This window comes from Myotis yumanensis, unplaced genomic scaffold (assembly GCF_028538775.1).
Source record: "Myotis yumanensis isolate MYYU_CA2020_CCGP unplaced genomic scaffold, mMyoYum1.0.hap1 SCAF_1, whole genome shotgun sequence".
NCBI classification, from domain to species: Eukaryota; Metazoa; Chordata; class Mammalia; order Chiroptera; family Vespertilionidae; genus Myotis; species Myotis yumanensis.
Genome location: NW_027223752.1, coordinates 172,922,509 through 172,994,597, shown reverse-complemented (window position 1 = coordinate 172,994,597; position 72,089 = coordinate 172,922,509). Strand labels below are relative to the sequence as shown.

Sequence of the window (72,089 nt, the reverse complement as noted above, 5' to 3'; positions counted from 1 at the left end):
GATATTCAGAATATATGAAAAGCTAACCATCAAAATATTAACAGTAGTCCTCATATTTTTATATTGTTTAAAGTTTTAATAACCAAATCACTTATATAGTCAGATAAAAATAATACAGCTGATTTCATTATATTTAAAAATAATTAACTTCAGGGTCAGGCAGTAAATAGACAAAAGAGATAAATTTAAATGCTGTAAATGTGATTGTGAAACAGTGCAAATTGAAGATCTGGAAACAATCCAAGTGCCCATCAGTAGATGAGTGGATAAAAAAGTGGTGGTACATTTAAACCATGGAATACTATACAGCAGTAAAAAAAGAAGACTCTCTTACCCTTTGAGACAGCATGGAGGGACCTGGAGAGTATCATGAGAAGTTAAATAAGTCAGTCAGAGACAGACAAGTATCACATGATCTCACTCATATGTGGAATCTAATTAACAAAATAAACTGATGAACAGAGTGGATCAAGAGACATGGAAGCAGGAAACAGTTAGAAATCATGGAGGGAAGGTGGGGGAAGGTGGGGGGGGGGGGGTAATCAACCGAAGATCTTGTATGCATATATGCATGGCCCATGGACACAGACAAATAGGGTGGTGAAGGCCTGGATTGGGGGGCAGGATGGGCGGGAGGGGGTCAGTGGAGGAAAAAGGGGGACATGTAACATGTAATACTTTCAACAATGAAGAATTAAAAAATAAATAAATAAAACTACAAATTGTCAAAATTTCTAGTCACTATTTAATAAATAAAAAGTATTAAAAATAATTGAGCAAAGACTAAGCATTGTAAGAGTTGAAGCATTTTCTTAAACAAGAGGGGTTAAAATATTACATGTCATGGAATGGCCAACACTGACAAAGAACAAAGAACACAAGTTTAAGAATGTCTGAAAACTTAAGATATCCACTACATGAATCAAAAATAAAACACACATTCTCGCCTGGCTGGTGTGGCTCAGTTGGTTGCACCAGGAGGTCACTGGTTCTATTCCCAGTCAGGGCACATGCCCAGGTCTCGGGCTTGATCTCCAGCAGGAGTTGTGTAAGAGGCAGCCCATCAATGTTTCTCTCTCCCTTCCTCTTTCTCAAAAGTCAATAAAAACATATTTTAAAATAAAATACACATTCTAGAAAGACAAAAGCAAATAGATTAGAGCAAAACACTAAAAAAAAAGTAGCAAGCAAGCATTTAAAAAAACACTAAAAGATGACTATTACCAAGGATATAAACTACAACAATAAATCTTCTGTATTAAAGACAGATGACCTCAGAAAGCATTAAAAATGACCAAAATTTGTTTCCAACTGACACTAATAGACAGGATAAATTTACCTCCCTTTCTTTCCATAATCATAATGAAATAACAATGAAGAGGAATAAGAGCTTCTGAAGTGAATTAGCTGTCCAAATCAGCATCTTTCCCTTTCTCCTAAAAACTGGACAAAAACAATATAGGGAGGAGGTAAATCTTGTGACCTTTCTCATTGAAACAAAGTATAATCCATAGACACCAAAACATAGATAAGTTCTGCCGCTGAGACTGTACAGAAGAAATCAACAGAGACCACCCAGTGGTGGCAGATCTGAGAGAGCACTAGCCAAATACAGCTGCAGCCTAAAACGCAGACCTTCTTTACAATAACCAGCGCTACCACAGGCAAAAGGGAGCTCAATGGTATCCAGCAGGCCCAGCAACAAAAATGTGAGAAATGCCAGGAAAATACAAACATTTCAATTCATTAACCTTTTTAAATGGGCACAACAAAGATACTATCAGAAATAAAATAGAAAAAGAACACACACACAGCAAAACTGACTAACAAATGAAAACTACTCCTTCAGAGAATATAAAAATTATAGTAAAACAAGAATAAAATGGTTATTTTCTTCAGGCTATTCTGGGAGCCACTGAAAACCAATTAAGTTTTAAAAAAGGGGGGGGGGATTTATTTGCTCACAGAAAGCAAAAATCATTAATGAAAAGTAGGAAGAAGAAAAATATATGGGCTTAAGGAAACCAAAAACTCCAGGTTTCACATTCTTGACTTTGGGGTGTGCGCGCGCGCACACACACACACACACACACACACACACACACACACACACCTTGGGAAGGGGCTATAAATGTGGCCAAAGTGGAGGTTTAATATAAACAGAGCAGCAATTTTCAATCCCTGCTGCACATTTATTACTTGGTAACTGAGGAGCTGTCAAAATTACCAGAATGAAAATTTACAATAAATGGGTAAAAGACACAATTTTTAAGCACACATGTGCGTGTGTGAGCACACACACACCTAGTTCTCAAAATACATTCAACATCACTCAAAATAAAAAAATAACACTAAAACCATATTAAAATAGCATTTCTCCTCTTCCATTGACAAATATTAAAGTATTAACAACATAATCTGGGGCCATAGGGAAACAGGCACTCATACACTGTGATAATGCAATTGATGCAAAACTATGTACACTTACCTTGATCTCATTTCTAGTTGTTTAACCTGAAGATACATGAAAATTTAACTGTGCAAGATTATTCATGGCAGCAGTTTTGTAATTGCATATATTTCAATGCTTATGGTCATACATAGGAGAGGGGTTGAACAAACCATGGGACACACAATGGAGTACTTAATAGCTGTAAGATCTTAAGATCTCTCTGAATTGATATGGAACAATTTCCAGGGTACATTGTTAGGTGAAATAAAGTGCCACAGATATCTGTAGTATGTTACCCTTTGTATAAGGAGAGAAAATAAAATATACATGTATCTATTCCTTTGTGCAAAAAGAAAGGATAAACCACAAGATGCACAAGTTTGGTTACAGGAAGTGGATAGGAATGGGGTAGAAAGGACAGAAGGAATTAGGGGGAGGGGAGAATGTTATTTTTCTTGATATAACTTTATAAACCATACTGACTTTTAGAGCCATGTTAATGTTTTACACATGCAAGGAAGAAGAAAGGGAAGAAGTGGGAGGAGGAGAGAGGGGAAAGGGGGACAGGAGAGAAAAGAAAGGGAAAGAGAAGAGACTGAGAAGGAAGGGGAAGACAAGATGGAAAAGGAAAAGAGGAAAAAAGAAAAAGGGGGTAGGAGAGAAACAGGAAATGTGGGACAGGGGACCTAAATATAAAAGCTTAAGCGACTGAACGACCAGTCACTATGACACCCACTGACCACCAAGGGGCAGATGCTCAATGCAGGAGCTTCCCCCTGGTGGCCAGTCCCTCCCCCAGGCCAGCCAACCTCCCGCAATCCCACCCCCTGGCTTGGCAGGCTCCAGTGGGCCCTGATCACTGGCCAGGTCAAGGGACCCCACCTGTGCATCAATTCGTTTACTGGGCCTCTAGTTGGAATATAAAGAAACGAATGAAATGGTATTTCAAGTGGTAACAGCTACACTGAAGGAAGGGATGAGTGGAATGGAGAACTTAAGTTTTGAATAGAGTATCTGAATTAAATGCCCTAAATCTAAAGATAAAATGAACCCTATAAACATATCTTGAATTCTTAGGCTTCTAACTTACAAACACACAGGCTAGCAATTATGAAACTATTTTGTTTATTCTAGGATTGAACAAGTATGTTGGGGATATCCTGCTTTCATACTGTACACACAAAAGAATTACACATATGCAAAGAGAGCAGAAAGACCCTTCTGATATTTGGTTGGAATTAAGAGATATCAGTGTTAACTCATGGATTTAAGATGTATACGTATAAAGAATTATAGGAAAAAAACCCTATAAACCTTTAAAAATTATGAGAGGGGTGTGTGTGTCTGTGTACACGTGCATCTATTTTCCATCTGTCTGCTGTGAGAACTTAGTATTGACACCTCAGTAGCAATGAGTATGCCAACTGTCCAGATCATGGTTACTAAATTCCATTCTCCACTAAAGTAATCAGTGCTCCATGGAGAAATCACAAATTTCAGGGCTGAAGCAGAGAAAGATCAAGATGTCAAGACATGCCTGGGACTCACTTTTGTACCCAAAAGTAAATCACATCAAAGAAACGTGGACCTGTTCTTAAAAGGACTGAGGACCTGTTCCAGATTAAGGAGACTAACAGGATATGACAACTGAATATGACACATAAACTGGTTTCCATCTGCTATCAAGGGTATTGGGACAGTTGATAAAATCTGAGTAAGATCTATAAATTATACTACTGTACTCATGCAAACTTCCTGACTTTGATCATTATATTATAGTTATGTATAAGAATATTCTTGCTTTTAGGAAATATAACTAAATATTTTGGGAAACACACACTGAAATATTTAAGGCAAAGGATACTTATTCTCAAAAGGTTCAGAAAAATAATTTTGACAGAAAAAAAATATGGTACAATACTGGGTGAAGAGTATATAGAAATTCTTTGTATTATTCTTACTTTTCTCTGACTTTGAAATTGTGTCAAAACAAAAAGTTAAAAAATCACTTATCCAGAGTTCATACAAAGGTAATTCTATTTACTTGTCTATAACCTACAATAAAACCATATGTACTTCAGGGAATAGAAAGCAATATTCTTGGAGGGAAAGGATTCAGGGCAGGTAATATCAGTGATGTCTACTGTAAAGAAAAATTGTAGCAATTTCTCTGTAGGAGAAAACATGTAACTGAAAATCGTCATCTTTTAGCATCAGATAACTATGTGGAATCGTTTAAGGCAAAACTATTAGAAATACAAGGGGGAAGATGGATATATTCATACTGTATTAGAACAAAAGTTTCATTAGGTGAGATTTTTCTGCTTTGTCACTAGTGTTAACCAGCCTAGCATATAGTAATCATTTAATAAACGTATTTTCACATTTACATTATATAAACTTACAGATTATAAATCTTCACGACAGTGGAACTATGTCTATTTTGTTCTCTAGTCTATTCAACACTTAGCAATGGCTAGCACATAATAGGTGGTCAATAAGTATTTGCTAGAAGACTAATATGAATCTGCTCTTTAATACTTGTGGGAGATTGAGTAATAACAAATATTTAATACAGAATTCCAGTGGGATCAAAATATTAATATACATAATCCCTCTATCTTCTTTTTAATTTGTAACTTAGTAAGATGACATCACACTAAGATGAATATGGGCTCATCCTATATAATAAAAGGCTAATATGCAAATCAACCAAATGGTGGAACGATCAGTTGCTATGACACGCACTGACCAGGGGGCAGATGCTCAATGCAGGAGCTGCCCCCTGGTGGTCAGTGCACTCCCACAGGGGGAGTGCTGCTCAGCCAGAAGCAGGGCTCACGGCTGGCGAGAGCAGCGGTGGTGGAGAGAGCTCTCACACCTTCATGACAGTGCTTAGGCCCATAGGGAGTGGACCTAAGCCATCAGTCGGACATCCCTCGAGGGCTCCTGGACTGTGAGAGGGTGCAGGCCAGGCTGAAGGGACACCCCCCCACGCCACCCAAGTGCATGAATTTTGTGCACCAGGCCTCTAGTTTACTATAAAGGTAAGCATTCATGTTATTACAGATGATATGCATTTACTGTTTTGAATTGTGTGGCCTTAAATAGGCAATTAGTCTTGCAACATAATTATTGCCCCTCGCCACAAAACATATTTCAGAGCACCGATCTAAAGCCAGCATTATTACTTTTAGCAATGTCTTAACTATTTAACTGGTTAAGAGTTAACAGTGCCATGTGGCAAGATAACTCACTCAGTTATCTAGGAATATATTTTCTATTTATGTTAGAAGGTAATTAAAAGTTAAAATAACTAAGAATAAACAAGCAATAGAGTCTTTAAGAAGACTTTTTTATGGCCAATTGGTATAAACTGCTTTATAATTTTAATAGGCTCACTTTATCAGGGATACTTCTTAAGATATTTTTTCAAAATGCAGATTGTGATTAGTCACCAGAATTTTTTTTTTTAAAGGACTTAGCATAGGACAATCTCAGAATGCATTCATTTTGTAGAGGACACCTTCGTGAAACTTGTGATGAATACATGCACAGAGCCACAATTTAAGTATTTCTTATTGTAGGTTGTAATAAGAATATTTTGAAAAATGCCTTTTGTGCTTTAGATCTCATTCAGTAGAACCTAGACACATCTTCGCAGATTTGGCAATCTTACTCTACACTCTGCTCCTAACAAATATGATACAGAAGTAAAACCAACCTAAAAACCAATTTAAACACAAAAGTAAAAACCAACCTAAAAGACTGGTTCTCAACGGGTACAATAGCACTGGCATTTTTAGGGCTGAGCAACACAACAGATCTACACACCTGAGCCAGCATGCCAAATGACATTCAAATAATCTGACATTCATGTACATTTTTTAAAACCTGTTTATAATGTTGACATTTTAAGTCTAACTGTATTATCTAACATTACCTAACACCAAGTAGTCTTTTGCAAAAATTTAGTATCCTCTGAATTTTTCCAGAAATACCACATGAAAATTGAAAAGATACTTTGTCCAGAACTTTACTTTTGTTCAACATTCCAAAGTAATAGTTTTTATTTTAGAGTAACATAATGGTTTCAATTTAAGTTATACTCACACTGTGATACAGTTGTACATTCAATTATTATACTTCTGCAGTTACACTTGGGCTCCAGTAATTTTACTAAAAACTACTTCCTTTTGATTTCCCCTCACTTATCCTATTATCATCTCTATTATTCTCTAGTTAGGAAATTTATTTTTTTTAAGTGGACAAGCAAGTTAAATTATCCATGAATTGCACTTCAGGATAAGAGTGTACAAGGATTCATTTGGGGGCAGGGAGGGGGGGGGGGGGGAGTGTGCTTTGTCTGACAGATTTAAGAACCACAGACTTAAGGATTTATGCACCACCACCACCCCCAGATCAGAGGCCCTTATTTGAGGAACACAAGGACACTCTGCCTAAGGAATCCATGGAGTAGCTTCAGAGCAACAGAATTCCCCAAAAGTACATACAATTTGATATACATAGCCACCCGGGGAGATAACACATAACTTTATTCCACACAAACACTATTAGATTAAGAACCATTACATGACGTCGAGACTGCATATATTGGGCTGGATTATAAACTTGGATCTGAGTGGTGGGGTGCCAAACCCAATTACATTTACAGAACTGTAATTTGCATCATTTCATCAGTGTACAGTGACAACTTTGACTAAGTTTACACATCCAATAGATGGCAGAATTAGCATTTGAACTCAGCTTGTCTCCAAAAGCATGTGTGCACTTTTCTGAAGCAGATGGCTATTGTTTTTTTCCTTTAATCTTACTGTGGACTATCTACTGGATTGTGTCTTCTTTTGGCCGTTAGAGAATTTGTACCAAAAATTATGTCCCCCAAACAGTAGTTGCCCAAGCATGATTGGCAATTTGATCACTAGAATGAGCTTTATGGAATGCATTCTGCATACTACCTTACTTTTGGCTTAATCTTTTCTCACATTTCCCCCTTCCTTCATATTTTTACTTTCTGTAATAAAGCAAGGAACAAATAAATACCATATGCTAATTAGGTAACACAGGAAATATATTAGTAAGACGGTCCTACAGAATGAGAACAAGCTTTGTTGGATAATTCAGAAATCACTTTGCAATCATTTTTATAATTCAAAACACTGTCACTTACTTTGATAACAAATACATAAGATCCAGTATATCCCAGTTAGAGAGAACCCTGGTTATCTTGGCTGCTTTCTAAAGAGCAGTAAAAGATAACTCGCAGATAAACAATAACCATTTGAAGACTTGGGCAAAAACTTAGGGAGGTCAGTTGGGATGTCTTTCGGCCTAAGAACCCAGACAGTGACAGGGACAATCAGAAGAAACTGCAGTGGACTCAGAGACACTGCCTATGTGGATGGTGAGAGGAAGTAATAATACAAATCACTTAGTCAACTGTAGCCACCAGGTGGAAATGGGGTTTTTGCTGGAAGTGAAAAGGAAATGGAAAAGGGATAAGATCCTTGGTTTTTGTCAATACCATCACCACAAAACACTAAGGGTAAGCAAACTTTTTCTATAAAAGACCAGGTAATAAATATCTTAGGCTTTGCAGGCCAGACAGTCTGTTACAATTAGCCAACTCTGCTATTGCAGCATAAGAACAGCCATACACATATGTAAACAAATGGGTGAGGATGGAGATATATATATATATATATATATATTAATCTCCATCAGATGTTGTTTTTATTGATTTTAGAGAGACAAAGGGAGAGAGAAACATCGATGTGAGAACCAACGTGACAGAGAAAAATCAATCAGTTGCCTCCCATATGCACCCCAACTGGGGATTGAACCCGCAACTTGGGTATGCGCTGACTGGAAATCGAACCCGGAACCTTTTGGTGCACAGGATGACATTCCAACCGAGTCACACTGGCCAAAGCATGAGGCCATATTTTAACTAAACTTTACTTATAAAATTATCAGAATGCAGGACAAATAAAGCCTACAAGCTAGTTTGCTGACCCCTGACATAGAGGTCCAATAGGCAGGGGAAAACATGGATCTGAAGCACAAGAGGAAGGTCAAAGCTAAGGTCAGAGATTTAAAGTCACTGTCACAGCCGAAACCGGTTTGGCTCAGTGGATAGAGCGTCGGCCTGCGGACCAAAAGGTCCCAGGTTCGATTCCGGTCAAGGGCATGTACCTGGGTTGTGGGCACATCTCCAGTGGGAGATGTGCAGGAGGCAGCTGGTCGATGTTTCTCTCTCATCGATGTTTCTCTCTATCTCTCTCCCTTCCTCTCTGTAAAAAATCAATAAAATATATTAAAAAATAAAATAAAATAAAATAAAATAAAGTCACTGTCACAAAGTGACAGGATAGATAACCTAAAAATAGTAGAGATGAGAGACGGAATCATCATCCATTTTATAATTGTGTTCTTCAGTACTAATTTGCAAGTTTTGCAACTCTGGTCCTTGCGATATTTTTTAATTGGGTTTTAGTTGCTTTAAAAGACAGACATAAATAGCAGCACAAAAATGCATGAGGAGGTAAATAAGTAGTTGTTTCCTGAAAGGAGAAAAAGTGTATGAAATAAGAACTTACGATTCCCTTAAATATCATTCTGGCCCAATTATAAATCCTTTATACTTTAAATCAGGGGTCCTCAAACTTTTTAAACAGGGGTCCAGTTCACTGTCCCTCAGACCATTGGAGGGATGGACTATAGTTTAAAAAAAAAACTATGAACAAATTCCTATGCACACTGCACATATCTTATTTTGAAGTAAAAAAACAAAACGGGAACAAATACAATATTTGTATTTGCATGTGGCCCGCGGGGCCGTAGTTTGAGGACCCTTGCTTTAAATATTGCAGGATACTGCAATATTTAAAGCCCCAAATGTGTATGTAATAGGTTAACACTCTGACATAACAAGACAAGGCAAAGCAGGGTCAAGCTGGGACTAACTTTATGCTGCACCTACAGAGTACCCTATACCAAAACAAAATGGCAGGCAATTCACCCAAAATTGAGCCCAAAGGCTGAAGACAAAACTAAAGCAAAATAATAATAGCTTTAAAAACAAAGGTAAACTGGTTACAATATAAAGATAGGCTTGGGAAGTGTACTCATTTCAAAAATTGTGAAGTTAAATTCATTACAAGGCTTAAAAACAAGCTAGCTCCAATAACATTGTACTTGATTCAAGTTTTTTCAATGTTTAAAAACCTAAAATAGAAGTAATTACTAACTTATTCTTATCTTTAGGAAAAGCACAATTTAGCAAATAAACTGTATTACTCATATTTATAACAATGTTGGCTCATTAAAAGGAAAAAAAGCAACTAAAACCCAATTAAAAAATATCACAAGGACCAAAATTGCAAAACTTGCAAATTAGTACTGAAGAACACAATTATAAAATGGATGATGATTCATGTATGTGAATTAAAATGATCTGGATATGGAAGGGGTAGAAAATAAGTGCCACTTAGTACTGCTAGAGAAAAACTTTTCTTTATACATAACAAAAAAGGACAGTGCACAAAAATAAGACTACAACTTACGCTGGGGGACTGTAAAAATGACAAGGAAGGAGGAAGGAAGGGAGGCAGGCAGGGAGGGAGGCAAGGAGGGAGGCTGGGAGGGAGGGAGGAAGACAGTCATCCAACAAGGCATACATTCATATAATAAATCACTAGACAATTAAAAATAATGTTCTACGTATGCTACAATGTGACGTGTAAAAATGTCCAAGATTATTAAATGAGAAAACAGTGCTTGCAAAACTGTGCCCAAAGAAAAAATTACACACACGTACACACATATATCTGGGTGAATGCACAAAAAATTTACAAACATTTATAAGAAATCTTAGTGGTTCCCTGAAAACTAGTAGGATTGAAGGAGACAGGAAATTTTCACCTACTTTTCTATAGTGAAAAAAAGCACAGATTATGTTTAGTCAAACATTAAAGAAAAAAAAACACAGTATTTTGGGAAGATGGCTAGAGAAAGGATTGCTATCTATAAAACCACACCAATGCAGATACAAACCCATTTAAAATGTTTCATCATGCTCAAAGAGTATGTTAAATGAAATGGTGATATTTTTAATAAGTGCAACCACATAACCAAAAAAGAGCCACATAACTTTACTTGGAAAACCATATGGAGTTCAGTAATATAAAGTAGAAATTAAGTCTCACAAAAGCTATAATTTGCATGTGTCTTTGGCTGAATCCTCCCATAATGTGACGATCTGTTTAGACTCAATGCCAGAGCTAGGTCTTCAGAGCCAACAAACTCATTTTATATTTACCTTTAGACTACTAATCTGCAGTACTACAAACCCTAAAACTTCTATTACAAAACTATTTGTAGAACCTTATAAAGAGATTTATTTATTTTGAATATATGTCTGCTTTAAAAGCTTAGAGCAGAGACCAGTCCATTTTTTTTTCTGCTCAGCACCTAGAGCACAGTAAATAGAGGTACTCAATATAATTTTTTTGGAGGAAAAGTAGGAACATAAAGTGCATGTGAATGCAAAACTATGAGGAATTATAAATTCTAAAGTAAAAGAGGCAAAATTAAGATGTGAAAATTGATTCCTCGGGATTGGAAAAAAGTCATGTGACTGCATGCCCACAATTTCATTTTTACTTCCAGCAATGGAAACAGTTACAGAATATTAACGTCTAAAACTACTATGGTACTAGGAAAGAAGCCCAATATCTACTTTGCAATTCATAGTAAGCAGGATACCACAGACTATTATTGGAAAATGCTACAGATTAGGACTAAAGTTTTGACACCAAGTCCATTAGTTGTGAGGAAATGAGGAATGGAGAGACAACACAGTTGCCTTAGGGATTAATGGCCAAATGAGCTGGCTTTGACTACTGAAGAAACCAACCTAAGAGTAGTATTTCTCAAGTTACATTGTCAAAAGCATACTTTTGTAAAATATTTTTTTTAATTACTAGAAAAATGATCAATACTTCATTATCACAGCAATATCAAATTATCGTATGTTTCTAGACACTTTCATTTTCTGTATTCAGAGTCATTAGATAGTACTGACCTACAGTTTTGTTTTTTTAATGTCAATCTGACCTAAAATCTTGCATTTGTGGTCTGATTCTGAAAAAATTCAGTTTTTTTCTTCCCCTACACAAAAATGAAGACAACCTAAACAATTAGAGATAAGTAGCAGAGACTTGTCATTAACTTGTTTTAATTTTGAAACATAAAACATAAGTGTTTTAAGTAAATTAAAATTATTCTTTTAAAATGTAAACGTTAGCATTTAAGAATCCCAACTGCTATCAACCTGAAAATTTTGCTTTATTTTGTCATTTATCTTAGAATAGGATAGACACAAAAACTGTATGAAAATATTCACTTAACCTACAAACTCCTCCACCTGTCTCCATTTCTCAAAATTTCCCCAAGTGATTAGTTGATTGCTAACAGAATGAGCCAGGGAGATTCTAAATCCATTGTAAATTTAATTACCAAAGGAAGATGAAATGTTCATACATCTGACCTATAAACTGACTATAATCGGGTACAATTTACTATAGCCTATCAGATAGGATCTACACTATTGAGAGTATAATGTAATTTACAGGGTCTCTGGAACCAAATTTCCAGACTCAAACCCACACTTTGCAATTTACAAGCTATAGAGTAACTTAAATCCCATATTCATCTGTTTCATCTGCAAAATGGGGATAACAGCAGCTAATTATTATGTAGGTTAAAGTGCATGTAAAGTGCTTAGAACACTGCCTGGCAGATAGTATTATATAAGCATTGTAACTATTTAATTCTTACATACTATGCCTTCAAATCCTTTGGTAGAATTTGGATTAACAAATTGATTAATATATCACATCCCTACAATGAATTAATATTCATCTGTTAAAGATTATTTTAATTCTCTATTATGAAAATATATTCATTTATAATATTCTGTTGGGTAGGGAAGAAAAAGTTAAAAAATCATGTAGTCTAATCTTATATTTAGAAAAGATGCTAATGAAGTTATGAAAAGCTGCACATTGCTGTAATACTTTAAGTAGCATTTGCAAAAGTGACTCAGACAGTTTACCGTTCTTCCCCAATGGGAAAAAAAAATATTTAAAACAGACTGATTCTAAAATAGCAATGATGGGATAATCAAATACTTTTAAGTTGGAGCTTTTAAAAATTTAGAACTGTGTACATTTAATGTATTATTCTTCCTCCACCCCTGAAAGCAGATGCTTCTTAAAATGGACTGCATCTTAGAAGAGCATTCATATTCAATAGATATGCTAACTCCAATCCCACCCACTAACAACACACCACCACCACTTTTAAGCAAGCTCTTGAAGTGATCACAACCAACTACACATATCAACAGACAATACACCACCTTAATCACTCAAGATTAAGCCGCAGATATTAGGTACAATAAATTGGGATTATAAACACAAGTCAGTATTTCTAGAACAGTGAATAAGAGTTGTAATATCGAGAAGACTCAGATTAGGTAGCTTGTGGTACTCTTAAAATGGTTTTAAAAGTCTTCGATGAAATCAATACTATTAATTTCATGTTTATTTTATATAGGATTTTTGTCAAGCTTTTCCATTTTCAGTTAAAAACAAATTTTCTTCTCAACTAATGATTTTCATTCTACCTAGTTTGGCTTAAATTGTCTATTATAGCCATATTTCATTTCATGGAATCTGAAATCTATTAATTATATATTATAGGCAACATGTCTTCAAATTTGCTTTCAAATGATGCCTACAAGGAGTAGATCAAATTTTCAAGTTTACATAAAACCGTACTACACCAATTTACCAATATAAATGTCTTATTTCATACTATTTAAACAGCAGCACTAACAAAATTCTTAATACATATGCCCCCACCACCTGTACTCTTTCCCTATGCTACTTACAAAAGAACATCTCAATTCAGCAATCAAGTTTTACAACGACTATCCTACCAAACAAATAGTGATGCACCAAGATCACAATTCTCAAGAGTTATAACATGTTAATAGTACATGATTTACCTAAGACTGAGGGACTGTGCCTTCCTTTATAAAACACAGAGATAGCCACATTGATTTAATTTCATATATGATGCTACCTATTCAATTTATTAAAAATCGTAATAGACATAATCAAACTAGTGCTCCAAACTTATACTGTTCACGTGAAAGACACTATAGGAGAAGACACAATAGAGACTGGCTTGCAATAAGAATTACAAATTCTTTCTACAGAGGTGGAGAAATAAAAGGACAAATCTAGTTGTCTAAAAGACAATTCACTGTACACATTTTATTTACAGTTTTGTACACTGTCTTTATATGAATGGGACCACTTTTCTACTGGAGCTATTTTTTAACCAAAGCAAAATAACCTAATACAAAGTGTTAAAATACAGCATAAAGATACAAAAACAGACATACTAATTCTAATTAGGAATGTAATTATGATGTTACATTTTTTATAATCCACAATTGTTTAGGAAATCACACAAACATAGATCACTGATTTGAATGAAATGCATAAATTTGTAGCAAAGCTTTGTAGTTACAAAAAAACAAAAAATTACCAAAGAATGCCCCAAATTAATGTTTATTCCACCTTTGTGTCATATTCCTGGATCCTTCACCAGTATTACATGAGGAAAAAAACAAAAGCAAAACAAATAAAAAGTGAAATCAGAATCACTAATGTCATCAAGTAGGGAAACAAATAAATTAAAATCTAGCAGCCACCAGCAAGAGTACAGCAAAGACAATGCTGTAAAAAGAAACAAAGAAAATTGCTAGAAAACTGTATGCATCATACTCTTTCAAACCAGCAAAATATGCTCCTGCATACAATGGAACATAAATAGAATTCTTTTCCTGTAAGGTATAGAAATGCAAGTTCCTTTTTAACATTGTGGATGGGTAAAATATGTTTGTAATAATAATTCTTCTAAGCTATTACAGAGTAGGCCAGAAACACATTAATGGATTCTGGGGATGATGTGTACTGTAATTCTTTGATTGGGACAGTGGACATTTTAACAAAAAAAAAAAAAAAAAAAAAAAAAAAGATGAACACAGAAGTACAAGACAAAGGTGAATGAGACTTCTCTTATATCTTTGCAACATTTAGATGGAAATCAAATTTAAATGCAGTCCACTCTGCTTTTGAAGAGGCTTTGGTTCAGCTCCCAAATCTCGATTGCTTGACGCAGTCTCCTATGAGAATACTCAGAAGGTGTCTTCTTAAACAACAAACCTATTTTTAGTGGTGGAGCCGCTCTTAGTAGCTGTGTCTGCATGGGACTGATAACCAATCACTATCTTTGGAGGAAGTCCTAACCTTTCCTTGTATACCCTCCTAGAAGAAGAAAAAGAAAAGTGGCCATTAATTTTTATTCATGCACACATCAAATTCAGTATTATTATTCTTATATTTGAGTCTACTATGTATCAGGTACTGTGATAATTATTAATAAATCAATAAGCACAGCAGGAGCAGTCCCTGGGCATGGTATTTATAGTATTTGATTATTTATAAACAAATAATCACAAATACGCATGATAGAGCTGTAACACATTATAATTAAAATAAATTACATGAACATGTTTTTACATTCTCTGGTCTAAAATGCTAATTGTTACATATAAACCCTAGTAAATACTATATATTACTGCACAATTACACTTACTATACCTACTACATGATTGCCCAGACAAAAATTGAAGGCAATTTATGATATCTTCTGGACAATCTAGAACACCCATGATTTCTGCCTTATATACTGACTCCACAACCTACCTTTCAAATAAGATGTGCCACTATTTTAAGAACAAAATGTGTTAAGTGCCAAAGAGGGTTAAGTATTGGGGTTGTGTTACTATATAATAAGGCACTAATCTCATCTGTGAAATTACAGAAATTTCCCCTTTAAAAGTCATGAGGTCAAAAGTATAATGCCAAGTGAATGAAGCGTATCTTGAAGGCTAAGGAACAAAAATAAGGCTGTGTGGCTACAACCAAGAGGGTAAGTGAATATGAGAGATAAAGGTGACAAGGAAAATGGATCTTTAAGAAAAAAATATCAAAATTTTAAAAATAAGCACCAAAATTAAATAAAGGGACATACATTTTCATGGAGCTAAATACTCCAATATGACACTAAGACAGTTTTACTTTATACTCCAACCTTCAGAAGATTTCAATACCTTCCCTTGATGAACGCATCTAATAACAATTTTATGATAACTTAAATCATAATCATTATCATCAAGTTTACATTATGACACTATATAGTCCTGTCAATTATACTAAATCATTAAAAATGCCAGAAAACAAGAGCACTGAGCCACGCAACTTGGAGAGGTTAAAAACAAAACAAAACAAAACAAAAGGATAAAAATTCTATCCTTGGAGAAGTCAAATTATAAAGATTTCAAAACTTTGACACAAATACAAAATTGTCTGAGGGAAAAAATTTCACACTTAATTTCTTTTAACTTGTTTCGAAGATATATAACATTCCCAATTAAGTTTTGATGCTGACAGAAAAATGAGAAATATGATGACAAATCAACAATCATCTCCTTTCTCTTACAGAAACCTACAGAATAAAACCTGGAGCATGCCCATACCTTTTAATTTAGAAGGATTCAGAGAATTAATGTTTGAAAAATCACAAAAGGCAAACCAAACATTTTATGACCTATGGCCAATACCTAATTTTAACACAGCTTAAAACCAAATCTTACTAATTTAAAGGTAGTAAAAAGAAAATCCTAGTTAACTGACTGATGTTTGAAAGAAAAAAACAAAGACAGGCAATTTTTATAAAGAATAATATTTACCAAAAAAAGATTAAAGCTTAGACATGTGGGTTTTAAATATGGGCAAAACCAAGATAGTGTCACTTAAATTTCAATAAAAACTCTATGTACAATGTACACACAAGCACAAAATACACGTATAATATTCACCAATTCTCACTGCATTACTATGAGGATTATACACTTAGTAGTACAATTTTAAAATAGAAAAACTTATATTCTCATTGATAAATTAATATGCTACATGCCAAAGTAGACAAAAGTGTTCATGAAAACAATACGAGGAAAATAATGATCTACAAATACAAGTATTTCTAAAGCTACAAATAAAACTACCCTGCTTTTGATTATCTTAATATTTTAAAAGAAATACACAAAGAGCAAAACTTACCCTATATGTGTAATAGCATCTCTGTTTTCACATTCAGTAGTCCATATTGCTATCTTATCACCCTTAGCTCTAACATTAACAACGGCTCCACATACATCATCACTGTAGTCATCAAAAGATTCTCCAATAAGGCACAGCAGCTTAAAAACAAAACCCAATCCCAATTACATCTAATAGATTAAAAACAGCTTATTCCACTGCAAATGTCTCATTATTTTGTATATATACAAAAGAAATAGGTTTAAATCGAGTTGACTATTTGAATGTCTACATTATATTTATGTATTAATGTTTTCATTTGCTCCTTTGTTTCTCTGGTTAATATCAAGAACATTAACAGCCATTTTAAATTTCTCAGTAGCCCTAGCTGGTTTGGCTCAGTGAATAGAGTGTCAGTCTGTGGACTGGAGGGTCCTGGGTTCAGTCAAGGGCACATGCCTGGGTTGTGGGCTCGATCCCCAGTAGGGGATGTGCAGGAGGCAGCTGATCAATGATTCTCTCTCTCATCATTGATGTTTCTATCTCTCTCTCCCTTTCCCATCCTCTCTGAAATCAGTAAAAATATATTAAAAAAAGTAAAAAAGAAAATTTCTCAGCAAATTGGGCAAATGATATCAGGACCCCTATAAAACTTTAGTTATTTTATTAATATTAATTCACTATGCTGCTGCTTCTTACTGTTTTTCATGAACACTTTCTCATGTTTAATTTAAGTGTACCGTTCAGTGACATTAAGTATATTCACAACATGGTACAACCATTACTACCATCTATTTCTAGAACTTTTGTCAACTTGCAAAACTAAAACAACTTTTCAGTGTAGAAATCTAAAATGGTATTTACTGATAATCTCTCCCAAAAGCAAAATTAAGTCTCTTCTTTAAAAAAAAAAACAAAAGTAAAAATCCCTCCCCGGTTTGGCTCAGTGGTCAGAGCATGGGCACATGAACTGAAAAGGGGTATGGGGGGCCCCTGTACCTCAGTTGCAGGCTCCATCCCCATCCTGACCCAGGTTGGGGCGCATGCGGGAGGCAACCAATGTCTCTTTTTACATCAATGTTTCTTTACGTCTCTACCCTTCCCCTCCACTCTCTCTGAAAACCAATGAAAAAAATATCCTTGGTTGAGGATTAACAACAACAAATCAGTCACTCAAATATGTATTAACTAGAGGACCGATGCATGAAATTCGTGGGGGGGGGGGGGGGGGGGGTGCGGGGGGTGGAGAGAGGGAGGTGTGTCCCTCAGCCCAGTCTGCACCCTCTCAAAATCCAGGATCCCTCTCGCAATCCGGGACTGCTAGCTCCTAACCACTCACCTGCCTGCCTGCCAGATCGCCCCTAACTGCCTCTGCCTCACCCCTGCAGCCGTGGCTCGTCCATAAGGTCATTCAGCTGTCCGGTCTAATTAGTATATTACGCTTTTATTATTATAGATTGCTTCACTTAAGTGCTAACTATAAACCAGACAATGTGCCAAGTGCTAGAGATACAAGAGAGACTATGATTTCTTCTCCTAAAAACGTGGGGTTTAGAACCTCTCACTATAGAAAATGCCTATTATCTCATATTTCATACATATATATGTGTGTGTGTGTGTGTGTGTGTGTGTGTGTGTGTGTGTATGAAGCCAACAGTTACAGGTTATATCACAACAAACAAAATGAATGATGAAACTACATCTTATTGTTTGCTTCGTTGGTCTACAAAGTTTAGTATACAAAACAATACTCAGAGAGTTGTAAAGACATTATACAAAATGTGAGGTCCTATGATTTTGAATTTAATGTAAAGATCAGAATGAGTTTGTTGAGGAAGGTCACGTCAATTGTATCTGATTTGTAATGTGATAGAGGGTTTCACTGTACTAGTATGTAAAATATACAAACTCACATGATAGAACAAAATTAATTGCTGGCTTAGATTTTCTAGAGTGGGCATTTTTTTATTCTCTTTGATTAAGTAACTGATGTAAATTAGATTTAGTATTCCAAACTGTTTTATAATTTTAAAACCTTACTGTCTCTAGCCAAAAGCGATCGAGGTCACTTCGTCTCTGCTGTTTGTTCAATGTAATTAGCCATCGTCCTCCTCGTTTGTTTTTCTCATCTTCCCACATAGGTTTAATACCATCCTACAATGTTAGAAGACAACAATATTAGACAATATTGTTACTTTAAGAGATCATTTCTAGAAACAGCAAGCATTATACTGTCAACATTTCACTTGATTCCCCATGAATGATGTAGTGGAATAAAAGCAAACAGGACTTAATGCCAGAGGCATGGAATTGCAGAATTAAGAATCTTGACTTAGGGACTTATTAGCTATTAAACCTTGGGTTTCATTTAATTTGGAGGTTCTTAAACATTCTGAGTATTGTACCTTCTCAAAGTTAGATACTCTATATCTAGAAGATGTATGCAAAATTTATGCACAACTTACACAATATCAGATAATTAATGAATGCCCCATCTCCTACCATCTGACAAAATCCATCTATAAATATATCAGGACCCACATACCCCATGTTAAGAATTCCTGACACACAGGGATTTAAAGTACACCATAGGAAATCTAGTCAATAATGCCATACTAAGTAATACTGAATGTAAACTATAACTGAAAAAAGAATTCCTGACAACTCTGGACTTCAATCTATTCAATATATAAAAAGACTGGATTGGATGATCAAAGCTGTCTTCGAAATCAATCACAGTATATGCCCACAAAGTAAGAGTTTCACTTAATTTCAATTATTTATACTAAAACAGGCAAAATATATTTATGCTAAGCCTAGTAAAGCTATTTAATTTTTCTCCAAGCATCAGAGCATTTCCGATTCCTAAGTTTGTGGCAAGATTTCAAGAATACCTGAATGGTCCAGTCTTGTAATATACATATATATGAAATCATCAATGAAGCATCATACCTTAAAGAGTGAGTAGTCACAGCCAGGCATTAAATTACTAGATAACTGGATATGGTTGTACAGACTAGGTAAAAGAAAAGGACAGTTATAAACATAGAATAGTAATGCAGAGCGTAGGTGCTTACGTAACATTTAAAAAATATTATAAGAATAAAAAGATAAAAGTATGTGTTCATCACTTGTTTTTCTATAAATTCAATTTCTGAAATGGACCAAACAGATATTAATAATGGTCAGTTCAAGAATCAGTATATGATGATTTAAGAAAATATCTTTAATTTTATTCTGACGATATATTTTGATGCATACATATGTATATATAGCAAACTGAGAATAGAGGTATGAGGTGCCTTTAAGTAGATGAAAAAATTTGAGGCTAATGAGCAGTTTTAAATATACAAATCAAGAGAAAGCAAGATGAATTTCTTGACCATCAGCATTTTAAGACTAAAATAAGCCACCATTATCATTCTTGAAGGTATCCAAGAGTAGAACGGACCAATGGTTCCCAAGCACCACAGACTGTTACTAGTTAGTCAGCATAGAATCATTTGATGAGCTTTAAAACACAAACAAGACACCGGTCCTAGGTCCCTACTCCTTGGGATTTTACTCCCTTAAAGATGGGTGAGAAACCTGAAATCTATATTTCTAAACTATTCCCCAAGTATCAATGAAAGAGAATAACATTTGGGGTGACTTAGATGTCCACCAGTCTGAAGGTAGAAGGCTAAAGAGCAAACTTGTTATAAAATTGGAAACAGTAAAAATGTAGAAATCATGATAGACCATGTATGATATAATTGATCCATAGTTAGATTTTCTTGTGTATTTTAACCTAGTTTAGGAGTATTTTAAACAGTTTTCAGGAAGTCTGGCATCCTTTGGATCACATTCCACAGGATAACATGCAAACCCAATTTGGGTGAAACAATGTAAGACCAAGTAATAAAAGGTTTCTTGAGTTGTTGAACCTAATGATCACTCTTCCCGAACTACATTGTCACTGACAGCTTTTACTAGATAACAAAATTAAGTTTACTATAAAATTAGCCACCACCATTTTTATAAAATTAATGGATAATGTGGAAGTGACCTTCTAATGGCACTTAAGGTAGAAAAGGTCTCTTTTCTTCTTGATGGTGCCCTAAGTTCCCATAGTAACAAACTTATGAGAATTTGTAATGGAACATTTAAAACAATCCTAACACTACAGACAGATTAGACAAATCCAAAAGGATTCAATGGTTGTTTACCACTAAATTTGCTAGAAAAAAAGACAGAAATTAAGAAGTTATTTAGATACTTATAAAAAGCTGAAGGATTCCTTCATATCTCTGAATTATCGTTTAAAAATCTACTATGCAGCCTTGGCCTGTGTGGCTCAGTTGGTTAGAGCATCATCCCATGAACGGAAAGGTGCCGAGTTCAATTCCCGGTCAGGGAACTTACCCAGGTTGCAGGTTTGATCCGCAATCAGGGGCAGGTACAGGAGACAACCAATCAATGTTTTTCTTTCCCTCTCTTTCTCCCTCCCAGTTTCTCTCTCTCACTCCCCCTCTCACCAATACAAAGCATACCCTCTGATGAGGGAGTGAGCTTTTTTTCTTTTTAAGTCTACTATGCAATGACATCACTTACACATAACTAAAGTGTGGGGCAACTTTACATGTTCACAGTTATTATACTCTCGTAAAAACCAAATAAACTAGATAAATGCAAATATGATTCAATGGGAAAAATGGTTCAAGACTCTTGCTCCTCTTCCTCCATAGACTGCAGTACTCTTAAATAAATAACAATTAGAGAAGGAAAACACAATGTTTTGATGAAGGGCAAAACAGAATAATCCCAGTTAAACTAAAGACCTAGACATGAATTGGTGGGGCTTAAATGTAGTTCTATTACTTAAAAAGATGTTTCAATAAAACTTGAGCAAAGTGGCTAGCTGACAATTTGTAGTTTTCAGTGATTCAAATGCATACTAAATGCCTATGATGCGCAAAGCACTAAAATATACAGAAGAATATTGTTTCTGCCCTGGAGGAAGTATACATGATGAATTTGCTGACCACAATCTATTCTGTTGTGTGAGGAGAATACTTTTAGGAGGTTACATTAAAACACAAGTGTAGCAATTATTCAGTATATATATGAACCAAAAATAAATTAGGTGCACAAAATTAGAATATTTTAGATATATGCTAGGTAATTTACAGCTCTTAAAAATGTTTTTAACAATTTTTAGTTTTCATATTCTCAAATATTTTCTCCTTATACATTTTTCAAGTATGGCATACTAAATTAACTTAGTTCTTACAGAATCAATATTCCAAACCTTCTTGAAAAAAGACTTTATAACTTTAGACAGTGGAACCTCACTTCTCGAACTTAATTCGTTCCGGAAGGCTGTTCAAAAACTGAATCATTTTTTCCCATTAGAAATAGTGTAAATTGAATTAATCTGTTCCAGACCTTCAAATAATTCCGTTTTAACCTTTCTTATATACAGTACATGTATATTGTAGTTTACTCTATAAACACTTTTTTTAAAGGACATGAAATGTAAAATGAAAATTTAACAATTATAAGCATCAACAAAAGAAAAAAAACGTCAAAATATTCACAGCACAATATTCTGAGATTTTAACAGTGGTAAACTGACTCATATTCACATGTTCTTTGTAACCTGAGAGATGCATGACTGATCATACAGGTATCAGCATAAAAGGGTTGTCAGGTTGAGAAGCAAATTGTTCAAGATGGGAGACATTCTAGAAACTAGGTTCCACTGTATTTTATTTTGAAGCCATGCACAAGTTTATGACCCCCAATCTTAACTTTTGCTAAATCTAAAACAAAATCTCAAAAAAATTTTCAACTATTTTTGGAGGTGAGGACATTTATAAATAATCTTCACAGGTACAGTCATTCTTTGACAAATCCTAAATATTTAGCACTTCAGCCTTTGAAATCTCAGAATTCTTTTTATTTATTGATTGACTTTTTAGAGGGGGGAGGGAGATTTGTTGTTCTACTTTGGGGGGGGGGGGGGGGGGGGGGACACGGGCGGGTGGGTTGACCTTGACCAGAATTGAACCCGGGACCCTTTGGTCCACAGGCTGATGCTCTAGCCACTGAGCCAAACAGGCTAGGGCTTGTTCCACTTATTTATGCACTCATTGATTGCTTCTTGTATGTGCCCTGACTGGGAATTGAACTTGGAACCTTGGCATATGCAGACAACATTCTAACCAACTGAGCTACCCGGCCAGGGCCTCAGAATTCTTATAACAAGAAATCCCAGATGTTACACTGAAATAATTTACAGAAATGAAGATCTAATAACAAAGCTCTGGAATACCCAAGTATGGGGCAAATGTATCCAGGCATCCAAGAAAGGGGACAAGTTCCAACAAGTTGTCAAAAGTTCTAGGGGTAGTAAAGCAAAGGATCTCTCAAAACAAGGAATAAAGAACATGAAAGGCTAAAAGATTACAAGACTGAAGCGTTCTAAAACTGGTAAGGAATAATCACCAATTCAAACAGTTGTGAGGAGACAAACAAAAAGGTAGTTATATAGACGAATATTTATTAACTTTTCACTTTAACCTTCATTTTGTAAATGTGACTTAAAATTACATACTAATAAAACAACAAACATCCTAAAATGAATGGGTTACTTACGCCCAAAAGTCTTCAACAGTATCAAACTCAGAGATCAGCCGAAGGTTTGCTTGCCAAGTTTTGCTTTTATCATTTTTAAAAAACCAGAGTGCCCATCTAAAAATAAAAAGTCAATATCAAAAAATGGCAGTTTTACATCCATGTTCACTGCAGCATTATTCACAATAGCCAAAAAAGGGAAGCATCACAAATGTCCAGATATATGAATAATAAACAAAATGTGGTAAAAGCATACAATGCAATATTAATCAGCCTTAAAAAGAAAAGAAATTCTGACACTTGTTACAACATGGATAAATCATGAGGACATTATGTTAAATGAAATAAGACAAAAAACCACAAATACGGTATGATTCCATTTGTATGAGGTACCTAGAGTAGTCAAACTCAAAGACAGAAAGAATGGTGGTTGCCAGGGACTAAGGAAAGAAAAGGAGGAATTGTTGTTTAACAGGTGAAGTATTAGTTCTGCAAGATGAAAAAGAGTTCCTGAGACTAGTTGCACAACAATGTGGATGCACTTAACAACACATTTAAAAGATATAAGTTTTATGTTGTATATTTTATAAAATTACTAATAAACTAAAGGCCCGGGGGGGGGGGGGGGGTACACTGGGGGGGGCGGGGGGCGTCCCTCAGCCCAGCCTATGCCCTCTTGCAGTCTGGGACCCCTCGGAGGATGTCCACCTGCTGGCTTAGGCCCGCTCCCTGGGGGACCGGGCCCAAGCTAGCAGTCAGACATCCCTCTGGGAGCCTGGCAGCCCTCGGGGGATGTCCACTTACCAGCAGGGAGCAGACCTAAGCTGCAATCGGACATCCTTAGTGCTGCTGAGGAGGTGGGAGAGGCTCCTGCCACCACCACTGTGCTGGCAGCCATCAGCCTGGCTTGTGGCTGAGCAGAGCTCCACCTGTGGGAGCGCACTGACCACCAGGGGACAGCTCCTGCATTGAGCATCTGGCCCCTGGTGGTCAGCGTATCATAGTGACCAGTCATTCCCAGTCGATTTGCTATTAGGGTCAATTTGTACATTACCCTTTCATTATATAGGATAGAGGCCTGGTGCATGGGTGGGCGCCGGCTGGTTTGCCCTGAAGGGTGTCCCGGATCAGGGTGGGGGTCCCGCTGGGGAGCCTGGCCAGCCTGGGTGAGGGGCTGATGGCTTGCAGGCTGGTCACACCCCTTCAGGGTGGGGGTCCCCACTGGGGTGCCTGGCCAGTCTGGGTGAGGGGCTAATGGCTGTTTTCAGGCTAGCCACACCCCCTTTAGGGTGGGGATTCCCCACTGGGATGCCTGGCCAGTCTGGATGAGGGGCTGAGGGCCATTTTCAGGCTGGACAAGCCCCCCGGCGATGGTAGCTCCCAGCCTCTCCTTTTTTTCTTTTTTCTTTTTATTCTGGGATTTATTTACCTTCTATAATTGAAACTTTGTAGCCTTAAGTGGAGCTCAGAGCTGGCCAGGGCAGGCGGGAAGCTTGGCTTCCTCCATAGCCAGGGGCAACCAACCCTCCTGCTTGCTCCAGCTCCATGGCTGCCAACCGCCATCTTGGTGGGGTTAATTTGCATACAGTCGCTCTGATTGGCTGGTGGACGTGGCTTAAGGCATAGCAAAGGTATCGTCAATTTGCATGTTTGTCTTTTATTAATGTAGATTGAAAGGGTAGTTATTACAGTGGCAAATGAGTAGCTTTCTCTTTTTTTTTTTCATTTAAAAGGTTATGTATTTTATGCCTAATACATACCACATTCTCTATACAGAGACTCATTGAGGCTCATCTGAGGTGAATTCACAGAACTTTAGTAAAGTATTACAGTATGCTAAATGCTAGGATAATCAAGCATAGCTATTTAAGAAAAACAGAGCAGAAGCATTTAACCTGAAAGGAAAGCAGGGAACAGAAAGTGGAGTTTTCAAAGAACAAGAGTATACCCTAAGAGGAAGAAAAGGGAGTGCTAGGAAAAGGGAAAATTATTAAATGTGACTCTGTTTACTCAAACTCACAAATGGGAAAATAACAACATAAGGGACTTATTGAGTAATGCTACCACAGATATGTTCTGCAATAATGTATATCAGCTTCTATATATGTTTATAATTCCCTTAAAAGGATTTACTCTAATACTTTGAAGATAAACTCACGTTACAACAAAGTTAGACTTAAATGTTATCATCTTCATCTTTAAAATTATATACACCAAATTGCTACACCAAAGATAACTCAGAGAAACTTCATTTTCTCACTGATAAAAATGTTGTCTGAACACAGGGTTTCCAAATGGACATATTTCATCAACTCTTTGACTAATGCTTGATAATCTCAAACATAAAAGAGATACATGTTATGATCTATTTGATAATTTGTATTTGCCAACACACTAACAAAAACACCAAAAGCAAAGGCAGAAAAATACTAAACACACATACAAGTTCAAGTACTATACTCTGGACTTCTAAAATTAATTTTAGTCTTTCCTCAAAATTTAAAAATAGCCAGGCCGGTGTGGCCCAGTGGTTGAGTGTTGACCTATGAACCCAGGAGTTCAGGGTTCGATTCCAGTCAAGTCATATGCGGGATTGATCCCCAGTGTGGGGCGTGCCAGGAGGCAGCCAATCAATGATTCCCTCTCATCATTGATGTTTCTATCTCTCTCTCCCTCTCCCTTCCTCTCTGAAATCAATAAAAATATATTTTTTAAAAAGAAAAGAAAAAATTAAAAATAGAACTAAAGGGTGTCCCAAAATTCATGCAAGAAGTAATTTTGATAGAAAGCACAGGCTTATAATTAAAAATTGTAAACTTGTTATTGATTCATAAAGTATACAGTATAGGGTTATGTATGGAATAGCATATCGGGTAAATGCCCTCCACAGCTTTGCTGGCACAGCGACAACGCAAGCGTCCCACCCTACACCCAGCTGCTCAGCACCTGCGTGTGCAAATTAACCCGCCATCTTTGTTAATTTGCATACTCACGCCTGATTGGCTGTTGGGCATCACGGAGGTACAGTCAATTTGCATCTTTCTCTTTTATTAGTGTAGATGGGTCATCGAAGTGAAAATGGAATACTCAACCTGACATATCTAAAACTAGTGTTTCATCTAACCTTTCCCTCCAAACCTATCCTATTCACCATTTACTTACCTTGCTGCCTAAAGTCAGAAAACTTACCTGTTCTGTAAAGGATGTTTAATATAGTGTTCTGGGTTAGCAACCTCCTGGTTAGATTCTGTTTTCTCTTCTTCTGTAGGCGGGGGATTAGGAGTAGGGGTGGTTTCCTAGTGGAAAATAATAAAACAGTATTTAAAATTTCTTAAGATATCTAAGACAGCAACACTCTAAATAAACTTAACCAATAGTGCCAATATTAACTTTTAAAGAAAACATTACAGAAACAGTTCATAAAACAGATCAACCTCTAAGGAAAAAGCTCAAAACCCTCCATTCTAGCGTATCTTCATTAACAGCAAACAGTTTCTCAAATTAAAAAGCATAACAATAATACTATATATGGTTATCTTCCACTTACACAGTTTAATATCAGAAAGATTGTTAGAAACCATACAACAAATCAGCTAACTTTCATAACTTTACATTACATTAAACTACTGTATATGAAAATGAGGAGGAAGGAAAATACAACTAAAGTGTGGAGAATATAACTATATTACAAAGAAAAGTTTTCAAAAAAATATTAAGCAATACTACACATGAAGGACCTAGCCTTCAAATCATATTGTTATGACATACGGAAACTTAAAAGTTCTGCAACTTCTGTCATTTCCAATTGGACCTATGCAAAAAAGCTAGACATTGGCTTGTACTTGGATCTTTTTCTACGTTAGACATAATTAATACTGTAATCTAATATCAGAAAAGAAAGGAGCCTGGAGATAACAGGTGTTCTCCACACTGCTCCATGTAACACTTCATCCTATTATAAATTTGTGTCAACAAAACAGAGAGCCAAGGAAAGTCACTGGAAGCTGATACAATAAAGGGGGAGTAGAGGGGGCACACTACAACAAGCGTTTGGTATCAGATTTAAACTGAAGTAGCAAAACAATATAGGTCCACAGTGACGAGTCTATGTAAATCAGAGATGCATCATCTAAAAGATCTGTGCAGATAGGCAATAAGTACATATTTTACAAAATACATTTTTCTTATCAAAATGACCTGCCCAAGAACTACTTCCTACTAGCCTAAAGACACTCATAGAAGGGACTATGTCTTGATTTTGCTCACAATTGTAATGCCAATGATCACAGTGCTACACCCAAGAACTTGATTAACTTTTTTTTAATCCTCACCTGAGGATATGTTCCTTCATTGATTCTAGAGAGAGAAAGGGAGAAAGGGAGAGGGAGAGAGAGAAAACATTGATTGGTTGCCTCCCATACACACACCGACCAGGGACCAAACCCACAACCTGGGTATGTGTCCTGACCAGAAATGAAACCCGTGACCCTTCAGTGCAAGGGACATTGCTCAACCAACTGAGCCACACCAGCCAGAGCCCATCTGTTTCTTAGCATCTATTCTTTCCCCCTCCCTCTCTGTGTTTGTTTGAATCTTTTCTTTTGGCCTATCTTTGACTTTACCAATTCTACATTCTGCTGAGTTCAGTCTGTTATTACTCATTCAATGAGCTCTTAAGATAGGATGCAAAATACTAAAGTACTCTCTGAAAATACTCTTTCACATGGCATACACCAAATCTAGTAAGATTTAGAAATTATGACAAGTTGCTTATGAAAATTTTAATATTAAAAACTATATGAAAGGGCATAATTCCTCAGTATAAATTTTCTTTTAGGTCATATTTTGTAATGATTAGATCTAGTTATTTCAACAACACATTATTTTGTTTTTTAATACTTTTATTGATATCAGAGGGAAAAAGAAACATAATGATGAGGGCGAATCACTGATTATCTGCCTCTTGCACACCCCCCTCTAGCCCACAACCTGGGCATGTACCCTGAATAGGAATTGAACCATGACCTCCTGGTTCATAGGTTGACACTCAACCACTGAACCACAGCGGCTTGGCCAAATACATTTTTGACTCAAAAGAGAATCTGCACTTGAAACACATTGTATAATAATACAGCCGTGGGCAAACTACGGCCCGCGGGCCGGATCCTGTTTGAAATGAATAAAACTAAAAAAAAAAAAGACCGTACCCTTTTATGTAATGATGTTTACTTTGAATTTATATTAGTTCACACAAACACTCCATCCATGCTTTTGTTCTGGCCCTCCAGTCCAGTTTAAGAACCCATTGTGGCCCTCGAGTCAAAAAGTTTGCCCACCCCTGGTATAACACATTTCAGATGGGTAAAGTCATGAGATGGCGCAGTGTGTTTATCCAGATGGTAAAGCACCAGTAAGACTGAAAGAAAGGGTTCTTGAAATCAGACAAAGCTAGAATGGTAGGCAAGAGTGAGATTGTAAAAGGCCTCAAAGGTCAGGCTAAAAGTGCACCTTTCATCTTGTGAACAACAGAAGCCAATAACTGACAAGTCAAAGTGGTTAAATACAGATGATAGAAAAAAAAAAGACAACCAGTTTGAATGCAAAATGTTAAACCTGGTTTTGGATTTGCTGAGTTTATGAGATTCAAATAAAAATTGTACAGTATTATAATTTAATGGTCTTGGGGTTCAGTAGCTGTCATAGCAACAGAAGATAGCTAATGGGAAAGAAAAATGTTGAGCAAGGGTAGGACAAGTTTAACAATCAGTTGCAAAGAATCTCAGGAGCTTTTTACATTTTGCAAAAATCAACACATGTATTAGGCATATTAACCTTGTCGGACAATCCTAATATCAAAAAGCTAGACAGTTCCCAAATTTAGGATAATTTACATACGTTTGTTTTTAAAACACCAGACTAAAGTTTAGATTCTTCTTCTCACCATGTTCAAATTTACATGGATTAAATTCCAAAACCATGGTGTGTTGTTTTTCCATGGTTATGAACATTCAATTTCTCTCCAACCCACAACCCACACACTTTTCCAGAAATAATGAGCCTTCCCCTCAGGACACCCAATTTGTGTCCTCTATTACTTCACTAAACAAATATATTTACTAAGAACTTAAGAAATTTCAGGACTATTTCTGGACGTTAGGACATCACCTAAGCCTTAATTTGAAGTATGCAAAAATAAGTTGTTCTCCTGACACTAATAAAGGTTTGAAGCAGTAGCTCAAAGTGTGGTCCACAGATTTCTGCTGGTTATATTGTACTAAAGGCCCAATGCACGAATTCGTGCACAGGTGGGGTCCTTCAGCCTGGCCAACGATCGAAGCCTATCTGGGGGCCAGCCAGCTGGGGGGGGAGGGAGACCCTGGGAGGTTGGCCTGCCGACCCCCGATCATGGCCATCGGAGGGGCCAGCAGGCCAACCTCCTGCAGTCCCTCCCCCTTGCCGGCCCTCCCAATTGGGACCAATGGGGGGGCGGGCGGGGTGGCCGGGGGGAAGAGCCACGGGAGGTTGGCTTGGCTGTGGGAGCGTACTGACGCTCCTGCATTGAGCGTCTGCCCCCTAGTCGTCAGTGCACGTCATAGCGATTGGTCAACCGGTCATTCAGTAGTAATGGTGACTTAGGCTTTTATATCTATAGACTAGAGGCTTGGTGCACAAAATTCGTGCACTGGGGGTTGGGGGGGGCCCTCAGCCCAGCCTGCCCCTCTCACAGTCCGGGAGCCCTCAGTGGATGTCCTACTGATGGCCATAATCTGGCAGCAGAGGCTCGAAGCAGTTGCCGTGTGTGTGTGTGTGTGTGTGTGTGTCCACTGGGGGTCTGCCCCCAGCCACATTGGAGGCTCAGAGCAGGCACTGTGTGTGTGTGTGTGTGTGTGTGTGTCTGCTGGGGGCCTGCCCCCAGCCACACTACGGAGGCTTGGAGCAGGAGCCCCTCTGTGTTGATCTCTCAGGTTCCTGGCCTCCACTGCATGGTGTACTCTCCCTTGAGCTATGGCCAGGATGGGGGTGCTGCTTGCAAGCCGGGCTTTCCTGCTCCACGATCGCCATGGCGATGGGGGAGCAGGCCCAGCTGGGGGCTTCCCACAGGCCGGGCTTTCCCGCTTCCACGACTCCATGGCAACCGGGAAGCAGGCCCAGCTTGGAGCTGCCTGCAGGCCGGGCTTGCTCTCCTGCTCCCGGATCCCCATGGCAACCGGGAAGCAGGCCCAGCTGGGGGCTGCCCGCAGGCTGGGATTTTCCTGCTCCTGGATCAGGCCCAGCTTGGGACTGCCTGCAGGCCAGGCTTTCCTGCTCCCTGATCAGGCGCAGCTGGGGGCTGCCTACAGGACGCACTTTTCTATTTACCGATGGCCGGATCACCACAGCAACACAGGGCCCAGCGGCACTTTCCTGCTCTCCAATAGTCATAGGGTCCCGGCTGGGGGCGGAGCTTAGCAGTGTGGGGCTTAGGTGGCACGGGGGTCCCGGCTGGGGGCGGAGCTTAGCAGTGTGGGGCTTAGGTGGCACGGGGGTCCCGGCTGGGAGCTCAGGTGGCACATAGGGGTCCTGGCTGGGGGCGGGGCTTATGCCCCGCTGCCCAGGGCTGCACATGGGGCCCGGATGGCAGCTCGTGCTGTCCCGCCCTGCCTGTAGTATAGGATAGAGGCCTGGTGCACGGGTGAGAGCCAGCTGGTTTGCCCTGAAGGGTGTCCCAGATCAGGGTGGGGGTCCCCACTGGGGTGCCTGGCCAGCCTGGATGACGGGCTGATGGCTGTTTTTAGGCTGCCCACACCCCTTTAGGGTGGGGGTCCCCACTGGGGTACCTGGCCAGTCTGGATGAGGGGCTAAGGGCCGTTCTCAGGCTGGCGGGTGACTGAAGCTCCCAGCCTCTCCTTTTTTTCTTTTGTCTTTATTCTGGGATTTATTTACCTTCTATGGCTGTCACTGGAGCTGAGAGCCGGCTTTAGCTCTGAGGCTGGCTCCAGCTAGAGGCCTCGGCTGCTGAAAGCAGATATCTAGGCTTTGTTTAACTTCTATAATTGAAACTCTGTTGCCATCACTGCCGCTCTAAGCTCTGAGCCCGCTGCCGGCTGAAAGCAGGTTTCTGGAGCTTGTTTAGCTTCTATAATTGCAACTTTGTAATTGGAGCTCAGAGCTGGGCGGCAGCAGGCAGGGAACCTTGGCTTCTTCCGTCACTGGAGCAAGCAAGCCTGGTGTTCGCTTCAGCTGCCTGGCTGCTGGCTGCCATCTTGGTTGGCAGTTAATTTGCATATCCTGATTAGCCAATGGGAAGCGTTCGGGGGTATGGTCAATTTGCATGTTTTTCTTTTATTAGATAGAATAGCCAGATTAAGTATAGAAGTAGGAAGTAAACATCTAGAAAGCTTTCTAGTCGTTTATGTCTGTAGAAACCAATAATATCAAATTCAGCCTTATACTATACATGCATTTTTTCATCTCTATCCTATTTTAGAGAAACATTAGATTGGAAATAGTTTTAAAATAAACTAGTTTTCTACCGAAGTATAAGAAACACTGGTTTAGATCACAGACTGTAAGTAGCAATGGATTACATCACATACTCTTTAGTACCCAGGTTGGAATCCCAGCTCTGCCATTCACAGTTGTATAATTTTGGGCAAGTTCAACATCACAGCACCAAATAACGTATAACAATACTATTGGTAACCCATGTCCAGTATTACTTTCTTATATTCCCCCTTCCTTGAATCACTATTTTTTTGGTTGGTTGGAAAGACCACTGGGGTATTAATAGAAATGTCCATGTTGCAAAAGACAGCTGTAGTTACAAACCCAACATTTCAGTAAACTGAAGGCACTATACATTTAAGATATAAAATAATGAGCAGAAGGATAAGCAAAAGTAAGAATCAAAAAGGATGATGCCTTTATGATTTTTAAAGTGGTAACACCAATTCTCACACTTCAACCATACTATGAGTTTTTATTTGATAGGCAACATTTACTAAGCAGCAAACTATCGAAGTATGACCAAAGAGGAGACCAAGATGGCGGCGTAGGTAAACACCGGAGACCGCTGCCGCAAACAACCATTTCAAAAATACAACTAAAAAACGGAACGGACATCACCCAGAACCACAGGAAGGCTGGCCGAAGAGAGACTCTACAACTAGAAGGAAAGAGAACAGCAAACCGAGGCTCAGAGGAGGCGCAGTGTGGAAAATACAAAGGTACCGAGGTGCGCGCGCAAAGCGGGCTGGTGGCTGAGGGCGCGGTTGTTGTTTTTGGTCGGGAGTGAGTCTCAGACTCTGGGCTCCAGATCCGGGCGAGTGTCTAGGGACCCAGACTCAAACGGGAGAAGCGGGATTATCCGGCATCAGTTGGAACCTGAGGGCAGCTTTCTCTCCGAGGTTTGCAGCGGCTGCCGGGGTTCTGAGAAGCAGAGCCTCTGGGAACGGGACTGAGCGTGGCCATAACTGCTCCCTCCGCCCGCCCTGCTGATCCCGCCCCGCCCAAACCCTGGGCACAGCCATTTGCCGATCGCCTCAGGCAAAGGCTGGATTAGCGCCTCCCCAGAAGACAGACGTTTTCCACACAGCTGATTCCTACAGCCAGTCGGCCTGGTGGTCAAATCCCTCTAGTGTTAACTACAACAATTAAGGCTTGGCTAGAACAAGACTGCGCACAAAGACCACAAGGGGGTGCACCAAGAAAGCATAAAAGATGCGGAGACAAAAAAACATGACAGAAATGGAGGATATGGAGCTAAGAATCGCAATTTTGAGGGCTTGCTATAAACTTGAGCAGAGCCTCACGAAAACTAATGAGACCCTCGATGCTACGATAAAGAAATTAGAAAGTAAGCATACACAGACTGAAATAAAGAATATTATACCAAATAGCAGACCAGAGGAGCACAAGAATCAAACCAAAAATTCGACAAAAAACACCCAACTGGAAAAGCAAAATGAAAAAAGAATCCGAAAGTGTGAAGATAGTGTAAGGAGCCTCTGGGACAGCTTCAAGCGCACTAATATCAGAATAATAGGGGTGCCAGAAGATGAGAGACAGCAAGATATTGAAAACCTATTTGAAGAAATAATGGCAGAAAACTTCCCCCACCTGGTGAAAGAAATGGACTTACAGGTCCAAGAAGCGCAGAGAACCCCAAACAAAAGGAATCCAAAGAGGACCACACCAAGACACATCATCATTAAAATGCCAAGAGCAAAAGACAAAGAGAGAATCTTAAAAGCAGCAAGAGAAAGAGACTCAATTACCTACAAGGGAATACCCATACGACTGTCAGCTGATTTCTCAACAGAAACTTTGCAGGCCAGAAGGGAATGGCAAGAAATATTCAAAGTACTGAATACCAAGAACCTACAACCAAGATTACTTTATCCAGCAAAGCTATCATTCAGCATTGAAGGTCAGATAAAGAGCTTCACAGACAAGGAAAAGCTAAAGGACTTCATCACCACTAAACCAGTATTATACGAAATGCTGAAAGGTTTCCTTTAAAAAGAGGAAGAAGAAAAAGGTAAAGATACAAATTGTGAACAACAAACATGCATCTATCAACAAGTCAATCTAAGAATCAAGTGAATAAATAATCTGATGTACAGAATGAACTGGTGATTACAATGAATCAGGGACATAGAAGGGGAATGGACTGACTATTCTTGTGGGGGGGGGGAAGGGGAATGGGAGATGCGGGAAGAGAATGGACAAAAATCGTGCACCTATGGATGAGGACAGTGGGTGGGGAGTGACGGCGGAGGGTGGGGTGGGAACTGGGAGAAGGGGAGTTATGGGAAAAAAAGAGGAACAAATGTAATCAGAACAATAAAGATTTAATTAAAAAAAAAAAAGCAGCAAACTATCGATGAAGGTGCTACACATTTTTATATACATTTCAATACATTATATATTAACAACACTAGAGGACTGGTGCACAAATTCATGCACCAGTGGGGTCCCTAGGCCTGGCCTGCGAGATCGGGCCAAAACCAGCTCTCAGACCTGCCCAATGGGTCCTGGATTGTGAGAGGGTGCAGGCCAGGCCGAGGGACCCCATGGGAGCCAGAGAGAGACCTAGGAGGTTGGCCAGCCAGGGAGGGACTGCGTGAGGGCTCCAGGGCGTGTCCAGGCCATCTTGCTCAGTTCCGACCGGCCGGACCCCAGCAGCAAGCTAACCCTAACAACTGGAATGTCTGCCCCTGGTGGTCAGTGCACGTCATAGTGAGCGGTTGAGCGGCCTTAGCATATTATTAGCATACTAGTGGCCCAGTGCACGAAATTTGTGCATGGAGGGAGGGGTTCCCTCAGCCCAGCATGCACCCTCTCCAATCAGGGACACTTTGGGGGATGTCCGACTGCCTGTTTAGGCCTGTGGGATTGGACCTAAACCAGCAGTCGGACATCCCTCTCGCAATCTGGGACCACTGGCTCCTAACTGTTCACCTGCCTGCCTGCTGATCGCCCCTAACTCCTCTGCCTGCCTGCCTGACTGCCCCTAACTGCCCTCCCCTGCTGGCCTGATCTCGCCCCCAATTGCCCTCCCTTGCCGGCCTGATTGCCCCTAACTGCCTTTGCCTTGGCCCCCACCACCATGGCTTTGTCCAGAAGTGAGACATCTAGAAGATGGCTGGTCAACCCAGTCTAATTAGCATATTACCCTTTTATTAGTACAGATACGATTATATAGGATAGGATTGCTTAAATGGGGGAAAAGCGTTTTTCAGCAAGAGGAGATGCTCTTGGCAGACAAAAATACATAATCCCTATATCTGGACTGATAGCCAGCCATATGCACTATACTGCCAAACTGGTCATTAAAAAATTGAACCGCATTCTTACACTTTACACCAAATAGCTGCTGCCCTTAAAACCCCTCCTTAGCCCCCACCTTAGGTTCTGCCTTCGCAGTTAACCCAGATTTGGTTCTGATTGGTCAGTTTCTATGCCAGTCAGCGTCAAAAGCACCACCTCTTAGGCAGCCATTGGCTCCTCACAGTTCACACAAATTTGGTTCTGATTGGTCGGTTTCTATGTCAGTCAGCATCTCCGGGCATGATCAGAGAGGTGGGGCTGATCAGTAGCCCCTGCGGCTGCTGGCAAGGCCCGGAGAGGCAAGGGCTGATCAACAGCTGCCATGGAGGCTGCAGATCAGACCCTGCTTCTCTCTCCGGACCTCTCCCCAGGCCTGATCTGCAGCCCCCTCAGCAGTCAGTACTAGGTCGCCGCGGTGCAGGACCTCGCTGCAGGACTGACTTCCGGTGTTCGGTCATTTTGGATGTTATGGACCCTGGGTCTTTAGAGATTATGCTTTGATTGGTTGAACTGATGGCCGGGCACTTAGGTTATTAGGCTTTTATTATATAGGAAGATAGTCTTCATAATTCTATTCTCTCTCCTCTTCAAATCTAAGCTCTGGGAAGTTAACATGTCCTAGCTATAAGCTACGTTTATCTCCAGGACTGTCAATGTTCAAGGCTAGGATCACCACATGCCCTAGTTTACCTGTTTGCTTCAGCATTATCACTATTATTATTATTATTATTATTACTACTACTACTAGAACCCTCCTTCACTCTCAAAAGTACCAAGAGATGTATAGGAAATTATAGGTAACAAGATACAGCACGTACTATGCTTTGCACCACAATCTGAGGCTCAACACCTTCACTATATTGCAAGTACATGTCACTGCCAATCATCTAAAAATGCATGAAAGGTATAGCTCACCCTCCCGCCCAAACACATGCACAAATTCCACTGGTAGAAAAAAAGTACGTAAGTGCCAAACATTAATTATAGTGAATTTATATTATTATGCAAGAGAGCATACTAAATGTCTGTGAACAAATATCTGAGAAATACATGTTAAGTGTAAAATAAAAGCCTCTTTTATAGACAGAGAAAAAATTATTTAATATAAGTTATGTAAACAAACTTCATAATAATTTACTCTTCCAACTTCCAAGCATTCAGTCTCTAGGTCTCTTTACCAAAGGATGGATTTCTCCCCACATCCAGCACCTCCAATATTAAATTAGTATAATTAAATACTACACAAGAACAAGTAGACAGTCTCACCACCTGCCTTCTAAGGAATGAAAAATTGCTGTAAACACTGAATATTACACCAATTCATCAATTGTTTTGGTTGTTAATTTTCAAATATGTCTACAATAAAGAAATACCAGCTAATGTAACATCACTCATCAGGAATGTGAACCTGTGGACTTTGCAGGTCTTCTTCGTAGTCTGTAACAAAGGATTAAACTAGTAACCTTTGTGCCCTAAATTAAAAAGTTGAAGTAGAAAATCAGCTCATGGAGATTTAGCAAAATACAAACCTTTTATTTTAATTGATTTGAGAGAGAGAGGAAGGGAGAGGTAGAGGGAGAGAGAAACATCGATGTGAGAGAAAGACCGATCAGCTGCCTCCAGCACATGCCTCAACAGGAGATGGAACCTGCAACCTGGGTATGTGCCCTGACCAGGAATTGAACTAGAGACTCTTTGCTGCATGGGAAAAGGTTCAACCAACTGAGCCACACTGGCCAGGGCCAAGCCTTTTAAGTTTAAATTGCTGCTCATATGAGGAAACTTTTTACTTGCAAAAGACTGTGAAACCCTATGTATCAATTTTGATTCTAAAGACAGTACCCTTTAATATTCTTTCCAACTAATGTAAAATGTCATCTGAACAAAAAATGCTAAAAGCTGAGGTATAGAAGGGAGATGTGACAATTTTTACAAATTGGGTTGTGTCTAAAAATATTGCAAAATTGGCAGCAGAGTATGTGGATGCTACCAGACACACTCCCAGGACCAAACTGGAATTACAATTAAAATACAAAACAACATCCTGAATAATCAACTGAAGACTAGCTGATAACCAAGGACGGAAAGTGAAGACTGCATAGAGACTAATACTATCCAGGCAGTTTTGCCTCGGGGGAAGACAGCTGACTTCCCTATTGGAAAACACCTTGCCCCAGTGTGGAATTTCTGAGGACCATTAAGAGAATGAGAATAACGATTAGCCTCCAGGCAGAAACAATGGCCCCATCCTGTTGGAAAAACTCTTGCCACACCTGTGGAAAATTGCCTGAGAGGTACTCAAGGCAATCCAATCAGTCTACAGGCAGAGGCAGTCTCTGGAGGCTATGAGTCTTTGCCTGATCTAATTAGTCAGAAACAGCATTAACACTGTCCTGCAGTACAGACTGAGAGGCATAGCAGATCTACCTAATACACAGTCACAAACCCAAACAGGCAGCCAAAATGAGAAGACAAAGAAAAACAAAAACGAAAGCACTAGAGAATTCTCCAGAAAAGATAAATGAAATAGAGATAAGAAATTTATCTGATACAGAGTTCAGAATAATGATGATAAAGATGATCAACAGCATGCGAAAAGATATAGTAACTATGAAAACAGAAAAAAAGAATGACATAGCACAAATAAAGAACACATTGGAAGGAATACAAAGCAGATTAGGGGAAGCTGAGGATCGAATCAGTGAATTAGAAGACAGGGTAGAAAAAAAATCACTCAATCAGGGAACCAAAAAGAAAAAAAAAAAAAAAAAACACTAAGAGACAGGAGGACAGCTTAAGGGAGCTGTGGGACAACATAACAATATTGGCATAGGTGTGCCATAATAGGCAGAAAGGGAGAAAGGAATAGCAGAAATAATGGCAGAAAACTTACCTAATCTGGTGAAGGAAAAAGTTACACAAATTCAGAAGGCACAGAGAGTCCTGAACAAACAAGCCCATGCCCAGACACATCCCAATCAAAATGTCAAAAATTAAAGACAAAGAAAGAATCCTAAAGGCAGCAAGAGAAAAGCAAACTGTTACTTTCAAAGGAGCTCTCATAAGGCTGTCATCTGATTTCTTATAAAAAATTCTATAAGCAAGGATCTGAAATCAAGATTACTATATCCAGCAAAGCTATCATTCAAAATAGTCAAATAAAGAGTTTCCCAGCCAAAAAAAAAGGCTAAAGGAGTACATCACCACCAAGCAAGCATGATAAGAAATACTAAAGGTAATGCTATAATGAGAAGAAGAAATAGAGGGAGAAACTTAGGCATAGAGAATTAAAATGGCAGTAAATAAGTACCTATCAATAACCTTAAATGTAAATGGATTAAATGCTCCAAGCAAAAGACATAGGGTAGTTGAATGGATACAAAAACATGACCCAACTATATGCTGTCTGTAAGAGACCCACCTCAGAACAAAAGACTGACACAAGATGAGAGTGAAGAGATGAGAAAAAAATTTTCCATGCAAATGGAAAAGGAAAAAAAAGCTGGTGTAGCAATACTCGTATCTGACAAAATAGACTTCAAAATGAAGGTCATCACAAGAGACAACAAAGATCACTACATAATACTAAAGCAGGGGTCCCCAAACTTTTTAAACAGGGGGCCAGTTCACTGTCCCTCAGACCATTGGAGGGCCGGACTATAGTTAAAAAAAAAACTATGAACAAATTCAGCAACAGGCAGCGGAGGCAAAAACACCAGGCGGGCCAGATAAATGTTTTCGGCGGGCTGCATGTGGCCCGCGGGCCGTAGTTTGAGGACACTTGTACTAAAGGGATGGATCCAACAAGAGGCTATAACCCTGGTAAACAAATATGCACCCAATATAGGAGCACCTAAATATATAAAAAAAACTTCTAGAGGACTTTAAAGGAGAGATGGACAACAATACAGTCATAGTAGGGGACTTTAACATCCCACTGACTTCACTGGCTAGATCTTTCAGACAAAAATTAACAAGAAAACAGTGACTCTAAAGAACACACTGGATCACATGGATTTAATGGACATTTATAGATAATTTCACCCCAAAGCTGAGGAATATATATTCTATTCAAGTGCACATGGGTCTTTCACAAAGACAGGCTACATGTTAGGACACAAAATAAGTCTCTATAAGTTCCAGAAGATTGAAATCATATCAAGCATCTTCTCAGATCACAGTGAAATGAAATTAAAAATCAACTATAGTAAAAAAAAAAAGAAAAGAAAAAACATTCAAACACATGGAGGCTAAATAGCATGTTATTAAACAACTAGGGGCCCAGTGCACGAATCCATGCACCTTGAAAGGAACTGTGGGCTGCGAGGCTGCGGTGGGCACAGGGGTGGGTCTTGGCTTTTTTTTACACCAATAATGAATTCTCAGAAAGAGAAGCTAAACAAACAATCCCATTTACCATTACAACAAAAATATTAAGATACTTAGTAATAAACTTAACCAGGAGGTTAAAAGACTTGTACTCGGAAAACTACAGGTCTTTGAAAAAAGAGATAAAGGAAGACATAAACAAGTGGATGAATATACTGTGTTCATGAATGGGTAGACTTAACATCATTAAAATGTCCATACTACCCAAGTCAATCTACAGATTCAATGCAATCCCTATTAAAATACCAACAGCATATTTCACAGATCTAGAACAAAACTTCAAATATTTATATGGAACCAAAAGAGACCCCAAATAGCTGCAGCAATCTTAAGAAGAACAAAGTTGGAGGAATCACAATACCAGATATCAAGCTATACTACAAAGCCACCATAATCAAAACAGCCTGTTACTGGCACAAGACATATAGACCAATGAAACAAAACAGAGACTCCAGAAATCGACCTAAGCAATTATGCTCAATTAATATTTGACAAAGAGGCAAGAGCATACAATGGAGTCAAGACAGTCTCTTCAATAAATGATGTTGGGGAAATTGGACAGAAACATGCAAAAAAATGAAACTAGACCAACTTATACCATACACAAGAATAAACTCAAAAATGGATAAAAGACTTAAGTGTAAGTAACAAAACCTTAAAAATATAGAAAAAAACCATAGGCAGCAAAATCTCAGACATCTCTCATAGCAATATGTTTACAGATACATCTCCTTGGGCAAAGAAAACTAAGGAGAAAATAAAAAATGGGACATCAAAATAATAAAGCTTCTGCACAGCAAAAGAAACTATCAACAAAATGAAAAGGAAATCCACTGTATAGAAGAAATATTTGACAACGATACATCTAATAAAGGGTTAGTATCCGCCGAAACTGGTTTGGCTCAGTGGATGGAGCGTCGGCCTGCGGACTGAAGGGTCCCAGGTTTGATTCCAGTCAAGGGCATGTACCTGGGTTGCGGGCACATCCCCAGTGGGAGATGTGCAAGAGGCAGCTGATCGATGTTTCTCTCTCATCGATGTTTCTAACTCTCTATCTCTCTCCCTTCCTCTCTGTAAAAAATCAATAAAATATATTTTTTTTAAAAATAAAAAAATTAAAAATAAATAAATAAATAAATAAAGGGTTAGTATCCAAAATATATAAGAAACTCATACAACTTAATAAAAGGAAGACAAACAATTCAATTAAAAAATGGGCAAAGGACACCTAAATAGACACTTCTCCAAAGTGGACATACAAATGGCCAAGAGACATATGAAAAATGCTCAAAGTCACTGATCATCAGAGAGATGTAAATTGAAACGGCAATGAGATCACCTCAGACCTGTCAAAATGACTACCATCAACAAATCAACAAATGACCTGTGCTGGTGAAGATGTGAAGAAAAGGGAACCCTAGTACACAGCTGGTGGGAATGCAGACCGGTGCAGCCATTATGGAAAACAGTATGGAGTTTCCTCAAAAAATTAAATATGGAACTGCCATTTGACCTAGCAATCCCACTTCTAGAAATACATCCTAAGAAACCCAAAACACCCATCAGAAAGAATGTATGCACCTCTTAGTTCATTAGCAGCACAATTTACAATAGCTAAGATCTGGAAATAGTCCAAGTACCCATCAGCAGACGAGCAGATTTTTAAAAAGCTGTGGTAGTCATCCTATATAATAAGAGAGGGATATGCTAATTAGCCCAGGTATGCTAATTAGTTATGACAGGATATGCCAATTAGTCACAACTGGTATGCAAATTAACTATCACTCAAATACACAAGACATCTGCCTTGCCTGGGGAGAAGACAGTGGACACACCCTATTGGAAAAGACCTTGCCCTGAGGGCACTTGAGAGATTAAAAGTAACAATTAGCTTCCAGGCAGAAGCAACTGCCCCACCCTATTGAAAAAACACTTGCCACAGCTGAGGATGATTGCCTGGGGGCAATTCAAGTTGGAATCCTATTAGTCCGTAGACAGAGACAGTCTCTGGAGGCCTTGAGTCTTTGCCTGATCCAATTAGTCAGAAACAGCCTTTAACACTGTCTGCACTAGAGATGGAGAGGTATAGAGGATCTACCTAAAACATAGTCACAAAACCAAACAGACAACCAAAATGAGAAAACAAAGAAACAACCCCCAAATGAAAGAACTAGAGAATTCTCCAGAAGAAGAGATAAATGAAGCAGAGATAAGAAATTTATCTGAAACAGAGTTCAGAGTAATGATGGTAAAAATGTTCAACAGTATGAAAAAAGATACAGTAACTATGAAAAAAGAACAGTCTGAGATAAAGAATGACATAACACAAATAAAGAACACATTGTAAGGAATACACAGCAGATTACGGGAAGCTGAGGATCGAATCAGTGAATTAGAAGACAGAGTTGAAAATATCACTCAACGAGAGAACCAAAAAGAAAAAAAAAAAAACACAATTAAAAAACAGGAGGACATCTTAAGGGAGCTGTGGGACAATGTGAAACGTAATAATATTAGAATAGCGGGTGTGCCAGAAGAGGCAGAAAGGGAGAAAGGAATAGAGAAGGTGTTTAAAGAACTAATGGTAGAAAACTTCCCTAACCTGGTAAAGGAAAAAGTCACACATGTTCAGAAGGCACAGAGAACCCCAAACAAGAAGAACCCAAACAGACCCACACCCAGACACATCATAATAAAAATGCCAAAACTTAAAGACAAAGAGAGAATCTTCAAGGCAGCAAGAGAAAACTATTACCTACAAAGGAGTTCCCATAAAGCTGACACCTAATTTCTCATCAGAAACTCTACAGGCCAGAAGGGAATGGCATGAAGTACTCAAGGAAAACAAGGATCTGAGTCCAAGATTACTATATCCAGCAAGGTTATCATTCAAAATAGAAGGTCAAATAAAGAGCTTCCCAGACATAAAAAGGCTAAAGGAGTTCATCACCACCAAGCCAGCATTAAAGAAATTCTAAAGGACTGCTATAAGGGATTGCTGAGAAGAAACAGAGAGAGAAACCTAGCCATACAGAATTAAAATGGTTATAAATAAATACCTCTCATTAATAACCCTAAATGTAAATGGATTAAATGCTCCAATCAAAAGGTGTAGGGTAGCTGAACGGATACAAAAATATGACCCAACTATATGCTGTCTACAAGAAACCCACCTCAAAACAAAAGACACACACAGGATCAAAGTGAAGGGATGGGAAAATATTTTCCATGTAAATGGAAAAAAAAAAAAAAGCTGGAGTAGCAATACTCATATCCGACAAAACAGACTTTAAAAGCATCACGCTGCCCTAACCCAGTGGTCGGAAAACTCATTAGTCAACAGAGCCAAATATCAACAGTACAAAGATTGAAATTTCTTTTGAGAGCCAAATTTTTTATAAACTATACTAGAGGCCGGGTGCACAAAAATTTGTGCACTGGGGGGGGGTGGGGGGGTGGGGGGGGGGGACTCAGCCTGGCCTATGTCCTCTCACAGTCTGGGACCCCTCAGGGGATGGCCACCTGCTGGCTTAGGCCTGCTCCCCCGGGGATTGGGCCTAAGATGGCAATCAGACATCCCTCTGGCAGCCCGGCAGCCCTCGGGGGATGTCCACTTGCCAGCGGGGAGCAGGCCTAAACTGCAGTCGGACATCCTTAGCGCTGCTGAGGAGGCAGGAGAGGCTCCCACCACCACCACTGTACTAGCAGCCATCAGCCTGGCTTGTGGCTGAGCAGAGCTCCTCCCATGTGAGAGCGCCCTGACCACCAGAGGGCAGCTCCTGCATTGAGCATCTGCCCCCTGGTGGTGAGTGTGTGTCATAGTGACCAGTCATTCCCAGTCTTTCTGCTGTTAGGGTCAGTTTGCATTTTACCCTTTTACTATATAGGACAGAGGACTGGTGCATGGGTGGGGGCCAGCTGGTTTGCCCTGAAGGGTGTCCCAGATCAGGGTGGGGGTCCCTCTTGGGTGCCTGGCCAGCCTAGAGGAGGGGATGATGGCTGTTTGCAGCTGGTCACACCCCCTTCAGGGTGGGGGTCCCCACTGGGGTGCCTGGCCAGTCTGGGTGATGGGTTGAGGGTCGTTTTCAGGCTGACGGGTGACTGAAGCTCCCAACCTCTCCTTTTTTTCTTTCTTTTTTTTTATTCTGGGATTTATTTACCTTCCATGGCTGTCACCGGAGCTGAGAGTCGGCTTTAGCTCTGAGGCTCGGCTCCAGCTCTGAGACCTCGGCTGCTGAAAGCAGGTTTCTGGGTTTGTTTGGCTTCTATAATTGAAACACTGTTGCAGCTCCAGCTCTGAGGCCCGGCTGGCTGAAAGCAGGTTTCTGGCGTTTGTTTAGCTTCTATAATTGCAACATTGTTTCTTAGAGTGCAGCTCAGAGCCGGGCTGCGGCAGGCAGGAACCTTGGCTTCCTCCATCACTGGAGCAAGCAAGCCTCCTGTTCGCTTCAGCTGCCTGGCTGCCGGCTGCCATCTTGGTTGGCAGTTAATTTGCATATCCTGCTGATTAGCCAATGGGAAGCGTGTCGGAGGTACGGTTAATTACCATGTTTGTCTATTATTAGATAGGATAGGTAGGTACATTGTTATTAACTTAATTAGGGTACTCCTAAGGCTTATGAAGAGCCATACTCAAGGGGCCAAAGAGCCGCATGTGGCTCACGAGCCACAGTTTGCCGACTACAGCCCTAACCAGTTTTGCTCAGTGGATAGAGCGTTGGCCTGTGGACTCAAGGGTCCCAGGTTTGATTCTGGTCAAGGGCATGTACCTTGGTTGCAGGCACATACCCAGTAGGGAGTATGCAGGAGGCAGCTGATCGATGTTTCTCTCTCATCAATGTTTCTAAAACTCTATCCCTCTCCATTCCTCTCTGTAAAAAATCAATAAAATATATTTATTTAAAAAAAAAAAAAAAAGCATCATGCTAACCAAAATAACCCTGTCGGAGAAAGATAAATATCATATGATCTCACTCATTTGTGGAATATAATGAACATAAACTGATGAACGAAAATAGAGCCAGATGGGGGAAAAAATATACTAGAATATAATAGAAGTAATCCTGTTATTTGCAGATTTTTAATATCTCCTACAACTTTTGTGATATACTATGTTAGTACAGTTTTGGTAATATTATTATACTTAAAATTCTTTTATTCTTGAAATATGTTTATTGCATGTAATATTACTATATGTAAGATCATTTTTCGTGAATAATTGGTGTTCATTGCATGTAACATTATTATATTTAAGATCATTTTTCTTAAAAAAAACAAACCCAAAAAACACGAAGTCCCAATTTAGTTATGGAAATGTTGTCCTTGAAAAGATCAAGGGTCAATCCCTGAGAAATCACTTGCTCATCTAGTTCACTAAATTGCTTTCACCTTTTTGCATTGCTGGTCTGAACCACAATGGGACATGTTCATAAAACAAAAAGGAACTAACAAGGGCTATGTCTACAGCTTTAATAGAAGAGGAGAGGCAAATGACTCAATGGCCTTAGTGACATTATGAGCATTCAGCAAACTCCTTTGTGGGTTGTCTCCTAGTTTCAAGAATTGTTCTCCCATGAGAAAGAAGTGCATTTCTTAGAAAATAAACTCTCAGGCTTGCCTTGGTAAGAAAAAAAAAAAAAAAGGTGTGGTAGTAAAAAAAAGAATCTCTTACTCTTTGAGACAGCATGCTAAGTGAAATAAGTCAGTCAGAGAAGGACAAGTATCACATGATGTCACTCATGTGGAATCCAAGTAACAAAATAAACTGATGAACAAAGTGGATCCAGAGACATGGAAACATGGAACACAGTATGGAATCTAAGGGGAGAGGCAGTGGGTGGGAAGTAATCAACCAAAGACCTTATATGCATAGATACATAACCCATGGACACAGACAATAGGGTGGTAAAGGCCTTGGGGGAGGAGGAGCTAGGCGGGCTGGAGAGGGGGTCAATGGGCAAAAAGAAGGGACATATTTAATACTTTCAACAATAAAGACTTTTTAAAATAAATAATTAAAAATAAAAATATTGTAAAATGCAATATGTAGATGTTTAATCTACTAGGTAACACTAATCTAATTAAGTAGTAATGACTAACACTAGACTTGTGTGAACATAGTTGCTTAAATTTGTTGCACTATAGATAAAAACTGACATTTCTAGATAGACAGCAAGCTATACTTAACCACATTTTACTAGCATATAAAAAAATCCCTACAAGCCACACTTGAGTTTCTGATCTTGAACAATTTTAAACTTGAGCCCTGGCCAGTCTGGATTAGTGGTTAATTAGAGCATCGGCCCTCAGACTGAAGGATCAAGGGTTCAATTCCCATCAAGGGCACATATCTCAGTTGCAGGCTCAATCCCCAGTGCAGGCTGGGGTGCATTTGGAAGGCAACCAATCAATGTGTCTCTCTCACATCTATGTTTCTCTCTCTCCGTCTCTTCCTTCCCTTCCCCTCTCTAAAAAGAAAAAAGAAGTATCAATGGAAAAATATCCTTGGGCTAGGATTAACAAAACAAATCAAACTTGAATGCACATATCCTCAACTTTTAACTACTATAAAAACTTGTAGGCATCTTATTATATTTAAAATAAACTAACTATCAAGGTAGCACTAATATCTCAAAAACCAAGTTACTCTGCACAGCTATATAGCTTAGGACAAAATTATAAATTCAGAGTGTGATAATAGAGATCTAAGAAATAAATATGTGATGCTCTAGAACAGCGGTTCTCAACCTGTGGGTGGCGAGCCCTTTGGCGGTCAAATGACCCTTTCACAGGGGTCGCCTAAGACCATCCTGCATATCAGATATTTATGATTCATAACAGTAGCAACATTACAGTTATGAAGTAGCAACGAAAATAATTTTATGGTTGGGTCACAACATGAGGAACTGTATTTAAAGGGCCAGAAGGTTGAGAGCCACTGCTCTAGAATGATAACAAGTCTAAGAACAAAAATTAAATGTCAATCTGCTTAAACCAAAGGCTACCAGAAGACTCATGTAAAAGTAACTATGGAAGGGATGCTTTCAGTGTGGAAATATGACCCTGGCCATTGAGAGCTCACGTGAGTGGGGTGGGTGGGGGCTGAAAAAGTCATTAAAAAAATAAGATAAAATGGCAGCCAGGGCTGTAGCATTGGAGCTGGAAGATGAGGACAGAGATGCTACCAACATTGGAGATTCTATAGAAAGGTATGGATTGGAAAAGAGCCACTTTTCTTCTGAAAATGAAAAAGAAGCTGACAGACAATGAACATAAGTTGAACACTATGAGAATGAAAATACTGCAGAAGCTAGTGTTGAAACTAATGTGGGCAGGGCAGATGGCATAGCTAAAATCATTAACCAAAAACTCCTGCCCTGGCCAGTGTTGCTCAGTGGTTGGAGCATCAGTCCATGCACCAAAGGGTTGTGGGTTCAATTCCAGATCAACAGCATGTACCTGGGCTGCAGGTTCAATCCCTGGCCTTGGTTGGGGTACATGGAGGAGGAAACCAAATGATGTGTCTCTCTCACATTGATGTGTGTCTCTCTCTGTCTCTTTCTCCCCTCTTCTCTCACTCCCTCCCATTCTCCCTAGAAAATCAATAGGAAAAAATATCCTGGGGTGAGGATTAACAAAAAGAAAACAACAACAAAAACATCTAAAAGTAAACCCACTATTCTGGTCAAAAACAAAGAGCTGGAAAAGGAAAAAGAAAAGTTAAAGCAGAAGAGACTAGAAAAAAGAAAACAGCTTAATAAGAAGCAGGAATGGGAAATGATGTGTAAAGTCAAGGCAGATGTGAAAGACAAAAAAAAAAGAGTGGCATCTTCAAAGAACTGCAACGAGGGATAGTGTTGTATAACTATTTAACTGTTCATAAGCATCAAAAGAACATTGATGAGGTTAAAGAAACTGGCAGCTCCATTAGAAAGCATGCTAAGTTGGTATCAACTGTTTTCAAGAAAGATTTCTTCAGTGTTCGAAGAGGGATGGACACAAGTACAAACGAGAAAAGTTCAACTGGAAAGAACTCAAAAGCCAAACAGACTGACATGAAAGAAGAGGGCCCACACTCACTGCTGGTGAGAATGTAAACTGGTAGAGCCACTATGAAAAACAGTATGGAAGCTCCTCAAAAAATAAAGAATAGAATTACCAGTCTGGGATATTTATAATGGAAAGGCTATGCATGTGGGAGGGCAGGAGGCATGCCATAAAAAAACCTCTGCACCTTCCTCTCAATTTTGTAGTGAATCTAAACCTGCTCTAAAAAATAAAGTCTATTTAAAAGGAAAAGAAAAAGGCACAAAGAAGGATACAGTAAGAAAAAAAGAACCTACAAACAGGTACACCAAAGTATTACCATAGGACAGCTCATTATTGAAATTACTGATACTTATTTTCCTCATGTCTATCTAAATGTTTCAAATTTGTTACAACAAAATTATACTGAATCCCAAATATATACCTGAGTGTACTTCTGGACTGCTCACTCTATTCCAGTGATGTCAGTCCCCACATGCATCGATATGACATGTTTATAAGTTATCTTTGTTCAGTAATGCTTTTTTCTCGTTGTAGAACAAGTTCCCCATTGCCCCTTTCCTCTTCAAAAATTTTCTGCCAATTCTCACTTACTTATTCTTTCAAATAAACCTCACAATCATTTTATAAAGCAAGGGCTTGCAAACTTTTCTATAAAGGGCCAGAGAGTAAATATTTCAGGCTGGTGATCTTTCTATCATTTATTCTTAGCTAGCAGGCTACACAAAAATAGCCCAAAGGTCAGTTTGTGGAGTCCAGTATAAAGTGTAGTTCCCTACCTACCTGCAAAGATTTTGGCCTCTTGATTCAGTTTGTACTGAATTTAGATATTCAAGAAAAATTAACACCTTCCCAATAATAAATCTTTTCCAAAAGTAAATTATGATTCTTCATTTATTAAAGTTCTCCACTGTATTCCTCAGTAGAGTTGTATAGCTTATATTTATGAACTAGAGGCCTGGTGCACAAAAATTCGTGCACTCGGGGGGGTCTCTCAGCCCACCTTGTGCCCTCGCAGTCTGGGACCCCTTGGGGGATGTCCACCTGTTAGCTTAGGCCTGCGCTGGCCAGCATGAGCCAGCTTCTGGCTGAGTGGCACGCCCCCTGTGGAAGCACACTGACCACCAGGGGGCAGCTCCTGCGTTCAGCATCTGCCCCCTGGTGGTCAGTGGCATAGCGACCAGCCGTGCCACCATTAGGGCCAATTTGCATATTACCCTTTTATTACACAGAAATAGGATACTGCAAATTACTTGTTAGATATACAATTCCTGTCCACTTGAAGGCACTGGCACTTGGGTACATGAATGATGCAAATTGCTTGCTTGATTTACTATTCCTGGTACTTTTTGCCTAGTTATAGAAAAAGCATGATCGAGAGAGACCAAGATGGCGGCGTAGGTGAACACCGGAGACCGCTGCCGCAAACAACCATTTCAAAAATACAACTAAAAGACTGAACGGACATCACCCAGAACCACAGGAAGGCTGGCCGAAGAGAGACTCTACAACTAGAAGGAAAGAGAACAGCAAATCGAGGCTCAGAGGCGGCGCAGTGTGGAAAATACAAAGGTACCGAGGTGCGCGCGCAAAGCGGGCTGGTGGCTGAGGGCGCGGTTGTCGTTTTCGGTCGGGAGTGAGTCTCAGACTCTGGGCTCCAGATCCGGGCGAGTCTCTAGGGACCCAGACTCAAACGGGAGAAGCGGGATTACCCGGCATCAGTTGGAACCTGAGGGCAGCTTTCTCTCCGAGGTTTGCAGCGGCTGCCGGGGTTCTGAGAAGCAGAGCCTCTGGGAACGGGACTGAGCGTGGCCATAACTGCTCCCTCCGCCCGCCCTGCTGATCCCGCCCCGCCCAAACCCTGGGCACAGCCATTTGCCGATCGCCTCAGGCAAAGGCTGGATTAGCGCCTCCCCAGAAGGCAGACGTTTTCCTTACAGCTGATTCCTATAGCCAGTCGGCCTGGGGGTCAAATCCCTCTAGTGTTAACTACAACAATTAAGGCTTGGCTAGAACAAGACTGCGCACAGAGACCACAAGGGGGTGCACCAAGAAAGCATAAAAGATGCGGAGACAAAAAAACATGACAGAAATGGAGGATATGGAGCTAAGAATCGCAATTTTGAGGGCTTGCCATAAATTTGTGCAGAGCCTCACGAAAACTAATGAGACCCTCGATGCTACGATAAAGAAATTAGAAAGTAAGCATACACGGACTGAAATAAAGAATATTATACCAATAGCAGACCAGAGGAGTACAATAATCAAACCAAAGATTCGACAAAAAACACCCAATTGGAAAAGCAAAATGAAAAAAGAATCCGAAAGTGTGAAGATAGTGTAAGGAGCCTCTGGGACAGCTTTAAGCGGTCTAATATCAGAGTCATTGGAGTGCCAGAAGATGAGAGACAGCAAGATATTGAAAACCTATTTCAAGAAATAATGGCAGAAAACTTCCCCCACCTGGTGAAAGAAATGGACTTACAGGTCCAAGAAGCGCAGAGAACCCCAAACAAAAGGAATCCAAAGAGGACCACACCAAGACACATCATCATTAAAATGCCAAGAGCAAAAGACAAAGAGAAAATCTTAAAAGCAGCAAGAGAAAGAGGCTCAATTACCTACAAGGGAATACCCATACGACTGTCAGCTGATTTCTCAACAGAAACTTTGCAGGCCAGAAGGGAATGGCAAGAAATATTCAAAGTGCTGAATACCAAGAACCTACAACCAAGAGTACTTTATCCAGCAAAGCTATCATTCAGAATTGAAGGTCAGATAAAGAGCTTCACAGATAAGGAAAAGCTAAAGGAGTTCATCACCGCCAAACCAGTATTATATGAAATGCTGAAAGGTATCCTTTAAGAAGAGGAAGAAGAAGAAAAAGATAAAGATACAAATTACGAACAACAAACATGCATCTATCAACAAATGAATCTAAGAATCAAGTGAATAAATAACCTGATGTACAGAATGAACTGGTGATTATAATAGAATCAGGGACATAGAAAGGGAATAGACTGACTATTCTTGGGGGAAAAAGGGGTGTGGGAGATGCGGGAAGTGACTGGACAAAAATCATGCACCTATGGATGAACACAGTGGGTGGGGAGTGAGGGTGGAGGGTGGGGTGGGAGCTGGAAGGAGGGGAGTTATGGGGGGAAAAAAGAGGAACAATTGTAATAATCTGAACAATAAAGATTTAATTTAAAAAAAAAAAAAGAAAAAGCATATAACACTGTATTCTATAATCAGAATGCAACAAGAAGTTACTTCTAAAATGTCATGGTAACTCTTCTTTATTTCTTTTCTATTCAGTAATGCAGTAACCGTGAGGTCCACAGAGAGCTGGGTTATCCACTTAAGAGTGCTTGGCATAAGACAGGCACTGAAATGTTTGAATAAATGAGTGACTCTAATTTTGTTCCCTCGCAAAATTTCACTAAAACTATAGTAAAGATATCTTTTTTAAGCCCACAACTATGGGGAGAGCAGGGTAAAAGAAAGAGCTGGAATGTAAATGGAGGATAAGTGGTAATAATCAATGTGCACAGTTAAAGCCTTCAAGTCCAGCAGCTGACAGCACCTTTACAAAGGGGTAGTGAAGGAAGGGCGCAATTAAACAGAATTCTATGAGAGTTGTTTGTGAAATAACTAGATTCCTGAATTCCCCTCCCCCTACTCCAAGTCACTAGGATTGCTGCCATATGGGTTCCAAAAAAAAAAAAAAAAAAAGCACCCTAACTGGTTTGGCTCAGTGGATAGAGCATCGGCTTGCGGACTCAAGGGTCCCAGGTTCGATTCCGATCAAGGGCATGTACCTTGGGTGCGGGAATATCCCCAGTAGGGAGTGTGCAGGAGGCAGCTGATCGATGTTCCTCTCACATTGATGTTTCTAACTCTCTATCCCTCTCCCTTCCTCTGTAAAAATTCCATAAAATATATTTTTAAAAAAATAAGCGACTTGGAGGAAACAGACAGCAAAAAAGAAAATGTCTTTTAAAGTATGTACATATAAAAATAAAGTACCTGTATCCTTCAAAAGAATAAGTTGAGATTTTGTATGCATACAAAAATTATAAGAAACCATAACAATTCTAAGAAACCATAGAAGTGAAAATTCAGAAGACGAGAGAGAGAGAGAGAGAGAGAGAGAGAGAAAGAGAGAGAGAGAGAATATACATCTGAAAATTAAAAATATCAGGCAGAAAAAGTTGGAAAATAAATGAAATTTCCCAAAAAATAAAGCAAAAAGAGAAGGAATTTGAGAGCAAGACTTAATTTTTCTTTAAAGCCAGGGAACCAGTCCAGTAGATATACTATCTGAATAACTGTTTCCAAGAGAAAAAAAGAGAGGAAAATAATAATGTCAAAAGTGACTAATAATAATAAATGTCAGATGTGATGAATATGAGTTGTTGCCATATTGAAAAAGTCTAATAAGTACTCAGCACAACCAATAAAAATATTCATACTAGCCCTGGTGAGTGTGGCTCAGTTGGTTGGGCGTCATCCCATGCACTGGAAGGTCGCCAGTTAGATTCCCAGTCAGGCCCCATGCCCCGGTTGTGGGTTCTGGTCCCAGGTATAGGAGGCAGCTGATTAATGTTTTTCTCTCCCTCTTCCTTCCTCTCTCTCTAAAATCAATAAAAACATTAAAAATACTGATACTAAAACATATCATTGTTAAATAGGAACAAGGAAAGAGCTTACAAATTTCTGGGGAGGAAGAGAACTGGTCACATTAAAAAAACAAAAACAAAACAAAAAACAGCCATCAGAAATCAACAGCCACAACAGAAACTGGCCATGAAGCAATGACTTCAAATTCTGAAGAATTCTACACCCAGCTCTAGCTAGTTTTGCTCAGTGGATAGAGCATCAGCCTACGGACTGAAGAGTCATGGATTCGATTCTGGTCAAGAGCACATGCCCAGGTTGCCAGATCAATCCCCAGTGGGGGACATGCAGGAGGCAGCCAATCGATGTTTCTTTCTCATCATTGATGTTTCTCTCTCTCCTTCTCCCTTCCTCTCTGAAATAAAAATATATTAAAAAAAAAAAGAATTCTATACCCAACCAAACTACATATATATGCACACACACACACACCCTAGCTAATAAAGGAATATGCTAATTGACCCTCACACCGCTGCAAATATGGCGGTGGCCACAGCCAATAAGGAGGGAATATGCTAATTGACCATCACACCCTCAAATATGGCAATACCCACAGCCACGAGATGGCGGCGCCCAGTCCCCTCAGCCTTGCCGGGGCGGCAGGTGCATAGCAAGGCTAGGCCTGCCCCTAGGCGGGCCCAGCCACTCCATGTGCCTGCCTCCGGAGACCCCCAGTCTCCTCAGCCCCCCAGCGCCCAGGGCTGGCCCAAGGCACAGGCAAGCTTTGGATGGCGGCTGCCCAGCCGCCCAGGGCCTCCCGAGGCTCAGGTAACCAGGGCCGGCTGAGGCTTGTGCTGCCGAAAGTGGCAGCAGCAGAGGTGTGATGGGGCGTCACCTTCCCCTGATCGCCGGGTCGCCTCCCGCCTGAGGGCTCCTGGACTGTGAGAGGGGGCAGGCCAGGCTGAGGGACCCCCCACCACCACTCCAGTGCATGAATTTTCATGCACCAGGCCTCTAGTATTTATATATAATAATAAAGGCATAATATGCTAAGTAGACCAGACAGCCGGACGTCCTTCCGGACAAGGGCAGGCAGCTGTGGCAGCTGGCAGTGGCAGCAGAGGCGGGGTGATGGGGGCGGCACCTTCCCCTGATCAGCCCGGTCACTTCCCACAGAGGGAGGCCAGACTGCGGACAGTAGGACATCCCCTGAGGGCTCCTGTACTGTGAGAGGGGGCAGGGGCCGGGCTGAGGAACCCCCCCGGCCAGTGCACGAATTTTCGTGCACCCAGGCCACTAGTATGTGTGTGTGTGTGTGTGCGTGTGTGTGTGTATTGCATTAACATGCAAGGTCTCAAAAATCTTTAACTCTCATTGGTAACTATTTTCAAAAACTATTGGAGATGTGATCCACCAAATTGAACAAGAAACCAAATAAAAGGAAGAAAGGGGACACAGAAAAGGAAGAGATGCAACAAAGAAGTCAGATGAGAGAGAATCAGAGAAAAATAAAAGGAGATTCAAGAAAGACAGGTATGCACCAGATATAGAGAGCAGTGGTACAGATTAGAGTAATGTGATTCAAGCTACCTTCATTTGATTAGGCTGCTATGACAAAGATGCCTATTATTCTACCCTTAAAACACACACACACACACACACACACACACACACATTTCCTAGCCCGAACTTTTATCTATACTTAACCATGTGTTCACGACCTTCATTTGATTAGGCTGCTATGACAAAGATGCCTATTATTCTACCCTTAAAACACACACACACACACACACACACATTTCCTAGCCCGAACTTTTATCTATACTTAACCATGTGTTCACGAAGCTTTCTCTCCTCTGTGCCTTGCTCCCTGGAACAGCTAAGAATTTCACACCCGAATAGTTTATCTTTAACCTAACTCTTAAAATATATAGAGCAGCTCACTCCCACAGACCACTCTCCTAAGTGAAGGTTAATTAGCTGGCCCACACCACAGCCTGATCAGGTAACTGTAGCCTTATGTTTCTCAGAACACGTTCATGATCTTACCTACTGGTTTCCCCAAGAGGGGCTCTAGTAATAATTCCAGGAAGTGAAAGCCAAACAATAACCCAGAAAAGGTGTTTAGCTTATCTTCTCTTGGGAACTTCATCTAACAATAGCAGTACTAACCTTTTCTTACACATCTAAGTTTTTAGTTTTTCTAACTAAAACACATTGCTAAAAGGAACATATAACACTGGATTAAACTGTAATTATACCATTTAAAAATTCAAGGGAAGGATTAACATAAGTCAGGATGGGGGAAATATGAATGTGATCATGAGTACATGGTTCTTCAGTCTATTACTGTAACACTTTTGCACATATGTATTTTATATTTTTTTCTACATATAAACATTTCACAATCTGAAAGGGGAGGAGCTTTAAAAAAAGTAGTCTGGCAGAAACCGGTTTGGCTCAGTGGATAGAGTGCCGGCCTACGGACTGAAGGGTCCCGGGTTCAATTCCAGTCAGGGGCATGTACCCGGGTTGTGGTCACATCCCCAGTGGGAGATGTGCAGGGGGCAGCTGATCGATGTTTCTCTCTCATCGATGTTTCTGACTATCTCTCTCCCTTCCTCTCTGTAAAAAATCAATAAAATATATTTTTTAAAAAAGTAGTCTGATAGCCAACTATAGTCACAGAAGGAAGTTTCTTTTTTTGTTTTGTGTTTTATTAATTCTCACCTGAGGATATTTTTCCATTGATTTTTAGAGAAAATGGAAGGGAGACAGAAAGAGAAACATTGATGTGAGAGAGACACATCGATTGGTTGCCTTCACACATGTCCTGACCAGGGCCAGGGATCAAGCCTTGATTGCAATTGAACCCAGACCCTTCAGTCTGCAGACTGACGCTCTTTCCACTGAGCCAAATTGGCTAAGACAAGAAGTGTTTTTACTTGACCATTTGAGTTTTTACATTTTTAACATTGTTGCAAAAACATTTACCTTACAGATATACTACCTCAAGTATGGAAATGATATATTGAGAAAAAGGTTATTGATCAGAGCACTGAAATAGGAAATGATTACAAATAATCTAAACATTGATCAATATAGAAATAACTATGATCAAGACCAAACCATGTACACGTGAAGATTCTCACTGAGCATCAAGTTATGTGTTACTACATAATAATGAGGACATATGCTACCCCACATATGTGTCTGGGAACAACATTTAAATAAATCACAAGATGCTGAAATGGAAAAAAAAGAGACCAAACCATGTAATACATATCATCAGAAAAGAAAGCTTTATGTGTTGATATGCAATGCTCTAAAAGACATATTAGGTGAATATCATAATATGCCAGAACAGTGTACATAACAGTTGGCTACTACTTTTTCTTTAAAGAATATGCAGCCCTGGCTAGGTGGTTCAACTGGTTGGAGCATCACCCCATACATCAAAAAGGTTGTGGGTTCAATTCCCAGAGTACATACCTAGGTTGCGGGTTCAATCCCTGGTCGGGGCATATAAGGGAGGCAACCAGTTGATGTTTCTCTTTCACATGATGTCTCTGTGTCTGTCTCTCTCTTACTTTCTCTTCCTCCCTCCCTTCCTCTCTCTAAAATCAATAAATATACCCTTGGGTTAGGATTTTAAAAAAAGAATATACATATTTGCTTGTACTATATATACAAATCTCTACGGAAAGATACAAAGTGACAATGTTAGTTACCTCTAGAGGTAAACCACCTGGATGGGATCAGTTAAGACGATTTTGCAGTATACTCTTTTGGACAAAATTTGAGTTTTGAACAATGTAAAGTACTGCCCCCTATTCACACAGTTTTTAAATAGCAAAAAAAAGAAAAAAGAAAAAAAAGCCTTAGGACAATTTTAATTCCATACAAGACCAAACAATTATCTTTGAAAGATTAAAATAGAAGTTTTCCTAGGATAGAATTAAACAGTAACTTATCCAACCAAATTGGTCATATTCGTTGTACAAAATTAAGGCAAATATACTACAGATGCATATGTTTATATACACCAGAGTATGTGTAGATTCTAGAGCTATGTTATCCAATTTGGTAGCCACTAGCTACATATGAAATTAAATTTCAAGTAATTAAAATTATATTTAAATTAATTAGAGTTTACAATTAATTTTCTTGGTTGCACTAGTCACATTTCAAGTACTCAATAGCCATGTGTGGCTAGTGTCTGCCATGTTGGATGGCACATAGCCTGTGCCATGAAGCTTCCTTAATGTTTCATGTTAACTCACTTAATTCTTACTGTACACATAAATGTAACTGAATTCTTTTATAATTCTAAGTATTTTATTTGAAATATTTTAAAACATTATTCTGAAAACAGGACCACAGATGTCAACAATTGCTAAAAAGGTCTATTTAAACTTTAGGCCATGGGCACATATTAGTGATTAAAAAATAAATAATTAAAACCTACATACTATAAACCAAAATCCAAGATATTTCACAATCCTAAGCATTATTTTTTAAAAAGTTTACAAGTTCAAATGAAAAAAAAAATATATATATATGTATAAAAATCACTTCTCACCCCACTACGCCACTGCCCATAAATCATCTGGTACATCCTTTTAGTTTTGATTTTATATTTAATTTATGTATATGATGATGACCTACACATTGACTTTATTCTTAAGGTAGGAGGAGTTTTACTGAAGATAAAGCACTTTTTAGTTTGGGTTGAATTTGTTTCTTTTTTGAAAAGAATAGTAATAAAGCTTGAGGCGAGAACCCTATAAAATGTATTTATCCTAAGATGTTAAAAATATTAGTAGCCGAAACCGGTTTGGCTCAGTGGATAGAGCGTCGGCCTGCGGACTGAAAGGTCCCAGGTTCGATTCCGGTCAAGGGCATGTACCTGGGTTGCGGGCACATCCCCAGTAGGAGATGTGCAGGAGGCAGCTGATCGATGTTTCTCTCTCATCGATGTTTCTAACTCTCTATCTCTCTCTCCCTTCCTCTCTGTAAAAAATCAATAAAATATATTTTTAAAAAAAAGAATATTAGGAAAAAAACTGTTTTAGCTTTCCAATTAAAATATCAAATTTTCTTGCCTTAGTTAATACTTAAAGATTATAACTAATTTCTGTATAGCATTTTAGAATAACAAGTTTAAAATATACAACTAAAAACATGCTTATGTATATTTTAGCTTTAAAAATTACTGTAAAGCCATGAGTTCCAGAGAAATCTTTAGGTCTCATTACTACCTTCCCCAAACAATTTTGCTTTTAAGACTAGGAACATATTATAGCTGAAAACTTTTTTCAAAACAACTATTTAACTCTTCGCCAAACCTCTCACCAAAATTACTGAAAGAACAAAGGTAGTGGAGAATAAATTTCATAATCTCAAAATTTTTTAAATGTACTACTGTTTTCACTAGCAAAATATTTTAACTGGCCAATCATTTGAATTGACAAGGTCCAGAAATTAAATGAGAAAATGGAGACAGGAATTGACCATTCACTTTCTTGAGAAATCTACGCATAAAGTTCTGGACCAATTACTAAAATATAACTACTCGTTTAGTCCTCAGATGCAGAGACCAGGTTGCTATTTATTTTCATATGACTCTGTACTTCAGTTACCAAATATTGTGGTAGCCTAAAAACAAATATCCACACATTTTATCTTATAGCTATAGCAAAATATCTAGTGAAGTGTTTATCAAACTAATCTTCCCAAGTTGCATAAGGAAACCACATTGCCTGCCTATTGCAAAGAGTGTCATGGTTAAGAACACATATCTGGAACTTGGCTGCTTTAGTTTGAACTCCACCCCACCGCTTACTTACTAGCTGTGTGATCTTGGACAAGTTAGTCACACAAAGTTACTTAATCTCTTTGTGCCTTGATTTCCTCATCTGTGAAATAAGAATATTACCTACCTCACAGGGCTGCTTGTAAGGATTAATATATATAAAGCATTTAGTGTGTGGGGGAGAGGGGTGTCAATTGTGGAAAAGGGAGACATATGTAAAACTTTAGACAATTAAAAAAAAAAAAGCATTTAGTGTGGTGCCTGACAAGTATATACTGCAAGTGCTTTATTTTAGCTATTACTAAGAAATAAAGATCTGCCTACATTAAAAATAGATGTAACAGACTGTGTTTAAAAGGTCATTTTTATTAAGTCATTTGCTTGAAATCCAATGCTGGTTAGATTTGTCATAATTCTACAGAAACTTACTAAACACAGTGTGACTAAAGTACAGCTTCCCATTGTTTCTGTGGGAAAATGTATCAAAAGTCCCAACTGGCGGGTTGTGGGCTCTCGATCCCCAGTGGGTGGCGTGCAGAAGGCAGTTGATCAATGATTATCTCTAATCATTGATGTTTATATCTCTCTCTCCCTCTACCTTCCTCTCTGAAATCAATAAAAATATTTTTTTTTTAAAAAAAAGTTCCAACTGAGCAAAAAAAATCTTACTTTTCTGATTATATTCTCAGTTCCTGGAAGTGACTTATTCAGCACATAAGAGACAAATGTGATTCTTTTTTTCAGACACAATTAGGAACTTTTGAAGAAACACTAGCGATTTTTACGATATAGATAGGAGTGGGAAGAGTATCTGAGGATTGTGGATCATAAATAAGCTTTGCATTTCTTGTTAATGGCCAAGGACTGATAATCAAAAGGCAGCTATGTGAATTTCCTAGCGAAGAGAGGAAAAGGTGTATACACTATGTATGCATGGATACACCGGCATGCAACATATTCATGGAGTACTATAAACTTCATTTAGTTCTTCATAAATGACAAACTGCCATCTCAGAATACTGCATTAAAACATCAAAATCACTATAAGATATCTTATTTCCATTTTTTAGCTAGATTTAGAATGTTTAATCTGCAAGGTCATACAGATATTTAAGTTAGACTATAACCCGTATTTGTTTCCACTGCTCAAAAGAGTCTCTATGACAAAGACAGAACAAGTCACAGGTACCAGAAGAACCAGAAAATTTCCAGTAGTAGCAAGGAAGGAAAAGTAGAAATTACCATTGCTAGAACAACTATTTCACAGGTTCCTTGTTATGTCTAAGACTGTTGGCATTTCTATATTCTTAACCATAAATTAAACAGAATATTTTATTAAAATGTTTTGCTTAAAGTTTTCTGTCCAAATTGGGTAAGTTTACATAATTAATTTTACATCTTTAGTGTGTGAACTGTGTATTTCTAAACTGAATTTTTCCATGTCAAACAATTATGCATACTAGTAATTCAAAGTATAAAATGAAGTGAAATTTGGAATATAAATACCAGATTCATTTAGTTGCTTTATGAATGAATTTTTATATACTGAGTTCTTTCATTAAAGCAAGAACATGCATATTAATTTGCAAGATCTGCTTGTCAATCAAATCTTTGGTTAATAAACAACACTGAATTACATGACATATTTGTCAATATGTATTTAAGCCTTATTTACTTTTAATAAATAAACTCTGCAATACAAAGCATGTTTCTAAAGGATAAAAAAAGAAACAGATCAGATGACCGTCCAAGTTGATCCCACTTTTGAAATTAATGTACAACTTTACATACTGAAGAGACACAGTGTAAAAACAAGTAAAATTATATACCTTCAGTTTAACTAAAAAAAAAAAAAAATGTAATCTCTTACCTTAAAAAGAACTACAAGTACGGGGGGGAGGGGGGTCAATGCGAAAAAGAAAAAACAACAAAGGGGACATCTATAATACAATAAATGGATAGATTTATACATGTGAATGTATCAATTTAAAAGAAAAAGAACAAGTTAAAAAAAAAAAAGCTCAATAATAAAGAATACAGAATGAAGATAAAGCTAAAGAAACATGTCCTGCTGGAGACAAGATGGCCTGGGGAAATGGCCTTGCCATCTTCACCAATTAATAGTAAGTCTAATTTGATCCAGCCACATTTCAAATGCCAAAAGAGTAACAGAAGAGTATTGTTTATCCCAATGTTCAAAATATTGCCATATTCGCTGTAAAGAGAGAAAATGCTTCCTTTAATTTACCCTATCAAGCTTCTCAACAAATATAACTGAGCTTATACACACAAACTTGAGAAAAACCACACAATATCAAATAGAAATCGCTGATATTTTATGTACACAGATAAAAAGTCCCCTATGAAAGGTGGGACAAGGAGGAAAAAACAAACAAACAAACCAACATGGTTCTTTTAAGTATTTGTTATGCCCAGCAAAAAAGCAGTAAGAAAAGTTAGAAGCTAGCTGAAACAGCAATGAACAAACATTTTGTAGGCTTAAGCATGCATACCTCAACTGCAACCAATACTAATCAGCTGCTTAAAAAAAATAAAAACCACCATTTAAAGTTGTCCAAAAAATTATAAATAATTTGTGGACGAGGATGCATTAAAAGTACTAAAAATTTTCACCAAAAATGAACAATTCTGCACTATTTTATACATCCTCAAACTACTATAGTTTCAATCTGGCTTTCCACTTTCGTACACTTTAGATTTTTAGGTTCACTACTCCCCAAATTTAAATGCAGAATCCAAATCATCCTGGAACAGCACTAGAACAATCACAATACTGTATCACTGACTGAGAATTAAGCTCACTAAGCATTTACATTAAACAAGGTATAGAATCACATCTTGTATAACTTTGTTGGTACAATGTTCTAAAATCAGGGTCTATAAATATTTACTGACTCAAAATAGTCCTTCAACACTCTGTAGTTCTGTGCTGTGCTGTTGAAACAAACCTGCATTATTTTGCAAAATCTGAAGGACCTAAATGTTACTGAAATTTCACAGAATACATTATTACTGTTTAGAAGCTTTAGCCTTGCCACCATTACCAGCTGTAATTTTTTTTTTTAATGACACTGGTAAAGTGGTAGGACAACAGATACGGTCAAAAGTGAACATCAGAACCCATTAAAAGGGATTTAAATTAAAATTAAAATTTTACAGATTTCTCCTAAGTCTTTACCTATGTAACATTAATATCCCAAAGTCAGCTAATTGTATCAGAAAACTAAGAGACAGTTTTGCAGTCAATCTAATTTCCAGGAACATAAATGAAAACTGATACCAATAAAAAGACAAGTAATCAAGCAGACAAACTCCCCTAAATTCTGGCAACAAGGTAAGAATAGTTTACATCAATGTAATGGGGGGGGGGGGGGGGGCATGTATATATATATATATATATATATTTACACACACACATATATACATATACATATACACACACACACACACACACACACACATAGCTTTCCCATGGCTAGTTTTGAAATAGGTTAAGCAAATTGGTAGACCATTACCAAAACCACAAACTAGCATTAGATATACAAAAATATCTGGCAACCCTGGTCTAGAACTGGTTCCAGAGTGTCAAAGGATTTCTGGTTGCTAATAAACTCCATTATACCTCTAAAGCAATGTCACTTAGGTGTGACATTCCTAAAACAGCCACACAGGCAGGCCCAGAAGTTTCAGGGAGCCGGTGCTGGCAAACCCAAACTAGGACCAAGATACCCTCTCCTTTGGGCGGTCACTCCCAACTTTCTGTTCTGGGATCTGCTTGCTTCAACTAAGTTTAAAATAGTGCCTAATTGGAGAGGAAAATGGATAAAGAAAACACACATGGAAAATTAATTTTCAAAGTTAAGTGAAGTGGGTCTTTAAAAAAAAAAAATGTTTTGGGCAGTAAACACTCTTAAGAACGGGACCCGGACTCCTCGGCATGCTCGGCGGCGTGCGCACGGCGCGGAAGGGATGAATGAATGGGAGGCCGGCGTGTGTGCGCGGCGGGAGGTCCGGCCGGCGGCCAGACCCGCGGCGGCGAGCGGCAGGCCTCGCTCCTCCCCCGTCCCTCCTCCATGACAGCCCCGTCTCCAGCGCGGAGGGGCGAGAACAAAGTGAGCCCCCTTCTCCCCACCGCCACCCTTCCCGCGCCTCGGAGAGCTCTCCCGCGAGACGCGGGGTTCTCCTCCCCACCCCAAACCTTTCTCGCCTCCCCTGCCGCCAAGCCCGCCAACTCTCGGGCGCGCCGGAGGAACATGCGCTCGCCCCGCTCGACTCCCCTCGGCGAGGTCGCAGCTTCCCCGCGCGTGCCGCGGCTCCACGCCCGCCCGCACCGCGCGCCCACCGGCTCTCGGCCCACCGGTCCAGCGACGACCCGCGCGCGCCCCACGCCCGCGCCCTCCGCCGGAGGGAGGGAGGGAGGGGAAGGCAGCCCGGGCTCCCTCCTCCATCTCATTCCAAGCCGGCACGCCGCCCAACCTCCCCGCGGCTCCCGGCGGCCGCTCGGAGCCAGCCCCGCGCCTTTCTACCCGAAGACGATCCCCACACCCTTAGCGCAGGGTCCGGACCACCCGGGGGGGCCACCCCGCGGCTCCGCAGGCGGCGCCGCGCCGCCCCTCCCCCACCCTGTCCCCCAGCCCTTGGCCCCCGCCAGAACGTGTGCGCTCCACGCCGCCGCGGCCAGCCTCCGGGGCGCCCCCAGTTGCCCGAGGGGAGGTCAGGCCCACGAAGAGGGGGAGGGGGCGGCGAGGGATGGTGTGCGCGCCGGGAACGCCGTCCCGCGGGGTCCCGCAGTCGAAAGGGAGACGGAGCGCGGGGCCCGGTGGGGGTGGGGGCCGAAGGCAACACTCACCGGTTCCACAGTCGCCATCTTAGATCGATCTGATCGCACAACCGCTCCTGAAGGGGGGCGAGAGGAAAAAAATGAGATTCAAACCGGGTTGGCTGGTTAATATCCACGTGACGGACGTGGCCGTTTGGCCTTGGCGGCGCCTGCGCAAGACTGCGGCAGCGTGGGGAACGAGAGGCTTCTGGGGAATGTAGTCTCTCGCTCTCTTTCGCGCTGTCTTTTTTAAGGGCAAAGAGATTTTTTTTTTTTAAAGGGCTGGTCACGTGGTCGGAGGGTCAGGTGCGCGGCGCGGCGCGCGGCCGCGTGCGGGCGGGTGGTCTCAGTCCTCTGGCCTGGCGCCCGGGTCGCTGCCGTGGCGCTCACTGCCGGGCATGCCTGCTGAGCCCTTTGTTGCCCTGTCCTCCCATCGTCCCCGGAAGGTTGGGACCTGCAGGCTCAGCACGCACAATCAAGCTTCATTTGTGTAGCAGAGGTCCTAGGACGAGAGGCCTGTGTGCTTATTTCATTGCCTTTTGACTTCCCACCATTTTCTCTCGGTTTCACAAAGAGGCGGCGGCGATGGAGCGGCGTGGCCGTTGAAGCAATCGACCGTCCCCGGGCCCCGCTAACGCGGGTGGTCACTCGTCATCCCTGCGAGAGGGGGTGGCGGGACCGCCCACAGGACCCACTTGCCGCAGGTGGGGGGAGGGGGTGCACCCGACGGCGTTTCCTGCCCCGGAGCCTGAGGTGAAGCCCTCAGGGCCGAGGCTCGCGGGGAAGTCAGGGGTATTTGCAGGTCCCGCCCTCGCGGTGCCCCTGCTCGGGTTCTCGGTGCGAGCGGAAATGGCCTAAGTCCAGGTGCCGGCCCGGGAAGCCACGCGGGCCCCGCCGACTCAGCCCTGGACGGGTCGCGCGGAGGCGTGAGGCCGGTCGACTATGACTCCACGTTGACTCATCCTCCTGAGCGGGGCCTGAGTCACTCCGCGCCCCGGCTCTTTCAGGGCTGGACCGCCGCGGGGAGCACCCTGACCTCACAAGGGCGCGCAGCAATGATGGCAAACCGGCTCCGGGAGCCGCCAGACTCTAGGAGGGCTTCCTAACGAGCAGCCTCGCGCCTGCCAAGGACCAGCTCCTTCCTGCTTCTGTTTTAAACCAGTGGTTCTCAACCTTCCTAATGCCGCCACCCTTTAATGCAGTTCCTCATGTTGTGGTGACCCCCAATTTCATTGTTATAGATGGAACATAATCAAAGCATAGTGATTAATCACAAAAACAATATGTAATCATATATGTGTTTTCCGATGGTCTTAGGCGACCCCTGTGAAAGGGTCGTTCGACCCCCAAAGGGGTCGCGACCCACAGGTTGAGAACCGCTGTTTTAAACAATGCTTTAAAGTTTTCTTTTGTTCACTGTGTTTGCTGATCATATAAGCCAGTGCAATTTTAATGTTTCAAGACAATTTTTTCCCTTGGGGAGGGGGATGGGTGGAAGTGGAAGAGGGTATAGGGGGGATAAATGGTGACAGAAAAAATGAAATAAATTTTTAAAAGACAATTTTTTTTTCTTTATCGCTGTAGCTACCCTCAGTAGTAGCTTTAATCTTCAGGAAAATGTTGTTATGTTCACAACGATGACTGGCAATTAGTAATGTATCCGCAGGCTGGCATCCTATATTTCCTTCAAGACAGTGTTCTTCCGCACGGTCTGATCATTAATACAACAAGTAGAAAAAGAGAAACCTCGTAGAGCACTACTATGATGTTCTAATGAGAGAGACATATTATTGATATTTCCCATGCTTCTTAGGAATGTTGACGCCAAACATCAGTATACGCAGGCTGCCTGTGCCTGCCTGCCTGCCTTGTAGTGTCACTGATGTCCAGAGCTGTGTCATACCTATTATTGAGTACATAATGGTTGCTTGAGTTGACTAACTCATAATTGAGGCTGCATAACAACTCAAAACCATTGCCTGTTCATGTTTTGATTTACCTGGATTGTCCGATGTGATTGCTGAGAGCTTTTATCTAGTCTGCTTAGCTCTAGTAGGTGTGAAGTAGATGGAATTCTAAAAAATTAACCAATAAATGGACTTCAACTTACTGAGACCATCTGTTAACTAATAACTACTATTATAGTTACTTAAACTATCCAAAGTAATTATAATTGATCTCAGTGGCATTTTCTGTTAGTTAAAAGTAGAATCTGGTTATCTTCTTGGAGGAGATACCATACATGTACCATCTTCACGATGCTGCCAGGTAACAGCAAAGAATTAAGATTTCAGTACTTACACAGGCCTGAAAACCAGTGATTTTCTTAACTATTTTTTTAATGATAACCTCCAATTTATTAACTTTCCTCTTGATAAAAAAACTCCCCATTTTGTCAATCATCCTCATACTTTTCCAATACTTACATATGCTCCTAGTCTTTATAACTTAATTTCTCTCCTTTTTTGTATTCAATCTGTTACATGTGTTTTATAGCACATTCATGTGTCTGCCTAATATCACCATTAGATTCTACCATGTCAAAGATTGGTGATTAGAGCCCTGGCTGGTGTTGCTGAGTTGGTTGGAGCCTTGTCCCAAACAACAAAAGGTGGTGGGTTTGATTCCTAGGTTTCTGGTTCAGTCCTAGGAGGCAACTGATTGATGTTTTTCTCTCCCTCTCTCACCCTTCCTCTCTCTAAAACCAATAAAATAAAATAAGATAATTTTTAAAGATTTGTGATTAGATTTTTATCTATGTGTATATGCAGTTGTTTTGGTTTTCCCAATCTGAAATATACACAGCAGAAATTTTATACTTTTTTCTCTATTATTCCACAAAAAAATGACATTTATTACCTTACTGCCATCTTTGTGCTTAAAGAAGAGAGTAATAGGAAGATATATGAAATAGAATATAGTATTAAAATACTATTCTACTTGATCACATCTACTTTAATACATAACTAGTTATAGCTCAGCACTATATCATGGTAACTATTATTTATAAGCCTGGAATAATTGGTTATCATTTAGCATCTGTAAATAGTCATGAGCTTTTCTCTACATAATATAATCAAGCTGGTATATTATTAGTCTTTATAGATTTTACTTATGGTAAGAGACTAAATAATTTGGTATAACACAAGTTGTTCTTAATCATGTATTTACCTCTTTGTCATTGGAGTTTTATTTATGTTTTCTAGATAACCAAAGTCATTGTTTTCTGGGCATTGTTCAACTATATCATGTTGATTATATCTGTTGTGATCAATCCCTCACTGTCTACACTGTCTACAGTTTGAAAAAAACAGTCCTCAAAATTTTAAATATTCTGTTTAGATGCCTTTCTTTGTCTCTAATCAATAATATGCAGCCATTTTTCTTTAAGTGAATAGATTTTTGAAACAGAAGATATGAAAATAATAATCCTTAATACTGAAATGTTGGGTATTAACTTTAGATATAACGTAAAGCAACCTCTAACACTAATATTGGTGTGATTTTTTTAACCTTGTTCACTCTCTTTAAACTTGGTTATACTTATACTTTATGCTCTGTTTTTGTTGTTATTGTCACTTTCTATAGTGATATTTCTCTAGGAAATACCTAAGATGATGGCTTCTAACAGGATAATTTTAAATTATAATTGTGTAATTTGATACTTAAGAACATGGGCTCTGATATCAAACTATCTTAGTTATAATCCCAACTGTACCATTAACTGTTTGACCATAGGCAGTCTCTTTACACCCCATTATTTTTATATATTTTATTGATTTTTTACAGAGAGGAGGGGAGAGTGATAGAGAGTTAGAAACATCGATGAGAGAGAAACATCGATCAGCTGCCCTCTGCACACCTCCTACTGGGGATGTACCGACAACCAAGGTACATGCCCTTGACTGGAATCGAACCTGGGACCCTTCAGTTCTCAGGCCGACGCTCTATCCACTTAGCCAAACCGGTTTCGGCCTTTACACCCCATTTTTGTTATGAATTAGATGGGACATTAACAGTAGTTATCTTGTAGGTAAGTGTGAGAAAGATATGAGCTAATCCACGTAACATGCTTACAAAGTTCTTGTAACACAGTAAGCACACAGTGTTAACTATAATTCTCATTACATAGTATTATGACATAAATTTCTTACTTATACTTTTTAGGATAATATGCTTAAAAATTCTTTTAAGCATAGAACCAACCCCCGCCCATTATCTTTAAGGATATTCCAAGCTTTCAAAATAAACTAACATTTATTGATTTCCTATAACATACCAACTATCTTTCTTTTTAAATTTTTTTATGTATTATTTTCTAAAATATGATTTTATTGGTTTTAGAGAGAGAGGGAGAGAGAAGCATCAATGCACTGCCTACTGCACATGCCCTAACCAAGGATCAAACCCGCAACCTGGGCATATGCCCTGACTGGGAGTCAAACCGGCGACCTTTTGGTGCACTGGACAAAGTTCAACCAACTGAGCCATACTGACCAGGGCTCCAAGTATTTTTCATATTGATTACTTCATTTGACCTTGATAACAATTAGGGGAATTAGACATTATCATCCCCATTTTATTATTTTTATATTTTTTTATTGATTTCAAAGAGGAAGGGAGAGAGAAACATAATGATGAGAGAGAATCATTGATTGGCTGCCTCCTGCACGTCCTCTACTGGGGGGAATTGAGCCTGCAACCTGGGCATGTGCCCTTGGCCAGAATCGAACCTGGGACCCTTTAGTCCGCAGGCCAACACTCTACCTGCTGAGCCAAACCAGCTAGGGTTATCATTCCCATTTTATAAAGAAAGAGACTCAGTAAAGTTAGGGGATGCGTGCAAGTCCACATAGCCAGTGGTAAGCTGGAATCCAAACCCAATTTTCTTGACTCGCAATTTCTTGCCTGCATACCATAGCTGCTTTCCTCTGGTAGGTTCTTCCAAATGCCTTTCTCTTCACAGGACTTCTAGTACCAGGTTCATTTACAGAACTGACAAACCATTCAAGAAGTACTAAGTTAGTAATGGGAAATGTGTCATTGCTGGAGGCTATTTAAAGGACAAGGGAAGCCCAGGTTCTTCCTTCCTGGACTCTAAGAGCTGCTTGGCACCCTAAGTCATAGAAACATAAATAGTTCAGTACCCCCACAAACACATGTGACTAAGAACCTAAAGGATGCAGCTAACAAGCACTCACTCATCTAATGAATGAGCCAGTCACACAGTTCTTCCCTCCTTTGATTTTGCTCTCTGTTCCAATGCCATCTCCTGAGGGAAACCTTCCTTGACCACCCTATCTAAATTAGCATGCCCATTACTCTTTATCCCTTTATTTTTCTTCAGGCCACTTCATAACCCTAGCTCTAAACCCAACATTATTTAATTAATTGTCTGTGTCTCCACTAGTAAAATAGTACCTTCTTGATGATGTGTAGGTAGACTGCTAACAAATATTTGGGGGAAATGAAAATCTAATATTTTTAAAATATATTTTATTGATTTTTTACAGAGAGGAAGGGAGAGAGATAGAGAGTTAGAAACATCGATGAGAGAGAAACATCGATCAGCTGCCTCCTGCACATCTCCCACTGGGGATGTGCCCGCAACCCAGGTACATGCCCTTGACCGGAATTGAACCTGGGACCTTTCAGTCCACAGGCCGATGCTCTATCCACTGAGCCAAACCAGTTTTGGCTCAAAATCTAATTTTAAAAGCTGCACAAAAGTCTGGCCTCAAGGCTAATAATGTAAGTAAATAGGAGAATTACTACATGCAAGGCACCATGTTAATCCGTTCACATGGATTGATAATACCTCATTTTTTCTTCAACATTTTGAGATAGCCCTAGCCAGTTTGGCTCAGTGCGTCAGCCTGCAGACCCAAGAGTTCTGGGTTAAATTCTGGTCAAGGACACATACCTTGGTTGCAGGCTCCTCCCCCAGCCCAGGCCCTGGTCAGGGCTCATGCAGGAAGCAACCAATCGATGTTTCTCCCACATCAATGTTTCTCTCTGTCTTTCCCTTTCTCTTCCATTCTCTCTAAAAATCAATGGAAAAATATCCTCGGGTGAGGATTAAAAAAAAATAAAAATTCTGAGATAGGTAAGGAAACTGAGGTTAAAACACTTTCCCAAGAAAACAGTTCTGTCTTCGGGGCTTGTTTTGTTTTTCTTGCTTTGTATTGTTATTTGTTTGTTTTTGTCTTCAAGGCTCTTAACATTATATCATATTGACTAGATTGTAATTGGACTGCCTAATCAGAAAGATTATTGTGAAATATTGAGAAAGAAATACTTTACAAAGAGTATGTGAAAAATTCATACAATAAAGTCAACAATAAGGTACTTTTCTCAAAATGAATTTAATTTACCTTTTAAAATTTAAATTTGGAAATAATTAAAATGTATGGGACAAGATAAATAGTCTTTAGAAATAACCCACAGGTTGTAAACACCCAAAATTCAGAGGTTTGAGTGGAACTCCAGAGAGACACACTGGGTTTTCATTGCTACACACTTAAGTAAGGGCTTGCATTAAACTTGTCTAAAGAAAGAAATGTATTCATGGGTAGGAGTTGGCCTGCTTGCCATTTATAAAAGAGGAATCTAGAATGACAATATTTGATGATCTATCTCTAGCATTGTTCCAGGGACAAGGTACCCTGGCACAAAAACGTGGCTCTCTGGTCCATTGGCCCTTATTGGGAACTAGAGGCCCGGTGCACAGATTCGTGCACCAGTAGGATCCCTTGGCCTGGCCTGCAGGGATCAGGCCAAAACCGGCTCTCTGACATCCCCCATGGGGTCCCAGATTGCGAGAGGGTCATTGTCACTTTGGAAAAAGGAATAACCAAACATTTGAAATGTTTGGACTCAGATATGACTTTACATTGATACCTAAAGCCCTGAAGCATCATCCTGGTTCCCCTTTTAGAATGAGGACATATGGTATTCAGGTAAAGGTGACCTGGGTCTAGTTCACAGTGAATTCACTGTGCCCACAAACCCACACAATGGTTCCTTTACCATTCACCAAATGTGTAACCAGAATAGATATGTTTAATAGTTGGGACCTTGACTTTTGGGAGAAGAGTTAACCATAGTGGGGAAGGTCAAGTAAAAACCTCTGAATCTTCCCTAGCTGGTTTGGCTCAGTGGATAGAGCCTCAGCCTGTGGACTGAAGGATTCTGGGTTTGATTCCAGTCAAGGGCACATGCCCAGGTTGCAGGCTTGATGCCCAGTGGGCGGCATGAAGGAGGCAGCTGATCAATGATTCTCATCATTGATGTTTCTATCTCTCTCTCTCCCTTTACCTTCCTTTCTGAAGTCAATAAAAAATATATATATTTAAAAAGCAAAACAAAACCAAAAAAACTCTGAAACTGTCTCCGGCTAAGGCAATAAGGTAAAAGCAATATATTTTGGGGAAAGATAGTAATAAATATTACCAATTCTAAAACTGAAAAGGATGCAGGGTTGGTGGTCTCCATCATATTTTTGTTTAATTTACAAGGTTGGCCCATGTAAAAACTGGATAAACTCCTCAAAATGACATTAGATTCAACCATGTGGAAGCCCCAGTGGCTGTTGCCATACCAGACATACTATCTTTGCTATAGCAAGTTAACATGGCCTCGGTAGATGGTACATATTCATTAATTTGGTGAAATTTCTTTTCTATCCCTATCCAAAATGGGGATTGAAATATTTTGCATTTGCATGGACAAGGTAGTATACATTTATAATTTTGCCCTTGGGCCATATTATAATACAGTATATTATATACTCCTGTCATACTCCAATGAGGTTTTGAATGTCTGGACATCCTGCAGGATATCACACCACTATATCTATGACATCATTCTAATCAAACTGGATAAACAAAAATGGGCTAGCACATTGGAGACCTTGGTAGGACATATGTGCACCAGAGGGTGGGAGATAAGCCTTACTCAGATTCAGGAGCCTGCCGTGTCAATAGATTATTTAGGGGTCCAATGGTCAGGGGCATGCCTGGTTATGCCACCCAAACTAAAAAAACAATTATTGTATCTCCCACCTCTCACATTAAAAACGGAAACACAGCATCCAGTGTTCTTGGAGGCAGCATGTGCTACATCTGGGCTCAAGGGATAAGAAAGGCTGCTATCTTTGAGTAGAGCCCAGAGGATAAAGGGCTTTGAAGCAGGACCAGGTTGTGGTACAGCCCTGTCCCTTGGACCGTATGACCCAGAAGACCTATGATGTTAGCGGTATCGATGGTGGAAAAAGATGCCATGTGAAATTTCTGGCAAGCCCCAGTGGCACAGTCACAATGCAAACCTTTTTGGTTCTAGAGCAGCAGAGAATTTTACTGTTCTTGAAAAACAATCTGTGGCATGCTGTTTCCCTGGTAGAAGGAAAATACTTGACCATGGAATAACATGTTGACTATATGGTTGCAACTATTCATGATGAGTTGTATTCTATCAAACTTATTCCACCAAGTCACAACATTCGACAGCCTAGCAGTAATTCATGATGAGATGAAAGCAGTACATCTGGGATCCAGCATAAGCAGGACCAGAGGGCACAAGCAGGTTGCATCAGCACCTCTCCTTCAACTTGCACTATGGCTATATGGGAAACTCCTCATGATGAGCTGATGGAGAAGGAAAACCTCAAGTTGAATCATGGCTAGGTCAATTCAATATGTGGTTGAAAGCAGAAGCATCATTACATTCCCACAGGACTCTGCCCTTATAAAACACTAGTGCATGAAATTCTTCCCAAAGGGGAACCTTGTGCACTGGGTTTTCCACTTTGTGTAGAAAGGTAAGTGCCCCAGGGTTAGAACATCTGTAAACTAATGGCAGTGGTGAATGGCATGGCCAGCTGGATGGAGGTTTGAAAGAAGAAATATTAGAAGATTAGAGTCAAGTTCATCTGGGGTAGAGCATGTGGATGAACAAATGAGAATGAACATAAAGTATGATGATCTTTATGTCAATGTTAATGTCCACTAGAGAAGAAACTAAATAACCAAGAAAAGAAATGACTTGGCCACTTGATATTAGCCACCTCTGTCATTAGTTACCTCAGTGCATGAACAGAATACCCCTGGTGGCAGGGAATGGGAGGCTGTGTATGAACTTTACTTACCAAGGCTGATCCAACTACTGCCATTGGCAAACTCCAAGTTAGTAGACAAAACGAGGAGTCACCCTGTTGGAAATAATTGACCCTGATGATCA

General features: G+C 39.7%; 1 protein-coding gene and 1 pseudogene across 1 annotated transcript; one reads left to right on the top strand and one right to left on the bottom strand.

The window, feature by feature from the left end:
- Nucleotides 1–13,803: 13,803 nt before the first annotated feature.
- EIF4E (eukaryotic translation initiation factor 4E) lies at nt 13,804–62,949 on the bottom strand. Its single transcript, XM_070392386.1, has 7 exons — nt 62,883–62,949; nt 26,521–26,627; nt 23,353–23,448; nt 19,666–19,729; nt 18,754–18,867; nt 16,735–16,874; nt 13,804–14,877 (listed from the first exon to the last, which is right to left on the bottom strand). The coding sequence occupies exons 1-7, from the start codon at nt 62,898–62,900 to the stop codon at nt 14,763–14,765; spliced, it is 654 nt and encodes a 217-aa protein (XP_070248487.1). The 5' UTR covers nt 62,901–62,949; the 3' UTR covers nt 13,804–14,762.
- Nucleotides 46,663–47,627, top strand: LOC138999005 (RRP15-like protein pseudogene; annotated as a pseudogene).
- Nucleotides 62,950–72,089: the final 9,140 nt, after the last annotated feature.

Excerpts from the sequence above, each read along its gene's own strand:
- EIF4E (XM_070392386.1), bottom strand. Across the intron at positions 23,449-26,520 it reads AAACATCCTTTACAGAACAG|ATGGGCACTCTGGTTTTTTA; the intron begins GTAAGTTTTCTG and ends TTTTATTTTTAG. Across the intron at positions 14,878-16,734 it reads GATGCTATTACACATATAGG|GAGGGTATACAAGGAAAGGT; the intron begins GTAAGTTTTGCT and ends TTCTTCTTCTAG.